Genomic DNA, 59,033 nt, shown 5'->3' with positions numbered 1-59,033 from the left:
CTCCATCCTTCCTGGACTGCGGCACATTTCTAACCAGGGAGTCAGCAGAATCGTAACTAACTGCACGGCCTGAGTTTTGGACAATGAGGAAACCTGCTATGTTTCAGGCCTAGAAGCCTTTATGGGAATCTTAAAAAAACAGTTTTTAACTAAAAAATAAAACTGGGAAGTGGAGAGAAAAGCAGTCAGCTCCCGCACCCCGCTTCGGCCTCGGCAGTCAGTGAGCGTCGTGTTGCTCCGGGCCTGCACGCCTGCCTCTTCGGCCCAGGTCCTCGTCTCCGCAGAGCTGAGCACGCCAGGCAGAGACACGCACGGGGCACCGGCGAGAGCGGGATTCACTTAGCAGATAGGGAGTGGACACACGCGTGCGCACGTGGGCCGTCCTGGGTGGGCCAGCGAGCGGCTATGCGCAGAGACGGGGAGGAGGCTCAGAAGCATCCCCGGGCACCGTCAAGAGCAAAAGGCAGTCTCTCCTGAGATGGTGGGGCCCTAAGTGAATGTAGTTGTGTGTGTGTGTGTGTGAGAGAGAGGGGGGGAGAGGGAGAGAGGGAGAGAGGGAGAGAGGGAGAGAGGGAGAGAGGGAGAGAGGGAGAGAGGGGGAGAGGGAGAGAGGGGGAGAGGGAGAGGGAGAGAGGGGGAGAGTCTGTCCCTGGGGGACTCATGCCCCACCCCCATATCATGGCATCGCTTCCTTCCTGGCCCCAGGATGAGACACAGGTGCATCATGGGAAAGTGGGCCTCAGACTGACATGTAAGGGGGCGGAGCTACAAGGCAGGGCTGGCAGAAATTCCAGTTCACCCATCCCTCTCCCTCTGGCCTCCTGGTTTGTAAACCGTTTTTAAATGGAATTATCTGAAGGTAGATTACAGACATCATGGCACTTCATTCCCCAATGTTTCAGCATACCCTCTAGGGACGATGTCATTATCACACTCAGGAAATGTTCCATAGGCTTGCCTATCTCCAGCTGCCAGCTCAGCCGGCCTGGGAGTGTGCTGGCACCAGCCTCCTGCCTGGGCACTCAGTGCCGTCCCTGCCCTGTCTAGAACGAGAAGTCCAGAGACCGTGCCAGGCACCTCACCCATCAGCGTAGACCCCTGCGTGCTGGTAACGTCCCGCATCCCTGGAACCCGGCTAGGCTGATGCCCCTGGCCTGGCCCTGCGGCCCTGCGGCCCCTGACCGGTGATTCCTGAAATGTGATTGAGCTGTCAACCACGAGTGGCGAGACTGGCCACAGACCTTTCCCACTTGCTCCTTGTGCTGGGATGGTGCCCAGAAAATGGCTTCCCGTACACCCAGGAGCTGGGATCCCATTAACATTCACGTCGGCAGAGAGCTGCTCATAAAAGCAAATTCCACTGCAGCTTCTCAGCAAAGGGCAGAGGAAATGCTTGGGGCGCACGAAGATCGGATCACGGAAGGCGCTGCTGGGGCTCCCACCCCCGCCCCTCCCGCTCTCCCAGCTGAGCCTGCAGCAGGGCACGGACAGCGGATTCTCCACATCCCAGTGGCCACCTGCAGTGACCGACACAGGACAGAACGCCATGAGCACAGACAGGTCCCGGGACACGGGGATGTGCCAGGCTTGGCCCCTGCCCTGGCCATTCACGGCTCCAGGGAGGGGTGAGGACGCCGGGCAGACGGCCTGGCATCTCTCAAGGGGCGCACAGAGGCTCGTGTGAATCAGGGCTGACTGTTGCAAGGACAAAAAGGCGGAGAGAAAAGGGACAGGCAGGGGAGGAATAAAACTAGAGCAGGCTCAGGGCTCTCACAGGCAAAATAGTCCATGGACTCTGGTCCTCCAGGCGTGGAAACAGAAGCCACGGGCGAGCTTTGGGGCATTCTGCTTTTGCCACATCAACGCCCCAACAAAGGACAGAGGCACCGGGAAGGCAGGAAATGAGGGGGTGAGGAGGCGCAGGCTGCATCCCCCTTCCGCCTGTCTGTGCCTCCAGAGACTGGAGCTGGTTGCCTAGGAAACAGCCTGGATGTGAAACGCCAGGCAGTGCGCTGTCTGGCAGCACAGAGGCAATTGCTGATTATTTGCTGGCATGGTGAGATGCCGGCCATTTTCTAAACCCGTCTGAGCCGGCGTCTTCACACGTCAGGGGAACGTGACACCTGCTTCGCACACGGGGTGTGTGCGTGCAGCACCAGAGCTGGCGGTAGGGCCCGGATGGCTCTCAGAGTGGATTTCTTCCCTTCTCTCCCACTCGTCTCCCGAGCGTGGAATAGACAGGATGTAGCTTTGGTATGGAAACAGTCTTGGCAATGGATGAGGAGGAGACCCAATTTTGCAGTAAGAACACTTCCGACGTGGTATTGGACGATCAATCTTTTGTAAACTGAAAGATCAGCTAAGATGCACACCTTGTGAATTCATCCCTTCTGTAGATTTTAAATTTCTTTGTGTATAAGCACAGCCATGCAGTAGGGGTCCGAGGGTCTTAGAAATACCTTGTTTCTCTGCTCCGGTTCCCACCTAAACAGGAGAGGGATTTGGGCCCCAGAGGTTGCAGCAGCAAAATGGCAACATTGTTACTGATAAAATCGGTGGCACTGACCTGTGCAGCAACAATCGGCCTTTTAATGCTGCTCCCTCCAATTGGAGAGACTCTACCCACAGCACTGGCAACCAGGACCTGACCCTGTCTCAGCTCCATCCTCCCCCCCCCGCCAGTCAGGGGCTGAGTCCCCACCACCAAGCTGGTGGTCGACCACCCCCACAATCACACAGTGAAGTAGAGATTGTTGGCCTCATGTGCCTTAGAGACCTGGAAGGAGTTACAACCCCAAGTTGTACCCCCCACACCTACCCCAGCACTGTGGCATAGGGGGCTAACCATCTGCCTGCAGTGTTGGCATCCCATGTGAGCGCCGGTTCCTATCCCAGCTGCTCCACTTCCAATCCAGCTCATGGCCTGGGAGAGCAGTTGAATATGGCCCGGATGCTTGGGCCCAGAAGAGGCTCCTGGCTTTGGATCAGCCCAGCTCTAGTGGTTGTGACCATTTGGGGAATGAACCAGCAGAAGGAAGGTCTCTCTCTCTCTGCCTCTCTCTGTAAATACATCTTTAAAATAAATACATTTTTAAAAAAACAAAAAACCCAGGTTCCCAGTTTTCATGAACAACGGGATGCCGTCTACTGCCAGGCTCTCTCCCTTCGGGCCAATGAGGTCCTCATCTCAGCTGCTCAAGGGGGGGCCTTCGGGAGCCCCTCTCAGAGGTGCTTCAGCTGGAGGGGGTGGCTTCACACAAAGTGGCAACCCACGCCTGGGGGCTCACAGGCCGAGGGCTGGTCCCTGGGGGAGGGCACAGGGCGTCGTCCCTTTGCCTGGGTGTGCTCTGAAGGGGCATCTGAGCTCAGAGCGCCCTCGGCTGTATCATTCTGGAACTGCACCGTTCCTGGCTTCCTCACTCTCCCGTCTCCAACTTGATTCTCGGCATAAATCTCTCGGGAACCGCTTTCCTGAGGAACTGACTCGAGACCACCAACATCAGAGTGATGGCATCGTGCACTTGGGTTGCAGGCAGGTGACGGATGCCACCCCATGGACTACAGCCGAGAACGCACACTCTGCGGTCATATTTGTTCTTCAAAAAAGCATTTAATAAGGTAGAGTTATACAGAAAGAGACAAAGATCTTCCACCTACTGGTTCACTCCTCAAATGGCCACAATAGCCAGGGCTGGGCCAGGCCAAAACCAGCAGCCTGGAGCTCTGTGTCTCTGACATAGGTGGCAGGGATCCAAGCACTTGGGCCACCTTCCACTGTTTTCCCAGTCTCATTAGCAGGGAGCTGGATTCGAAGTAGAGCAGCCAGGGCTCTAACCAGCTCTCACAGAGGATGCTGGCCCTGCAGGCTGTGCCTTAACCCCCTGGGCTGCGATGTCAGTCCTTCAGCTTTCTTGATGTATTTAAATGACATTTCTTCCTAGTTCTTTTTCTCTCCGGTTGTTCTCTGTGGGGTTCCTGTCCCTCTGAAGTTGCCTTCCCAGGCTAGTCTTGTAGTATTGCTACCACTTCTCTTGTTTCCCAGCTCCCTTTCTTCTCCCTGCATTTCTAGGAGATTTGCTTGACTGACTGATGTAGGAGGAGCTAATGTCAACCCCAGGTGCACAGCCCAATCCTCCCCTTTCAATGCAGCGGAAAACTGTAGCACAGAACTGACGCTGGCCAAAAACACGCAGCATGGTTGCCAGCTGCGTCTTCCTTGATGACCTTTAGCTCACTGTAGAATTACAATAAAATTACGACGGCTGACACTCCTGCTCCCATGATGCACCTGATGTCATGACACTCTCAGGACCTCCAGAACACAGCAGGACAAGGGCAGCACTCAAGCCCGGTCCCAAGCTCTGCCCCTTATGAATATTCAATTAAAGAGGTTTCTAAGAGTGGCTGGGACTTGCTCCCGAGCTGTGCAGTGCCCGGTCTCCCTGTTTCTGTCACCATCTGGCACAGACTTTCCACACTGTGTAACCTGTTTTGCCAAGGCCTTGTAAGCCTCCGGCCTTTTTGCTCCCTGGCAATGAGTATTATGCCATACATATTTTACCACCTTTGCCAATGAGACGTCCCATCCCCACATAGCTTGTGCCTACGTATGGCAAATAGACGGTCATCTTCTGACCCCGAGAACCCTTGCTGTGTCTGCGAGAAGCCCTCTGATACCCGGTCATGGTCATGTTCCTGGCCCTAACACCTACGTGACCCTGACTCTCACCCCCAACTCCATTGACCTCACAGTTCCGTCTTCTCCATCATTTGTGACATCATTTGTTGCCATCTCCCATGGCAACACCCAGAACAAGAGGTCAGGATGTGGTCCTGGGACGTGGCCGACAGGTGCTCTAAGAAATACTCCATTCAAGAGTTTGTCCATGTTCTTTGAAAGAGCAGCGCTCTGCCCTCCCTTCAGTCGATCCCTTTCAGGATTGTTTTAATGGTCACATCAAACCTGAAGCTAAAATGTTGAAAATGAGGCCCCAGACCACTTGTGATCCACCCTGCCCACCCCTACCAAGGACAGCAGATGTCTGGGAGACACGAAGCAGCCCGAGGACATCACAGAATCAGATTTGGGATGCCACATCTGAACCGACCCACGAGGGGCCCTGGACTCCAGCTCTGACCTAGCTCGCTGATAAGGGCTCTCACAGCGAGGAGAGCCACTCCTTCTCCTACCTCCTTTGTTTGCTTCCTAGGTCACAGTCTTTCAACCATGGGGAACTCCCCACCCATCCCACCTACACACCCCTGGAAACCCTTAGACTACATGTTTAGCAAGAAAACCTCACTTTCTTTCGCGATGCTCTGGCTGCAATGTAAGCAAGAGAATGGAGAAACTCGGCCACCAAACAGGACCCTCAACCACGGTCCTCTCCTCCACTCGCCCCTTCTGTAGGGGACAATAAAAATGGCCACTTACACTCTTCCAAAATCTCACCCTCAGGGAAGCCGTAGGCTCTGGTCTGTCCATTCCTTAAAGAGACCCCGATTCAGAAGAGCAGAGAGGTCAGTGGATGACTCACTACGGAGTAGTCCTCCTGCTCAGCTGGCCTCTCCCAAGCCCCAGCTCCCCCATCTTCTAGCCCACCACCTGCACCCTGAGCTGCGCCCCTCCTGGAGGACAGCCAGGCTGGAAGCATTCCCTGTGAGGCCTGCTCCCGTCAGGTGCAAGTACGCTTTGTCCTCCAAGAGAAGTGGCCGACACAGAAGCTGGGACAGCAACGTAAACAAAAGCTCGAAGGGTTTCAGGAGACCCTATGGAATTTCAGACCCGACTCCGGCCTTGCACTTGACCTGGGGTGACCTGTGTGTTGTCCCGTCCGCCTGCTGCCCCAGGCCCCGGCCCCGACTCCCTGGTGGTGCCGCAGCCTGACCAGCATGCTGTGGGAGCTGCAGCAGTGCCACAGACAGGCCCTAACCAGAACTGAGAGGTCGTGGGGACTCAGGGTCCCAGACCCCTGGTGACCTGGGAGGTGGCCGGATGGAAACAACGTGATGTCAAACCTGCTGATGGTGATTAAGTCAGGGAGGGGACAGAGAGTAAGGATGAGAACCCAGCCGTATCCAGGGATGACTGGAGCAGGCCTTAGAGAGCTGCTAACAGACTCCAGCACACCTGGGGGACAGGTCTTTTTCAACATCCGGTTCATCTGCGAGTCTAGCCCAGATTTTCAGAGCAAGTGCTGGAAACGTGCAGTGGGGCCCCAATGTCTCTCATGAGCCAAACGCCGGACACAGCACTCGGGGTGTCGAGAAACAAACGAGTGAAGAGGAAAGGGGCGACGACGAGGGACACAACCGTCCAGCAGTCTCGGCCCCCAGCGCCCTGTGACCTCAGGGCCAACCCAAAGGGCATCCCACCATGGGTAGAAAGTCCGAGAGGATGGCGTGTGTGTGGGAAGCCAGGACACTGGAACAAGGAACGTCCCCACCTGAAAAGCCCACCTGGATCCAAGAGGGACCGGGAATGGGCTGGTCCTCAGCTCTGAGAGGAGAGGACGGCTCCCAGGTCCTCCACGTCCTCACCTGGGGGCTGACAGGGGCCAGGCGCTCACAGCTCCCACAGCCCCGTGACCATAGCAGCCCTGGAACCCCGGGGGCCTGGGTGGCACAGGTGAGAACACCAATTTTCCAACCGATCCAGGAGCCACTCTTTTTGCTCCGAATTCCCACGCAGGACCCTCATCCTCCAAGAGCGGCATCACCATGGGAGCTCATGGCAAGCCCCGCTCCTGGCTTTGGCTCTGATGGCCAGGTGGCAGGCGTCCTCACCCCCACCAAGTTTTGGTCTTGCCAGAACTTCCGACTCTATTCAGCAGGGATTTTCCCTGGGCGCTTCTCTCAGGGGAATCGCTCCTACATCTCCATCTTTTATTATGATGCTGATGAGTGCAGACAAGGCCCACCTTGGACACCCTCCCCCGCTGAAATCCAAAACACAGCAGATCCTCAAATCTGGGGTCAGGGCACACACAGATGGACTGCACATGCTGCCCCCATTACAGTCCTTCTGCAAGACAAGGGATGGTTTCCTTGGCAACACAAAACCCCTTAAAACCAGAAGACAAGCAGGAACCCCAACCTTCGGTTAATAAACTCCTTAGTCATGGAGTCCGGGTTCAGTGTCAGTCCCCCATTTTACCAGTCTTAAAGCCAAATGGGGATGAGGCTGGTGCTGTGGTGTAGCGGGTAAAGCTGCCATCTGCAGTGCCAGCATCCCATACGGGCACAGGTTTGTGTCCTGGCTGCTCCACCTCTGATCCAGCTCTCTGCTATGGCCTGGGAAAGCAGGAGATGGCCCAGATCCTTGGGCCCCTGCACCCGCAAAGGAGACCTGGAAGAAGCTCCTGGCTCCTGGCCTCAGATCAGCGTAGCTCTGGCCATTGTGACCATCTGGGGAGTGAACCAGTGGATGGACGACCTCTCTCTGCCTCTCTAACTCTTTCAAAAATAAAATATTTTTAAAAAGCCAATTGGGGAATATTGAACGGGTCAGGACCTCAGAGCCATAAATGAGGCTGTCATCCTACTTGATCCTACTGCGCAAACCCCTACACTACCCTGGCCCAGATCCCTGATGGCCCTATTGGGTCACAGTCCTGGACTTGAACGATGCCTTCATCTGTGTGTCCTGCACATGCCAGCGTCTGCCTTAAGCTCTCATGTGCCCTTATACTCTGCAAAACCCAGGAATCATCTGTTTTCTCTAAATTTTTACATCATCCCTTTCTTATTTCATGGGTTCACTTTTTTTTTTTTTTTTTTTTTGACAGGCAGAGTGGACAGTGAGAGAGAGAGACAGAGAGAAAGGTCTTCCTTCCATTGGTTCACCCTCCAATGGCCGCCGCGGCTGGCGCGCTGCGGCTGGCGCATCACGCTGATCCGATGGCAGGAGCCAGGTGCTTATCCTGGTCTCCCATGGGGTGCAGGGCCCAAGCACTTGGGCCATCCTCCACTGCCTTCCCGGGCCACAGCAGAGAGCTGGCCTGGAAGAAGGGCAACCGGGACAGAATCCAGTGCCCCGACCGGGACTAGAACCTGGTGTGCCAGCGCTGCTAGGCAGAGGATTAGCCTAGTGAGCCACAGCGCCGGCTTCATGGGTTCACTTTTACGAACTTCCTTGCATAAGAGACAAGTTTCTTAGACTCTTCCCAGTTTTGCCCATTTCCTTTGTTCTCTTGGCTTGTTTGGGTCTCCTTCTGGACAGAGGTTTTCAGTATCTAGTGACCTTCAGTTGTCTTCTCATTCCAAGAGACAGACACTCAGAAGCTCACTGGAATATGAGACCATCGGTAGGTCTTGACTCTGGAGCTCACTGAACTATGAGTGATTACGTGGTTGTTTCCTTGGGGGACCACCAGGGCCAGCATGTAGCCCGACAGACAGCTACCAATTCCTCCCATCCCCAGATGCACACTGTCTGTTCAGTTTTGTGTGTTAGCTTGGCTAGGCCATGATGCGTGAAGCTATTTTGTAGACCTGACTGACGTGTGTCATCAGCTTGTTCTAGACAAAGCGAGGTCTTCACGATGCAGACGAATCTCATCCACTCAATAACACTGAGCAAAAAGGCAGACGCTCCAGGTGAGGTCTACTCACCTCGAGACCGCCTCCAGGAAGCAGTGGCTCCTCGCTGCTCACAGCACAGTTCTGTGTAAGACAACACCCAAGGGGCTACAGGGTTCGGCAGCTGCTCGGGCGATTCCAAAGTCAGTCCTAGAGAAGAGAGACGCTGTGGTTAAAATTACCTCCTCGTGTTCCCTGGGTGCCATGATCTTGTATAAGTCATTTCCGTGGCATTTTATTTTTAAAAATTTGAGGGGCCAGTGCTGTGGCATAGTGGGTAAAGCCACCGCCTGCAGTGCTGGCATCCCATGTGGGCACCTTGCTGCTCCACTTCTGATCCAGCTCTCTGCTATGGCCTGGGAAAGCAGTAGAGGATGGCCCAAGTCCTGGGCCCCTGCACCCACGTGGGAGACCTGGAAGAAGCTCCTGGCTTCAGATTGGCGCAGCTCCGGCTGTTGCAACCAAGTGGGGAGTGAACCAGCAGATGAAAGAACTTTCCATCTCTCCTATGTGTAACTCTTCCTTTTAAATAAATATTTTAATAAGATTTATTTACTTGAAAAGGCAGAGAGAGAGGAGGAGAGGGGGGGAAAGATCAATTGGTTTTTCCATCCACTGGTTCACTCCCTTATTGCCTGTAAAGCCTGGCCTGATCCAAACCAAAGCCAGGAGCCAGGAGCCCAGTCCGGGTCTCCCACATGGGTGCCGGGGACTCAAGTTCTTGGGTCATCCCCTCTGCCTCCCAGGCTGCACATTAACAGGCAGCAGGAGTTGGAAGTATGGAGCTATTCCGAGTACTCTCCAACACCATCAGTGCTTCTGACCTTGCCCAAGTATTACGAGCATTTTAGGTTTTTAGACTGGGGCTGGCCATCCCCCTTCTGGGAATTTACCCAAGGGAAATGCAGTCAGCGTATTAAAGAGTTTTCTGTACCTCCAAGTTTACTGCAGCTCGATTAACAATAGCTAACATATGGAATCAACCCAGATGCCGGTCAACTGAAGACTAAATTATGGGGGGTGGGGCATAGTGCTGTGGCGTAGTGGGTAAAGCTGCTGCCTGCAGTGCTGACATCCCATATGGGTGCCTGTTCGAGATCTGGCTGCTCCACCTCTGATCCAGCTCTCTGCTGTGGCCTGGGAAAGCAGTAGAAAATGGCCTAAATCTTTGGGACCCTGAATCCATGAGGGAGACCCAAAGAAGCTCCTGGCTCCTGGCTTCAGATTGACATAGCTCCTGCTGTTGCTGCTATCTGAGGAGTGAGCCAGTGGATGGAAGAGATCGATCTCTCTCTCTTCCCCTACCCACTCCTTCCCTCTCCCCTCCTCCCCCCTCCCTCTGCCTCTCCTTCTATGTAACTCTTTCAAATAAATAAATCTTGAAAAAAGAAACTATGGGATATGTATACTGTGGAATACTGCACAGCGGTAAAAAACAAAGAAACAAAAAATCCGAAATCTGGTCACTTGCAACACAATGGATGAAACTGGAAATCGTACTTAGTGAAATAACCCAGTCCTAAAGGGCTGAACCCCATATGATCTCCCTGACCTGTGATAACTAATAGAGCACCTAAAGAGCAATCTAGAGAAGTAAAATTTACACTCTGAGATGCAATGACTTTGAACAGCCCTTGTCTCGACTGTTGAAGAACAGTTTTTTTTCATATTATTTGTTGAACTCTTTACATAGTTAATCATATGTATATAAAGTTAGTTGAAAATAGATCTTAGTAAAAAAAAAATACAAATGGGAACAGGAGAGGGACGAGGAAGAGGGGTGGGAGGTCAGGGATAGTGGGAAGAATCACCATGCTCCTAAACTTGTAACTAGGGAATGTACGAAGCCTGTATTCCTTAAGCAAAGGCTTCTGGGGGGGAAAGACTGGGGCTGGCATTTACCCTGTGGTCAAGTCACTGGTTGGGATGCCCGTGTCCCACACCAGAGTACCTGGGCCAGACTCCCAGCTCCAATTCCAACTCCGGCTTCCTGCTCATGCTACCCTAGGAGGCAGCAGGTGTCAGCTCAAGTCGCTGAGCCCCGACCCTCGTGTGGGAGACCTGGGTTGGAGTCTGGCTCTCAGCTGCAGGCATCGGGGCACTCCCCAGCAGTCAGGAGTTCCGTCTCTGCATCTCAATGAAGAAACAAAGATCACTATGTCTCAGTCTTAGTACAGCTCCGATTAATGTCCAATAAAAGACCAGTTATTACCTCTTGAAGGGAAATTTTGTGGTTCAAAATCCAGTGGTTACCACTGGATGACATCTTGCAGGCTTTTGCCATCAGCCCAGTCTGTACTCCACACAGCGATACTGTAACATATCTATACCATCACTCCAGGCAAAATACCACCCCGTGTGCCCTCACATAATCTCCTTGATTCTCAGCATGTCCAACCAAAGTTGGACAAAGAGCAGATTTATATGCCTCCTGATTTATAACAGTAGGAAAAGGAAGCATTTCCCAGTCGCCCTCAATATCCCTATCCTTAGATTTATGTAAAGGAGGCACAATAACACCTGTGGAAACAGCAATTTTTAGCCAAACGTTCACCTTAGCCCCTTCAACCATTTCATTCCCACACCCTCCAAGTCTAATTGTAGTCCCAGTTAGGACTTCAACAGGTCGGGAGTTACGGTGCTTGGGGCTCCCCTGTGGCGTTCTAGAAACCACTCTTCACCACTCCCAACCATTGTACCCACACGGGTACAGCCGGGGGATCCCCAGTGGAGGATGGAGTCCAGGGACCCACGCCCTCCTGTCACTCATCTCTACTGGATTCTCAGAATGCTGCCCCAGGTGACTCCGAGTGAGGTTTCTCATGATCTTGGCTTGTGACTTCACAAATCCCTCCAGAGGCTGGAGTTGTGGTGCAGCAGGTCAGCTGGCTGCCTGGGATGCTCTTAACCCATATCACAGTGCCTGGGTTCAAGTCCCAGCTTTGCTTTCAATCCAGCTTACTCCTAAAGCACACTGTAACTGCTGTACTATGTCCGATTTAGCTTTTCTAGTCCCTGGGAGATCCAAACATCTGCAAGCCAAGACAAAGAATTCCAACTCCAGAAAGCTCTCCAGAAGCCATGGATCAAGAGGCTAAAGGACTGGGAAGAAACCGAGAAGACTTGGTGCTACAGCAGCTCAAGGATGGAAACACTGGGGCCAGTGCTGTGGCGTAGCAGGTAAAGCCACCGCCTGCAGTGCTGGCATCCCATACGGATGCCAGTTCAAGTCCCGGACACTTCTGATCCAGCTCTCTGCTGTGGCCTGGGAAAGCAGTAGAAGATGGCCCAAGTCCTTGGGCCCCTGCACCTGCATGGGAGACCTGGAGGAAGCTCCTGGCTTTGGATCAGCGCAGTCCCAGCTGTTGCAGCCATTTGGGGAGTGAACCAGCGAGTAGAAGACTTCTCTCTGCTTCACTGTCTCTTTGTGTAGCTCTTTCAAACAAATAAATATTTTAAAAAGAAATTAAGGACACTTTCTGCCTGGGGCTGGGGGCTGTGGGCCCACAGGAAGCTCACCAGGACTCTCACATTCCCCAGCTTCTGCTTCAGCTTGTGGGAACTGCAGATACTCTCGTCAAAGTCACTATCCGTGCCAGAGAACCGGGAACTCCAGCCTATATCTCGTGATGGTCCGACATTGGACACGATGCTGGCTTCCCAAAGGACACCTGTGCATTGGTAAAAATGACTGCTCTGTGCATATTCCCATAGACCTCACTGATGTCTATACTATCACCAAAAATAGATTGCAAACCAAAAACGACATCAAGTTGCCACTGTCATTCTCCACGCAACACTTAAGGATGCTCCAGGTCCAGCATCTGGCGACTCAGTTGACTCCCTTCCAACCTCAGATCTGAGCTTCCCTCTCTCGTTTGACTTTCGTTATTAGCCTTTTTACTGTATCCCTGTTATACCTCTGTGAACGTCTGTTCTGAGACGGTCACTCCTGGCAGTGTAGCAACACGCTCAGCTGATGACAGAGTCCTTTGGGTCCTAGAAGACATGAAGACCAGCCCACCCCTGAGGACACCCTTAACCTCGAAATGAATGATACCCCCATTCCCGACAGCATTTGCCTGCCAGGAACAACAGACCAAGGCCTCCCATTTCGCCCATTTCCTACCTCGGCTTGAGTAGCGATAGTGAGGTTTTCACCTGCCCCATAGCCCTACAAATTTCACCTGCTCCAGAAGACACAGGCACCACTCAGCATCTCAGGCTCGGAATCAGCTGACCCCGGAGATCAGAGCTTCCTGTGGGAGGGAGCTGCTCTTCCAGCTGCCCCCCTCAGCCTGCTTGCCCTTCTCATCAAGTTCCTGCGAGTCCCGTTCCCCACTCCTTGCTGGAGAAGAGCTTTTATCTGCTGGACTTCTGGGGCTTACAGAATACTGGGATCACAGCTTAATGTTCTGCAGACGAGTTTCTCCTCGTCTAAGTCTCCACTTTTCATATTTGAGCTTAGAATCACAAGGTGAAGCTATTAAGTACATTCCCTTAGCACGGAGGTTACTTGGACGTGATGACATACAAGGAGAAGGTCTGCTCCGTCTGAACTGTAATTCCTGACCGCGGAGGGGAGGCAGCAGCGTGTGGGCGGCAGCCTGCACAAGGACGTGGTCTCTCTCCCGACCGCCATGTTGCCCACCCCAGCCTCCCCGCCCCCTCTCCTGCTGCAGTTTCACAATGGAGTCTGCGCCCTCCGGAAGGCCAGCCCCTCCCACCGCAACCAGGTACCCTCCCAGGCTCCTGCTGCCCCGCCCCTCCCACTCGCGCCCTGGCCAGCACTGGAGGCTCTGTGTAGGTCAGTGGCACACACCTGCACTGCCCGATGGCTGCCTGGGGTCTGTGCCAGGAGCTATGGATCTCTGGAGGCAGCCAAGACATGGGGACACCTGGGCAGGATGCTGCCAGGACCTGTCCATCAGCTAGGATGGCAGGCACCGTCTCTGTGACCCCACGTTTTTGAGGGTCAGCATTTGAAGATTTTTAAAAATGATTTGAAAGAGTTAGAAAGAGGGATAGATCTTCCATCCACTGGTTCGCTCCCCAAATGGCCGCAACAGCCAGCACTGGGCCAGGCCAAAGCCAGGAGCTTCATCCAGGTCTCCCATGTGCGTGGCAGGGGTCCAAACACCCGGGCCATCTCCTGTTCCTTTCCCAGGTGTGTTATCAGCTCCATCTGGGGCTCGTGTGGGATGCTAGCGTCGCCGGCGGCGGCTTCACCTGCCGTAGCACAGAACCCCAGTGCTAACGGCCCAGCCGCCTCCTGGCAGCTGCCCGGGACCCAGCCTGGCTTCCTGCGTGTCACCAGCATGACAGCTGCCGCGGTCAGACCTGCATCGCTGCAGCCTCGGAGCAGGGCCAACCACGCTGGTCAGAACGTCTTCACCTTTGTGCCCGGGGCTGAAGCCGCACCTCCCCCATCATCAAGGAAATAAAATCCTGTTTCATCAGAGGTTCGGAGAGCAGTGAGGGGGGATGGACTGTGCGGGTAGCGTGGAGAAGGCGGACGTGGCCAAGGTGGAGCCGTGGCTGACACCCACGTGCCTGTAGACACACAGGCCCTTTCCAACACTGGGCTTGCCGTGTGCCTCGAGCCTTTCCAAACAGCTGGCGTTTCCGACCCGCACCCGTGGTGACCCTACCAAGAGCTCATTTGCCAGCCCACTTTGGAAAAAGCCTCTGGTTGACACGTTAGACCCAACAGCCTGTCTTCCCTGGCTGTCAGGTGTGACAGCTTGGGCGTGTGCTATGCCGGGCCTTACAGGTCCCACTGGCTCCAGCCCTTGGCGCCACAGTGGTCACCTGCTTGTCCGGAGCAGCTCCTCAGCTTCCTCTCCTTCCCGGGCTCTGTCCCCCACACCCCTGGAGCCCCCCAGGATGCACACCACCCTGCTCAGGGTCCACTCCAGTTCTCACCTCCACGTGGGAGAGCCGACCTAGGACACTCACGAAGAAGCCCCGGTGTACTACTTGTCTACAGCGATATAGACAGCAGCTTGTGGTGGCCATGGACCAGGAGGCCAGCAGGCGGGCAGGGAGGGTGCTCAGCCCCACAGCACCCACCTGCCCGGGGGCGCTGTCCTTTGGCGCTCAAAGGCCTCCTTCGCGGGCTCAGCAGGAAGCAGGCACTCACGGGCGCAGGTCTCTGCGCGCTCACTGCCTGTGGCCCAGGCTCAGCTCGTGGGTGCGTCCTGCTGCGGGTCTCCTTCCCTGTCACCGGGTCCAGGGCAGCCCCTGGAAGGCCATCGGAAGAGGGGCTCTACTGCTTCCAAACGGAATCCCCCACCTACAACTGGGTGGAGACACGCTCCTGCTTTAAAAGGGCTCGTATGATTCGCTGTCCTGAGGTCAGCTGACTTGGGACCTTAATTACGCTCATTAACTCCCATGACAGCAGTAGCTAAATTAACGTTTACTGACAACTGGGAAAAGGTGTGCATATACCCGGGGCAGGCGAATCCCGCCCGCTGTGAAACAACAGGGTTTTTGGGATCAGCTGGGCCCGTCTTAGGAGGCCAGGTGACTTTTCTACTTTCTAGCTGTGTGGCCTTGGGCAAGTATTTCTTCGCAAAGAAAATGGAATCACAGTACCCACTACAATTGCTGTGAGGATGAAGGAGACACTTATGCAAAGCACCTGTCACACAAGAGGGCAGGAACGGCTCTGCGGTGAGCATCCCATCAGAGGAGGTGCTCGGGACAGGCCTGCGGCGGGTGCTGTGGCACAGCACGCTAAGCGGCAGCCTGTGACCCTGGCCATCTTCCACTGCTTTCCCAGGCCATAATAGTGAGCTGGATTGGAAGTGGAGCAGCCGAGACTCAAACCAGCACCCATATGGGATGCCAGCACTGCAGGAGGCAGCCTCACCCGCTATGCCACATCGCTGGCCCCTAATTTTTCTAATTTTATAAGCAGAACGCATATAGCAAACATACCCACATACAGTCAAGTGCATATTATATTCCTATCAGTCTGGGGAGTGTGACTTAGATTTAATGTCTAACCAGGAACGGCATCTTCAGCTTTCAAAGTCCCCGATTGGCGGCTGTGCTAAGAATGGACACACTCGACAGGCTGGAGTTGGGGTGCAGCCGGTTAAGCCGAGCCCTCTACCAGGACCACAATCGCGAGTCTGAATGTTGTCATCCCTGCCCCAGGATGCCCTCTGGGTGGGCGTGGCCGAGCACAAACCCTGGTGGTGACAAAAGCAACCTGTGGCTGGACAACGTCTGACAGCCGGAACACCTGCTCCTTTTTAGGCAGGAAGGAAAACAGGTGAAAGGTGAGACTGGGGCAAACAGCTTTCCCCCAGGCTCCTCAGAAGCCTGCGCCAGCCAAGGGGAGCATTAGTTGGCTTCCTGTCTCCCTGTTATTATCTGCGTCAGGGCTGTACAAAACACAAGGCTTTGTGACAGCGTGGTGGGGTTTGGGACACAGCGAGGGAGGAGCGCAGGAACTCGGGGCCCTCAGATGAGTCACCTTGGGCGGAGCAGGCACTGCATTAAAGGCTGTGTGTCTCTCTGATGACATACTAACAGATCTCGGGCAGGTGCTGGGAAGCGAGGCTGTAGGCTTGGAAAAGGCCTGGGCCTGCCCTAATAAGCGTCGCCATGTATTGATGTACTGTGCATCCCGTCTGTCTACTCACAGACGGTGCCTCTCGGCTTCCCGGCACGCGGGCCACAGATCTCCGCTCTGCAGACAGAACAGGCGCTTGCCTAAGGCTGGAGCTGGGGAGCAGCAGAGCGGGCGCCTCCATGGGCGGGGGTGGGGGGTGAGCCAGAGCCCACCTGGGAGGGGCCTGAGGCTGTCCAGTGGGGCTGGGGGTCTTGGACCCTCAGATAGAGGTAAAATGTCCTGCACGAGCAGGCTGCCAGCTGCGGCTGGAATGCCTGTGGCCAGGCTGACCGGCACCCCCCCCACTAACAGCTTCTTGTGCTGCGTGTGACCTCGAGGCCTTAAATGGCACCTCCAGGGTGGCTGCCATCTTGCCCCCAGAGCTGGCAGGGGAGGGGGCTGAGCCCCCAAGGAGACAGGCTGTCCCCAGGAGACCCCCCATCTCCATGAGTCCCACACCGATCAGCACACAGTATGTGGAACCCCTCCGTCCAATGGGCACCCCCTGTGAATGCCTCGAAAACCCCGGGCACTTCCTGAAGGCCAGTGTCCTGTTCCGGCATTCTGCCCGGTCTCCTCTCGGACCAGACGCTTTTCTGTCAAATCAAAGCGTCTGCCTCTTTGCACATTGTTTCCTGGTTTTTTATTTCTCTACGGAGCTGAGGAAAAGAACCCACAAAACCGGCTCCTGCACCGGCCTCCCCTCCACAGCCGGTAACATCTCTGGTGCCCGAGGCCGCCCCTTCCAGGTCTTCCCTCTGCCCATCTTTCACCCCAGATCTCCACCTGGGATGCAACCCCAGAGCCCAGGAGGCGCTTCTCTGCAGAGCAGTCTCCGGAGCCTTCTGGGAGGCCTGGCTGGTCATGAAGACCCAGGATGTAGGGGCTGGAGTTAAGGTGGGGAAGGCGGCGGAGGCCGAGCCCCCAGAGAACTGCACTGAGGTTGTCCGGGGGTGGGGAGGGACTCGCAGCATGGGGACCACAGAGAGGAGGAGGTCAGAGTCTAGGACCCTGAGAGCAGGCTCCGGGTGCTGCCTGGCTGCCCAGGACCAGCGCCAAAGTTGGGGTGATGACGACGCGACTGCCCAGGGAGCTCCTGGCCGAGGGGACCAGCTCGTCCTCTCTTCCTCCGAGACAGAGCAGTGATTAGCAGGGCAGGAGGCACGCATGCTCATAACAACAGCATCATCCCGGGTTTTATGGAGGGCTTTTTGCTCCATAAACTCGACGGCCTTTCATATAGAGCTTCTCCCTTCCTGCTCACAAAGCCGGCTGCAGGGCACCTATAATTAGCATCAGTTCAGACCCAGAGAAGCCAGTCCCAGGGAGGAAAAGGCGGCGGCCTGCACTCACCCAGCCACTGTCCAGGATCATCCTTGAGAGTAATTGTCCACGGTCCTGCCTGCGCCCTGCTCAAGCCTCAGACTCACCCAGGCTTTCTCCTTGTAGAGAAGTTTTAGAGCTCGGGGCCGGTGCTGTGGCATGGTGGGTCAGGCCGCTGCCTGCAGCACCGACTTCCCATATGGGCTCTGGTTCGAGTCCCAGCTGCTCCACTTCCAATTCAGCTCCCTGCTAATGTGCCTGGGAAAGCAGTGGAAGATGGCTCCAGTATTTGGACCCTCCCACGCCCATGTGGGAGACCTGGAAGAAGCTCCTGGCTCCTTGTTCTGGACCAGCCCAGCCCAGGCTATTGTGGTCACTTGGGGGAGTGAACCAGCCGATGGAAGAGCCTGCTCTCTGAAAAAAAGAGAAGAAAATTCTAGATTCCTTCACTTTCTAGCTTTGGGGGTGCTCAGGTCTTCCAGTCTCCCCTCTGGCCTGTGAGCTGGGGTAGAATACTGGTTACTAAGGTAGGGAGTACGTCCACAGGCAAATGCAAGCCACCTGCGTCACTTCACTTTTTTTAAGTAGTCCTACTTTGAAAAAGTTAACACCATCAGCCGGTGCCACGGCTCAATAGGCTAATCCTCCGCCTGTGGTACTGGCACCCCGGGTTCTAGTCCCGGTTGGGGCACTGGATTCTATCCTGGTTGCCCCTCTTCCAGGCCAGCTCTCTGCTATGGTCCGGGAGTACAGTGGAGGATGGCCCAAGTGCTTGGGCCCTGCACCCCATGGGAGACCAGGAGAAGCACCTGGCTCCTGGCTTTGGATCAGCGCGGTGCGCCGGCCGCAGCAACCATTGCAGGGTGAACCAATGGTAAAAGGAAGACCTTTCTCTCCCTCACTGTCCACTCTGCCTGTCAAAAAAAAAAAAAAAAAAAAGAGTTAACACCATATATCCCAAACATTATTATTTTGCTATGTAATCAATATTTAAAATTAGCAAGAGAATAGCACACATCATTTTATCTTGGGGAGCCCGTGAAATCTTGGGTGCATTTGACACCTACAACGCAGCTCAGTTCAGAGGAGCACTTGGTGGCCCGCAAGTCACATGGGTTGGCAGCCCCTCTGCGGGGGAGCGGGGCCTGGAAGCCCTAATGCATGTACGGTGCGCACCTGCAAAGCCCCACCCAGAACAGCAAGGGACCCAGGCACACGCGCTGCCCGGGACGCAGCACCCCTGGCGAACAGCTGGAGACCCCACGCAGGGCGCCTCTGCGACCCCGGGCGCCCCTCTCCGAAGGGAACCCGACGCTTCTCCCGGATGGGAGACGGCCCCTCCCCTGGCTCCGGGACCCGGGCCTCCATCCCCGCTGCAGGGTCGAGAGGGGGCGTGGGAGGCCACTGCGGCGAGGCCAGTAGACCTCGCGCAGGGGTGCAGCCACGACCGGGCGTCCGAGAAGGGGTGGCGGCGGGGCCGGGCACCGCCCTTGCACCGTCGGCCTCCCGGCCGGCGCCCTCCAGACAGCGGCGGCGGCGCCCCCGCACCTCGCACCGCGCCCCAGCTCCCTCTCGCGGTGCCGCAGTCCCCGGCGCACCGCCGCGCACCGCCCCATGACGTCACCGCGGCCCGATGGGGCGCGGGCATAAAAGGCGGAGCGTGGGGGCGCAGCGGCAGGTCTCCGCGCTGCCAGTCTCGTCGCTCCACGCCGCGCTCACAGCTCCGAGGGCCAGCGCCTCTCCTGCTCCGCAGCCGGCACCATGCGCGAGATCGTGCACATCCAGGCGGGCCAGTGCGGCAACCAGATCGGCGCCAAGGTGGGCGGGCTCGCGGGGGCCGGGGGCTCCGGGGGCGCGGGGCGCGGGGTGCGATCCGCGGCCGGGCGCAGACGTGCGTGCCTCTCACCAAGGCCCCTGGGGCCCTGGGACGCGGCCCTGCGCGGCGCTCTGAGCTTTCCTCCGCACTGCGGTCCCGCGCACTGTGAGCCGCGCGGGAGGGGACTGGTGCGTTTTCTGTCCTTTGATGGAAAACCGCAGTGTCCCTGCACTGACACCGCCGCAGAGGCTCCTCTTCGGGTCGTAATTAGATGACCCGGGCTTTTAGGGAAACCCTCCGAAACAGACCCTGTCTAGACGTGGTGACATACAGGGAGAAGGTCTGCTCCGTCTGAGCTGTGATTCCTGACCGCGGAGGGGAGGCAGCAGCGGGCACGGGCAGGGTGTGGGCGGCAGCCTGCACAAGGACGTGGTCTCTCTCCCGACCGCCATGTTGCCCACCCCAGCCTCCCCGCCCCCTCTCCTGCTGCAGTTTCACAATGGAGTCTGCGCCCTCCGGAAGGCCAGCCCCTCCCACCGCAGCCAGGTACCCTCCCAGGCTCCTGCTGCCCCGCCCCTCCCACTCGCGCCCTGGCCAGCACTGGAGGCTCTGTGTAGGTCAGTGGCACACACCTGCACTGCCGAAGGCTGCTGGGGTCTGTGCCAGGAGCCATGGATCTCCGGAGGCAGCCGAGACGGGGGGGGCACCTGGGCAGGATCCTGCCAGGACCTGTCCATCAGCCAGGACGGCAGCACCCACCCTCTAGGCCCACGGCTTCCCCTGGAGTGGGGGCTCCTGCGCCTCCCCCAGCCCTCCAGTCTACATAACAGGGCGATGCCCTGCGGCTCTCCAGGCGTCTCTGCAGGGGGACGTGGGGCGTGTGGTCCCTGCTGTCGGTCTGGACTCCCCGTGTGGCTGCAGTGCGCAGCTGCTGCTCCAGGGACGCGGCAGCCAGGCGAGGGCCAGCCTCGGGGACCGGGGGAGGCCCCTCAACCATTCCTTCTCCATGCAGTTCTGGGAGGTCATCAGTGACGAACACGGCATCGACCCCACCGGCAGTTACCATGGCGACAGCGACTTGCAGCTGGAGAGGATCAACGTGTACTACAACGAGGCCGCAGGTGAGTGCCCGGATGCTCTCGCCTCGCCGTCGGCTTTGCCTTGCAGGCTGAGCTTGGTGGGCCATGCTAGGAGCACTCGAATGCGATGCTGCTGCGTGCATTTTTGGTGTCAATGCTGAAAGCCACACCTTGCCGCTCCCGGCACCCTGTCCCTAAGCAGGAAACCCGCCCTCCTCTCCTCCGCTGCTCTCAGATGCTGGAATAATAACGAATTCTGCCCGGGTTCCTCCACTGAGCCCAGGCCTAAGTCAGCTCTTGTTCCCTGCAGGCAACAAGTATGTCCCCCGGGCCATCCTGGTAGACCTGGAGCCCGGCACCATGGACTCGGTCAGGTCGGGACCCTTCGGCCAGATCTTCAGGCCGGACAACTTCGTGTTCGGTGAGTGCTCCGGCAGGGGGAGCTGGGACAGTGGCTCACTGGCCTCCAACCTCCACGCGCGTTCTTGGGTTCAGAACTGACTCCACCGACAGCTGGGGTCTCCCGGGCCTGGGCGCTCTCTCCACGGCCGAGCGCCCACTGTCAGCCTGCAGAGGCTGCGGGGCCCCCACGCCCCAGCGGCCTGTGATGGGCAGGGCTGAACTGCCGGGTCATTTCAGCAATGACAGCAGGCATTCCGAGGAGCCAAACGCTGGGGCACAGGCGGGAGGGAGGCTTCAGTGCGCCCCCGTCCTCTCGCCATCTGTGCCCTCGCCTTCCCGACTCACTGTTCCTGATCTGAATACGTGTAGAAATGTTTTAAATGTATAGATAAAACACATTGTCAATCCTGTGTTCTCCAATTAAAGGCCTCATTTCTTGTTGTGCTCCCCAAAGCTTTTGAGAATCATGAATACAGAACTTCTAGGTATAATTGGTACTGAAGAAAGTTCTAGACCAGCCCTGCCTTCTCCACAGTGAAGACGGCAGAATTGAGTTCTAGGTCAGGACCTGACCCTGTCCTTTCCTCCCTCCAGGCCAGAGCGGGGCCGGCAACAACTGGGCCAAGGGCCACTACACGGAGGGGGCCGAGCTGGTGGACTCGGTGCTGGACGTGGTGAGGAAGGAATCTGAGAGCTGCGACTGCCTGCAGGGCTTCCAGCTGACCCACTCGCTGGGCGGCGGCACGGGCTCGGGCATGGGCACCCTGCTCATCAGCAAGATCCGCGAGGAGTACCCCGACCGCATCATGAACACCTTCAGCGTCATGCCCTCGCCCAAGGTGTCCGACACCGTGGTGGAGCCCTACAACGCCACACTGTCCGTGCACCAGCTGGTGGAGAACACAGATGAGACCTATTCCATCGACAATGAGGCCCTATACGACATCTGCTTCCGCACCCTCAAGCTCACCACGCCCACCTATGGCGACCTCAACCACCTGGTGTCAGCCACCATGAGCGGGGTCACCACCTGCCTGCGCTTCCCCGGCCAGCTCAACGCCGACCTGCGCAAGCTGGCCGTGAACATGGTGCCCTTCCCGCGCCTGCACTTCTTCATGCCCGGCTTCGCGCCCCTCACCAGCCGCGGCAGCCAGCAGTACCGCGCGCTCACCGTGCCCGAGCTCACCCAGCAGATGTTCGACTCCAAGAACATGATGGCCGCCTGCGACCCGCGCCACGGCCGCTACCTGACGGTGGCCGCCATCTTCCGCGGCCGCATGTCCATGAAGGAGGTGGACGAGCAGATGCTGAACGTGCAGAACAAGAACAGCAGCTACTTCGTCGAGTGGATCCCCAACAACGTCAAGACGGCCGTGTGCGACATCCCGCCGCGCGGCCTCAAGATGTCGGCCACCTTCATCGGCAACAGCACGGCCATCCAGGAGCTGTTCAAGCGCATCTCGGAGCAGTTCACGGCCATGTTCCGGCGCAAGGCCTTCCTGCACTGGTACACGGGCGAGGGCATGGACGAGATGGAGTTCACCGAGGCTGAGAGCAACATGAACGACCTGGTGTCCGAGTACCAGCAGTACCAGGACGCCACGGCCGACGAGCAGGGCGAGTTCGAGGAGGAGGAGGGCGAGGACGAGGCCTGAGAACTTGTCACGTGTGTCGTGCACCTCAGTGAAGTGTTGTCCTCCAGCATGGTCTATTTGTCTACTATGGTGCTCAGTTTTGCCTCTGTCAAACTCACCGTTGATGTAATGATGTGGAATTCTTTTATTTATTGTCTGCTGATATCGACACTAATAAAAGCGCATGTGTATAAATGCTTGTCTTTTCTCACTTTAATTCCTCTTTGTGTTTCAGGGTCTAATTTGAACAGCAATATAAGAATTCTGTCTGTTATTCATTAATAGCATTCCTGCCCTTTTGGTAAAGATGGATGAAAAGTCATGACTTTTTCCAATGGCCCAAAAATTTAAAATGGTCTCTCCAAGGGGTCCATGCGGAAGGGCAATTTGAAGAGGAAGCAAACCTCCCCTTACGTGCTGTCATTCGGACTCCTGGGAAGCTGGAGAGCCAAGGCCCTCAGGCTAGGAAGGTCTCCTAGTTTTCTACTTCTCTTTTGTACAGTGTGATAAATGCAAGTGGAGAGGGGAGTGATGCTACATCCCTTAGCAAAAGGTACAGGTGCATTCCGGCTGTCCTATGGTTGCCGAATTCACACTGCAATGTTATGCTGAAAGTATTTGAAGGTAAATCACGGCAGGGGTTTGTTTTTTAAGACAACATGAGAAATTTACAATTTAATGTTAAAATTTCATTTTTTGCAGCTGTAAAATCTAGAGGTCATCTTTGTACCACTGTTTCAGTTTGATTGGGATCAGATTGTGTGGGGGAGGGAGGGGGGAGCTGTGACATCCCAGAGGCAGCAGTGTGATGGAAGGCCACACCCACCGAGAACCACGGAGACTGTCACTGGAGGAAGTCTTCCACTAACTTGTTGAATTCGTCTGCAAAACGTAAATGCAGGTTGTGTTTGCCTTCTGGCATCAGATGTAACCTAAAAAAAACAAATCACGTTCTCATCAAAGGAATCACTTAGAACCCCTTCCCCACGCAAACATTTCATGAAAATAAAATTACTACATCTTTCCCATGAATATATTTTTGGGGATATATAATGTATGCACTTTGCACAAATGTAGACATGAGTGTGAAGCCCCTTGGAGGTTGACAGCCTGGCGGGTGACAGTAAGGCCATCATATTTGGCAGTCTCTCTCCTCTCTCCCATCCCATAGGCAATAAATCATTTGAAAACTGTCCATGGCAGAGGGGATTTGTGGTCAAAATAAACACATTTCAATGAAGTCGATCTTGAGAAGGAAGGTTGGAAAGATAATACAAACGGACATGAGTTTCTTGTGTGTGTGTAGTGTAAGAGTACAAATCCATTCTCCAGGCCATTGTCCAGTGTTCCAAACTGCCCTGCCATCTCTGGGGTACTGAACAGCCAGTCTGAATACAAGCCAGGCACAGACTTCCCGAGGACTGAAGACGGGGCGCAGTCAGCAGCCCAGGGCCAGGGATCCAGCTCAGTCGCCGCAGATTGTCTTGGTGGCAACCCTCACTGTGCTCAAAAGGCTGCTACTTTTCAATAGGATTTTGGTCAAAGGACACTGATCGGTAATTTCTATTAAATGCATTATTAAATGGCAGGCTTTGCTGACCTCTACATTTTACCTAGTGGCCACAAACTTGTAAAAATTGTTAAACTTATTTTCTAGCTCCTTGAGAATGCACATCCATCGCTGGTGCACTTCCCAAAGGCACCTGACAGCTGGGCTGTGCCTGGATGAGGCCAGGTGCCTGGAACTCAACCCAGGGCTCCCATGTGGCGGGCGAGAGAGGTCCAGTCCCTTGAGCTGTCACCAGATGCCTTTCAGTGTCCACACTAACGGGAAGCTGGGGTCAGGAGCTAGAGGTGGGACTTGAACCAGACCCCCTGGTATGGGATGTGGCTGTCTTAACTGCTAGGCTAAATGCCTGCCTCGCAGGTGGTAAACAGTGCTGCTGGGATACAGCACAGGTTCAGACCATTTTCTCTACAAAGACAACTGGACATATAGGACTATATTGGGGCAAAATGCCAGCTACTGCATTGCCCAATTCTCGGACGTTTCAACGTCGGGGGCCTGAGAGCTGGCAGAGCTCCGTGCACTTGGGAGGACTTGGGAAGGGAACTGTCTTTGGAAGACACTGGGCCTCTTGCAACCTGGCCGCAATGGGGTGGGGGTAACGCAGTACAGAGAGAATAATTTGTGGAGGACAGATGGTCAGTATCCCTCAGAGGCCCTGGGGAAGCTGCTGCATTAACAACAACCGGAACATTCTAGCCCAATTTTACGGCTGCTCAGAAAAGAAAGGCTGCACAGGATCCACAAAGCCAGGATCCCATCCACCCTACAAAAGCAGCTGCTCAAGGCCTATTTTTTTTCCTTTGGTGTGTGTGTGTGTGTGTGTCTTATTTTATTTGAGAAGTAGAGTTAGAGAGAGAGGGAGAGACAGGTCGTCCATCCACTGGTTCACTCCCCAAATGGCCACAATGGCTGGAGCTGGGCCGATCTGAAGCCAGGAGCTTCTTCTGGGTCTCCCACGTGGGTCCAGGAGCCCAAGCACTTGGGCCATTTGCCACTGCGTTCCCAGGCACATTAGCAGGGAGCTGGATTGGAAGTGGAGCAGCTTGGACTCAAACCAGCACCCATGTGGGATGCCTGCACCAGTGGCTTAGCCCACTACGCCACAGCGTTGGCCCCAAGGCCTGGTTTTTTGGAGACAGAAAAGAACCAGTTGCCCAGGATGCTGAGGTCACAGTCCAGGCTGAGCTGCAACCCAGACTCTAAGCCATGTTGACTCGGAGGCAGAGAAACACCAACCTGCCAAGCTTCAGGTGCCCCTCGCAGCTACCCAGTCTGGCCATGGCTCTGCTTGGTTCCTAGCATTTTTTAAATTTTATTTTAAAATACTCATTTTTATTTATTTGAAAGGCACAACTACAGAGAGAAGGAGAGAGATCTGTTGGTTCACTGCCCAAATGGCTCCAATGGCTAGGGCTGGGCCAGGTCAAAGTCAGGGGCTTCCTCCAGGTGTATCCAAGCACCTGGGCCATCTTCCACTGCTTTCCCAGGCCACAGCAGAGAGCTGGATCAGAAGCAGAGCAGCCGGGACTTGAACTGGTGCCCACATGGGATGCCCGCATCGCAGGCATAGGCTTTACCTCCTACAGCACCATGCAGGCCCCAGCCTATGATTTTCTTAATTCCCAGTAAAGAAGGGAAGAGACACAAATGGTAAATCCCTTCTTTTAGCCATTTAGTGTTGTCTTCACTCCTACAGGAATCTCCAGGTCTTGAGGAAATAAAACGAGATGATCTTCATTACAAATATGGGAGAGCTGCCCCAGATGCTGACTGGCCTGCTGGACAGCTGGATGGGCACACGGTGAATAGAAAGCAACCCTTCTCCTTGACGCCTGGGGAGCCACTTCAAGGTCATTTGGGTCCCTTCCTCCTTTTGGTCTGACATAGGATCCACCAGACTCAAAACCTGTCTTGTATCCTCTTTGCCAACAGGACGACAGACAAGCAAGAACATTAGCTATCAAGACAGAGCAGGGGGTTAAGTCGCTGCTTGTGATATGCCGCACTGGAGTGCCAGTCTGAGTACCAGTCGCTCTGCTTCCAGTGCACACGGTAAGGCAGCAGAAGATGGCCCAAGTACCTGGGCCCCACTACCCATGTGGGAGACCTGGATGGAGCTCCTAGCTCCTGGCTTTGGCCTGGCCCAGTCCTGGCTGTCGAGGCCATTTGGGGAGTGAACCGCTGGATAGAAATCAATCCATTAATCAACCAACCAATCTCTCTCCCTCTCTAATGCTCTGCCTTCCAAATAAATAAATAAATAAATAAATAAATCCTTCACACTGGGGCACTGCCGTTCCCTGCCTTCAGGCTCAACTGGAAACACGGCTCTTCCAAGGCCCAGAGACTGCTGGCTTTCAGAACTACACCGTCGCCTCTCCTGGCGCTCAGGCCTCTGGACTTAACCGGAACCAACCATCAGCTCCTCTGGGTCCCCTGCTTGCCGAATCACACTGAGGACCTGACACTTGTTAACTCTCCTGACTGCAGAGCTGCCAGTTCTGACCAATCTGCACACGCACACTGTTTCTGAAGAGACCCTCGCATGCCCGCATCCCTGCACTACTGTGACAGTGCTGGAGGCTGGAACGGGCAACTCGCCCTGGCCTGGTAGCAAGCTCTCCCCTGATGTCTCCTGGGGACTCTGCTGCCTGCACCCCAGCCAGAGTCCCCCCACGAAAGTGGCCGCTCTCAGCAAGCCTTAAACGCACAAACGCCTTCTCGCTCATTCCCCAGGAGGTTCTGAGTCGACAGATGCCATCATCTCCATTTTATACACGAGGAGACAGAGGCGCAGGCACAGACGGTGCACACAGGTGTTCAGGCTGTCACCAGGCCACAGCCTACCCCTGGGCCGAGTTAACCTGTGCGGCACTCCTACCCCACTGCCATGAGCGCCGCTCGGCAGCCCCAGGACTGACTCTGGTTTCCAGGCCAGATTCTGTTTCCGCCTCTCCCCTCTAGGCAACCCCAGCCCGAGATGGCAAGTCTTTGCACACACGGACTTAGGCCTTGGTTCTGCCTCCCGGGTCTGGCTCTCAGCCTGGCCCTGCAGCACACAGCTGGACCTGCTCCAGTGGCCACACTCACCTACAGGACTTTGGCCCTCCGAGTGCCTCCTGCTCTCATTTTCTTTCTGCGTACACTAAGTGCTTTAAGATGTTCTAGGCGACACCCTGGGAGAGGCGCTGAAGTGTCCAACACAGGAATATTAAAGTTGCACACTCACATCTGTGAAAAAGTTATGACTAAGGAGCTGCATGGTTAGAGATATGCGTGACTGGAGGAGTTGGAGATGAGGAAGCGTAAACCTAGGAGATGGTCGAGCTGTGACCAGAAGGCCAAGTGCATCTGGCCCAGCACAGGAAGGGCTGAGGGATGGAAAGGGATTCTGGGAAGGAGCCAGTCATGTGCAGCTGGGTCTGACGCCCTGATCCGGATCTCTGCTGAGCCTTAATGCCTGGGATCCAAGCAAACACTGCTCTGAGCTGACTTATGTCCCTCCCCCGAAATTGATCGCTGAAACCCTAACCCCCAGGGTTTCAGCGTGTGACCTTAAATGGATGTAGTCTTCAAAGAGGTCATGAGGTTGAAATGAAGTGATGTGGTTAAGCCACAGTGCATGTGACAGTCCTTCAGAGAAGAGGGGATTTAGAGACAGGTTCAGAGGGAAGACCATGTGAGACACTCAGAGAGGGCAACCCTGGAAAAAACCAACTCTGCCCACACCCTCACCTTGGACTCTGGAGCCACGAGCAAATACAGATGCTCTTCAACTTACAATGGGGTCACACACCAGGAGCCCTCTGCATGCTGAAAACGCTGCTGATATACCTACGGAAGCTCAGAGCTTAACCCCGCCTACCTAGAACACACTGGGAACGCTTACACGGGCCTACAGGTGGGCACAACCACCCACACAAAGCCCGGTTTATAGTAACACGTTGACTCTCGTGCAATTCATGTAATACCACTCTGAAAGCCAAAGACTGCTGCACGGCACTGCTGCGAAGTGGAAAGAGCATTCACTCAAACCCTGGCCAGTCCACAGCTGTGAGCACCTCTGCTGGGAAGCACTCAGGACAGTCACAGCCGCCCTGGCTGACGCACACAGCATCACCCAGCTGTGCCACATCCTCTTCTGAGCTGGCTCTCTCCCAGCGCCTATCCACCTGAACCCCGGGGACTGATGGCTGCCAAGCCTGCTCCACAAGAATTTCCTGAAAGCAAGCTGAGGCTGGCCTTCCGGGCGACGCCGTGCCTGGGAACGGGAGAGGCCGAGGCCCAGGCCGGCTTACTAGGCAGTTGGGGGGCGATGTTGGTGATGCTCAGTGTAGTGGGGGAGGGCTGGACACGCAAGGGCCGAGGGCCAACGTCTGCTCCCGTTACTGCTGCAGTCTGAGCAGCTCTCTTGTATCTCAGAGCTTTGCATCACATTTGTGTGTGTGTGTGGGGGGGGAGAGGAATTCTGTTTTCCACAAATAAAACCAAATGATCTCTGAACCCTGCTCCCATCCAAGAGATTCAATCATTCACTCTTCTCCCACAGAGAGGGAAGAGAGGGTGGCAAGTGGGCACAGCTGGTCTGCTGAGCAACCCCGGCTCCCCTTCGGCTTCCTTCTGAGAAGGGAAGGGCTGCTCGGTGTCTCTGGGGGATATCTACAAAAGGACAATTGAAGATGCGCCTGGGGCAGGTGTCAGGCCGAGTTAAGATGCCCAGGGCCCACCCTGCAGTGCTCACTGGAAACCTGCCTGCGGTCTCACTCCAGCTTCGTGCTAATGCAGCTCTGAGAGGAGCAGGGTTGGCTCAGGTGACTGGGTTTCTGCCACGCAGGTGGGAGACCCGGATTGAGTTCCTGGCTCCCCGCTTTGGCCTCAGCAGAGTCCCAAGTGTTGTGGCCATCTGGGGAGTGAACTAATGGATGAGAAAACTCTTCGCACATGTCTTAAGTCAAAACAACTTAAAAAAATCCCAAATCCTTCCATTAAGAAAACAATGCGCCCGACAAGGTAAGGAAATACTAAGTTCACTGCAACACTGCTGCTTCCCTGTTGTCACTCAGCTGGTGCGGGGGTCACAGCAGGATTCTGGTATCAGCAAATCCACTTTCCTTTTGTGTGGCACTACACAGGGCAACACAAACCAACCAGGTTCTCGGCAGAATCAGGCCCAACATAAGGGCTCATTTGCCAGAGGAGGGCAATCGGTGAAAAACACAAGCCAATTTTATTTTGCTTTAATTTTTGAAGATTTATTTGTTTATTTGGAAGGCAGAGTTACAGAGAGAAAGAGAGACAGAGAGAAAGGGAGATGTCTTCCATCCACTGATTCACTCCCCAAGTGGCCACACTGCCAGGGTTCAGCCAGGCTGAAGCCAGGATCTAGGAACTTCAACTGGGTCTCCCACATGGGTGGCAGGGCCCAAGCACTCGGGCCATCTTCCGCTGCTTTTCCCAGGCCATTAGCAGGGAGCTGGATCAGAAGGGGAGTAGCCGGGACTCCAACTGGTGTCCATATGGGACACTGGTGTGGCAGGCGGTGGCTTTACCGACTACTCCACAACCCCAGCTCCACAAGCCGATTTTAGATGGTCACTCCTGAAAACACTCAACCCATTTGTCGGTAAGAATATTGTTAAAGAAAAGGACTGTCTATAAAACAGTCCACAGAAGTATAACATCTGCACGGCAAGGGAGTCTTTCTCCTGGGTTGATGCATTTGTTGCTAGGAGATGGTCTGACACAGAATTCCTGAACTACACTTCCTCACTTGTACTAACCCTGCTTCCAGGGAACACTGCATTCACTGTGCATGTCACTGTGCACTGTCATTTCTGAGCTGGCCCACAATGACCCAGGCCCCCTAGCACATCATTCCAGGCACCCCTGTCATAATAAGAGTGCGCTGAGGGGCCAGCGCTGTGGCGAAGTGGGCAAAGCCACCTCCTATAATGCCAGCATCCCATAGGGGTGCCAGTCTGGGTCTCAGCTGCTTCACTTCCCATCCAGCCCTCTGCTACAGCCTGGGAAAGCAGTGGAAGACAGCTCAAGTCTTTGGGCCCCTGCACCTGCATGGGAGACCCAGAGGAAGCTTCTGGCTCCTGGCACCAGATCAGTGCAGCTCCGGCCATCTGGGGAGTGAACCAGCAGATGGAAGATCTGTCTCTGTCTCTCTGTAACTCTGCCTTTCAAATAAATAAATAAATCTTACAAAAAAAAAAAAAAAAGTGTGCTGACGTGAAGCAGCTGTGCTCGGCTGGAAACGCACTTGCTAGGAGGGGAAAGGTTCTGGCGGGCTGGCGCGTGGCGCAGTAGGCTAATCCTCCGCCTGTGGTGCTGCCATCCCATATGGGCACGGTTCTAGTCCCGGCTGTCCCTCTTCCAATCCAGCTCTCTGCTGTGGCCTGGGAAGGCAGTGGAGGATGGCCCAAGTGCTTGGACCCTGCACCCCATGGGAGACCAGGAGGAAGCACCTGGCTCCTGGCTTCGGACTGGTGTAGTTCCAGCCATAGCGGCCATTTGGGGGGTGAACCAACGGCAAAAGGAAGACCTTTCTCTCTGTCTCTCCCTCTCACTGTCTAACTCTGCCTGTCAAAAAAGAAAAAAATATACACAATGCTATAGGGAAATATCATATATATATACATATATAGACAAATATATTTTAAAAACCCAAAAACTGAGGCTTACAGCAAACTTTTGGGGGCCAGCATTGTAGTGCAGTGGGTTAAGCTGCTGCCTGTGACATCAGCATCCCGTAACAGACACCAGTTCAAGTCCTGGCTGCTCCACTTCCGACCTAGCTCCCTACTAACTGGAAAGGCAGTGGATGATGGCTCAAGTGCTTGGGCCCCTGGGACCCACATGGGAGACTTGGATCAAGTTCCCGCTTCCTGGCTTCAGCCTGGCCCAGCCCTGGCCACTGAAGCCATTCTGAGAGTGAACCGATGGATGGAAGGTCTCTGTCTCCCTCTCTCTCTGTAACTCTGCCTTTCAAATAAAGTCAGTCAGTCTAAAAAAAGTAAAAAGTATGCTACTTGAATTTTACACCACGAATATGACTTAGCATTGTGATCTTACAAAGTCTAGTTTGAAAGTACCTTGTATTTCCTAGTAAATCAATAAGCATCCCTGTTAGCCTTTATGTCCACCCATAATTTCTTTCCTTATTCTTTTCTTACTCTCTAATCTGGCCAAAGGATTACTTATTATAAATGCCCAGGTATATTTCTTTTGATGTGTGGCTGAAGTGATGTGTGGATGAAGTGGCTGAAAGGAGAAAATGTGTGGAATAAAGAGAGGCCTTTTAATTTCTTTCTTTCTTTTTTTTTTTTTTTTTTTTTGACAGGCAGAGTGGATAGTGAGAGGGAGACAGAGAGAAAGGTCTTCCTTTTTGCCATTGGTTCACCCTCCAATGGCCGCCGCGGCCGGTGCATCTCGCTGATCCGAAGCCAGGAGCCAGGTGCTTCTCCTGGTCTCCCATGCAGGTGCAGGGCCCAAGGACTTGGGCCATCCTCCACTGCACTCCCTGGCCACAGCAGAGAGCTGGCCTGGAAGAGGGGCAACCGGGATAGAATCCGGCACCCCGACCGGGACTAGAACCCGGTGTGCCGGCGCTGCAAGGCGGAGGATTAGCCTGTTAAGCCACGGCGCCGGCCAAGGCCTTTTAATTTCTAAAAATGCTGTGTAGATACAGGAATGACAGGGTTTACGATGAGTGTTACTGCAGAGTAACAACTCTCGAAGAGCCCGCTCGTCAGCATCACGTCATGGAAGACAGTGACACGGAGGAGTGGGACGCTCCTCGGCCTGCTTTCCCTGCTGCTGCAGGGGGCTGTGGGACCCTGACGAACCCTGTGGGGCAGCGCTGGCCCTCAGCCTCAGTAGTGGCCTGAGGGAGGGAAGGAGGCAGGCAGCATCTGCCCACATTGCTATTCTAAAGGATTCCACTGAATTCCAAGACGCCCGGAGCAACTCAGAGACACTCGCAGCCTCTGGAGGGGTCGAGGCTCACTGGGATGTCTCTGTTTTCAGGGATTTTGTTTAGAAAAATAATCAGTCCAGGGCTCCCCCATCTTCCTCATTCTCACCTCCAGGATGTGCATCCTCTGTGTGTAAAGGAAACAAAGAACGTATTCAACTCGGAATTTCGAGCTTGGTAACGGCACCAGTGAAAGCTGGCTCCTATGTCAGCCGAAGTAGTTAGCACACAGGTTTCTGTTTACACAGAAACGGATGGGACTGAGCTCACGATTTCCGCCGGCCTGACGAGGGCCTCCCTACGCCCCCTGCTGTGGTCTCTTCTTCAGCCTGCGGCCGCTCTGTAAGACATAAGCCGCAGCCGAGACCTGAGACAGAAGCTGTCCCTCCAGCTAACGCAGCTAACATCTCACTGCCAGCCTCTGCTGAGAGGGTGGCCGCGGCTCACAGGCCCTGACAGCACAAAGCAATACCCAGTGCACCCAGACAGACCGCGGCCCATCCCTGCTACGCCAACGGAAACACGCCAGCCCTTACCACTGCCAATCAAAGGCCACGCGCACCGTGCACCAGCCAGCAGCCACACGAGCTGACACGCGCTGCTCACCCCGCCTGTGAGCTGTGAGACTCACTGCCTTTGCCCCTTGCGGAGGCGGGAACTGGGCTTTGCCTGCCTGGCTCCCTCCTCCATGCACTGCAGTAAGCGCCTAGCTCTTCCTACCACCCCGGTGTCATTGACTGGCTTGATGTGCACGGCACGAGCAGAGCCAGTTCTGGGGCTCTCTAGAAACTCCTCCAACCAGTTCTGGGGGTGTTCTACAAGTCCCCTGATGTCTAAGATTGCCTGTCAGACATAAGAATAAAAAGAACTGGTGATATGCATCTGCTGTCTTACCAGATATTTTATGAGTCAGCAGTGTGTCTTGGTGGATGCTATACTTTGTGTTTGTGGCCGACAGGTTCTCATTATGGTGTGCAGACATTCAAGACTAACAAACATGTGAAGCTTACAACACGATTTTAAGTGGAAGGAAAAGCGAGGATTCAGAGTTGAGTGTAAAATAGGACTACATCCATGTACAAAAATGCTTATGATGGTAAAGTATTTAAATGGGCAGCAAGCCAAGGGCAATTTGTTTTCTTATTTTGGTATTTATGTATATATTTTTTTAAACTGTGGGTAGTGCTTTTATAAAGATAAAAAAACTGAACTGAAAATTTCCAAGTTTTATGAAGCTGTCTCAGTGAACAATGAGGATGTAAATGCCAACGGTCATTGATGCTGCAGAACTCGTGAGCCCATCCGCCAGCCAGAGCAGCCAAGAGAGACCTCTCTCTGAGAGCCTCGGTCCTTCCAGCCGCGGGGACCCCCAGAGCGGAGTCGGGAAGGGCTGCCCGCCGCGTGGGAGCCCTGTGCCCAGGCCTCAGCCTCCCGCCTCCTTCCTTCCTGGGATGAGGTTTGGCGACAGGGGACGGCCGTGGGGACCGCACTCACCGTGACCCTTTCACATGCTCATGCAGGAAGTCGGCGTGAAAACGTGGGACCAGGGGATCCTTCTCGCCGTGCACGATTAGGGTGGGGCACTGAACCAGGGGCAGCAAGTGCCGACAGATGTTGCCTGCAAGACAGGAGTGCCAGGGCTCCGCCTCAGTGTGACTCTCGGCGACTGACGGAATGGAAGGCGGAGCGCCACGGCCCTCGCTGCACCTCTGCTCCCTTGTCTATAACGGTGGTCGCATCTGTCTGTGCCTGCAGCCAACGTGCTTTGTGTTTCCTTTTTGATTCTTCTGCTGTGTTTTTCCTGCTTGGTTCTTCGGCTCTGCCTGACTGAGGTTCATAATTCATGTAAAACAGCAAGAGAATGGAGCACAGACCGCCCAACTTGACGTTACGAAGGGGCAGTCGGTCCCCACTGCAAAGCAGTGGCCAGTGCTGGACACCTGCTAAGCTCTTACCTGGAGGTCACCTCTCAAATGGTGGCTGTGAGGGCCCTGACCAGTCCCTGGCCCACAGGGACATGATGAAGACACAACTTGCTAATGGCAAGTAGGCGCTCTTCATTGGTCACGCCTCTGTGCCAAACACACATCTGAGAGAGGGGGAGGCGCTAACCGTGCTCTGTGTCAACATTTCAAGAGCAGCTACAGAACAACCCGAGCTCCAGCCCGGACTCTGTGGAGGCTTGGTGGCTCCTTAACCACACTGAGCTTCACAATAAAACAGGGCGACCGTGAATCCCTGGGGTTGTCACTGAGGCTAAACACAGAGGTGTATCGAAGATTCTGGCACTGATATGGCTGGCTCCTTCCTCCTCCTCCTCCTCCTCTCCATCTCCGCCTATGTCACGAGGAAAGCAAGGGTGACCTGTGGCCAGGGAAATGCCTCTCTGGGTCTCTGAAGCTGTCCCTTCCTGTCCCTGGGGTGACCCGCACCTGCTAATTGAATAACCAAATGGTGACGGTGCTGTTTGTTTGAAGGGACTGTTCCCACAAGTGCATCAGGATCACTATGAAGCATGCATTTGCGATTTTGAACTTAAACCCAAAAACTAACATTTCCAAATGTCCTTTTCATTGTGAAAGCTTTGTCGGATGACAGGGGCTGGAAATGATTACCTAATGGATGGAGCTGGTGCTGCAAACATGGCCTGGACCTGCTCCAAGGTTAGCTCTTAACTCCTCTGTTCTTCCAACCACCAAGATGAAGAATGAGATTACAAACAATTGTATACAAATAGGCTTTAACTCAGAATATCTGCAAGATGTCTATTCTTGCTGTTAGCAGGAACCTTGTTAGGTTTTCAGATAAAGAAAGGGGGCTAGTGTTTATAGCTAAGGTCATATAACTATTCTGAAGACAGGAAAGTAACAAATACTTTCTTCTTCATACTGATTTTTTAAAAGATTTATTTTAATTAGTTGAAAGACAAGGGGAGAGACAGAGAAAGAGAGAGGGAGAGGGACCTTCTGGGCACTGGTTCACTCCTCCAACGGTCACAACAGTCAGGGCTGAGCCAGGCCAACGCCAAGAGCCTGGAACTCCATGCAGGTCTCCCATATGGGTAGTGGGGAGCAAGCACTGGGTCATCTCCTGCTACTTTCCCAGGCGCATGAGCTGGGGGTTGGAACAGAAGTGGAGCAGCTGGGGCTCAAACAAGAGCCCATGTGGGATGTTGGCATCATAGGCAGAGGTTTAACCTGCTGCACCACAGGCGGGCCCCATTCCTCACACTAATTCTGTTGAAGATCAGGACAGAAAGTGCCTCCTTGTCTGTCCTGGTGTCAGAGGATGTAGTCGGGTGGCACGACACAGACTATACTGTGGCTGTTCTATAACAAGTAAGAAATTAGAATTAAGAAACAGACATCAGGGCAGGCATCGGGGTGCGTCAGCCTAAGTCGCCACTTGCAGACACTGACATCCTGCGTCAGCGCAGATCTAGGTCCCTGCCCCTCCAGTCTGACCCAGTTTCCTGCTAATGCATCCTGAGGGGCAGCAGGTGACGGCTCTGACACCCACGTGGAGACCTGGATTCTGTCCTGGCTCCTGGTTTTGTTGGCTCAACCCTGGCTGTTGCAGGCATTTGGGGAGTAACGTGGGGAAAGACCTCTTTCTGTTTCTCTTTCAGGTGGATGAAAATCAATAAGCAAAGCAGAAACTGAGGCTTCCTGAAGATGACTCTGTCATCACACACAGAGGAGCAGAAGGAAAAGGAACAGCCTGCTGTTCAAGACACAACAATATGGGCCTTTATCCGGGCGGTCCTGTCTCCAGTTGAAGGCAGATTTGTGACACAGCACTTGCATTGTCTACAATGACTAGCGTTCTCTGTCCACACACTGGTGTGTAAGGGCAACAGGGGACTCATTGATCATGGGAACTCGGGAACATGATGGGAACTCAAGCATCCTCTCTAACCGACAAAGGAACCATCAAACAGCCCATGCACCTACCATCTGGGAGGCGTTTAAACTGCTGTATGCCGTCCACCCACTGTTCACAGGTTTTGGCAAAGTAGTCATAGCCGTACAGGGCTTCCAGGGGCTTTCTTGCCTTCTCACTCCACTTAGAGACATCTCGGATGCCTGGAGAACAGAAGGACACGTTTAGTCTCACATGAAGGTGTCAGCCACCTTTAAACATCCCAGGCACAGGCCACTGCTGGGCCGTCCACCGCTCAGTCCATGTGCAATGCTGGAAAGCCTTGCCTGGCACCTTGTGGCTCACTCTTCACGTCAGCCAGTTGTCTTTTTAATCTATCTATCTGAATCTATCTATCTATCCATCCATCCATCCATCCATCTGAATCTATCTATCTATCTATCCATCCATCCATCCATCTATCTGAAAGGCAGGGTTAGAGAGAGAGTGAGAGGGAGAGACAGAGCGAGAGATCTTCCATCCACTGATTCACTCTTCAGATGGCTGCGTTGGTCAGGGTTGGGCCAGGCAAATGCCAGGAGCCTGGAACTCCATCCAGGTCTCCTGCACGGGTGCAGGGGCTCAAGGACTTGAGCCACTTGCTGCTGCTTTCCCAGGTGCATTCGCAGGGAGCTGGAGCAGCTGGGACTCAAATCCAGCCAGGTGTCTTACTCGAGTGTCGGCCAGGCTCCCTCTGGCACCCGGGGGCCCGCCCTCTATCCACACTAAGTGTGTAGCACTTAGTGCTGTCGCCTGAGTTTCCAGTGTCTACAGCTGAGCTGCTGCCTCAGTGCAAGGGGTCTCACTTTGTTCTCTGCTGTAGCCCTGGGGCCTAGATCAGTGCCTCCCACAAATCAGACCCACAACAAACACCCAAGGGATAGAAATTGACCTGCACTTGATGCTTCCTGTTAAGGGCCTACAATCAAAGAAAGCTCTCCTCTACCACCCGAGCAGACATCACAGTCACCGTGAGACCCACGAGAGACTTGTCTCAGGACCCCTGAGCACACTAGCACCTGTGGACCCTCAAGTCACTTAGGCAGGCGGCTCAGTACCTGCACATAACCTGCACACATCCTCCCGCGTACGATCTCGCATGCTGGCAGTGACGTGAGCAGCTGCTGTGTCACCAGGGAACAATGACGAGGACAGCAGTTTGTACACGTCCGGGACAGGTACAACCCCCCGATGTCTGACCTCCAGCTGTCTGACCGCGGATACGGACGGCGGACTTGGAGAGAACGAGGTATTTTTAAGAGGAGCTTTTCTCCCTGAATGTCATTTCTCCATACGTGAAAAATACACACAAATGATTTATTCTAATTTCTGCTACTGAAGAAAAAGCGGGTGTAAAAGGCTAAGTACTTATTTCAAACTCTGTTAGTAGGAAAGAACCAGTATCTAAAACTCACTTTTAAAATCAGTCAACAAATGCAGTTACTTAGCCTAACCTCTTCCTGATTTCTTTAAACACTTGGTAATTTAAAGATTCGAATGCTCTTGAGCATATTAAATATTGATGACTGAACATTCTAGCAGTGGCTTTGCTAAACGATCCACTGGAGAGACCATCTGACAGTGACATGAACTCCCATCAGTCTACAGAGAGTGCCATACCGTGCCATGCACCTGCAGGCAGACAGCAGCCCCCTGGATGCGGCCGCTGCGTGGGGGATGATGACCTGCCAGTCATAACTGCAATGCTCTCCGGAGGGCGGCTGCCAGCACGGAGGCCGCCTGCCCTTGCTTCCGCAGGTGGCTGTAAGTATTCAGAGGGACACCCAGTGACTGCAGAGGGCGCAGGGTCAGAACTGCTCCACGTGAGCGGGCAGTCAGGGCGTAGAGAAGCAGCTTGGAATGAGGAGGTGAGGGAGATGTCTGGGGAGAAGAACAAGGGGGAGTGGGAGAGAGAGGGGAGAAGCTACGAGATGCCGGCATCCCATGTGGGTAGTCTACTGATCCAGCTCCCTGCAAATGCACCTGAGGAAGCAGCAGCAGATGGCCCAAGTGCTTGGACCCTGCCACCCGTGTGGGAGACCCTGATGGAGTTCCTAGCTCCTGGCTTTGGCCTGGACCATACCTGGCTATGGTAGCCATTTGAGGAGTGAACCAGAGGATGGAAGATTCTCTCTCTCTCTCTTTCTCTCCCCCTCCCCCTGCCCTTCTTCCCTCCCTCTCTGTAACTCTGCCTTTCAAATAAATCTTTAAAAAAAAAAAAAAAAGATAACATGAAGACAGTCAATAGTAAACTTCCCTGCCGATATTTCCCCTGGGGATTTGGAGACCACAACCTCAGAAAGGCAGCTGGCAGAATAACCAGATCGTTCATAAAACATAGTTTGGCTGCATTGTTGCAGTTGTAACAATTAACGGACCAGGAGCCGGCGCCATGCCGCAGTGGGTTAATCTTCCACCTGCGGCGCCGGCATCCCATACAGGCACCAGTTCAAGTCCTGGTGCTCCTCTTCCGATCCAGCTCTTTGCTGTGGCCTGGGAAAGCAGTGGAGATGGCCCAAGTGCTTGGGCCCCTGCACCCATGTGGGAGACCCAGAGGAAGCTCCTGGCTCCTGGCTTCAGATCGGCGCAGCTCCGGCCATTGCAGCCATTTGGGGAGTGAACCAACAATGGAAGACCTTTCTCTCTGTCTCTGTCTGTAACTCTACCTCTCAAATAAATAAGTAAAATCTTTACTAAAAAAACAATGAATGGACGTGGTGGCTGAAGGTGTGTGAGTATGTCCGTAAGAGAAAGAGAACCTTGAAGGAGGACAAAGGGGCAGCATGACTCAGACGTGGAGCAGGAACACCGCTAGCAGTGCTGGCTGGGGGCGCTGAGCCTGCGATTCCTGGCTGAAGCTGGGGAGGCGTGGCCCAGGCTGGTACTGAGCGCTGGTCCCTCACAGGTGCAAGCCTTCTTGGAAGGGAAGCATTCAACGGATGCTCACTGTGCTGTGTGTGTGTTTTCAGTCTCAAAGTACGCAAGTGTCATCTCCTAACCAAAGGGCAAAGGTCATAAGAGAAACAGAAGTCCTCTAAAGCTGATGACAGCACTAGAAAACTGCAAGAGAGAACGAAAGGAATTCTGCAGAACACTCGACACAGAGACACAGCGATGCGGAAGACAGAAAGATGAGGTCTACAACAATCCACACACTCCAGACAAAGGCGAAGGGAGAAGACGTGACAGGTGAGAGTGTTTTCAGAACGGATGCAAGAAACCATGGGCAAAAGTCAAACAGGACAAACGCAATGAAATCTGAGACACAGTTCAGCAAACCAACAGCACGTCCCGGGTCAAGGTCAAGGGAAGGTCTGAGAAACAGAGAGGAAAGACAGGGGAGTCCAAAGGAGGACGCGCGGACCCACAGGAAGGGCCCAGCAGCAGCTGAGGGGGACTGCAGAGCTGGGGAGGGCAACTGCTGTCCCCTCGCATTCCCAGCCTGTTTTTCAACAACAAGGGCGAAATCCAGATGCCTTCAGGATCGGCCTTGAGGAAGGGAAGCCGAGACACACTGGGCTGGAAGTGCAGGGTGAGTAACTGCCAGACACGCTGGGGAATCTACAAAGCAACCAACACCACTCTGTGTGCCAAGGAGGAAACCAACACTGGGACACCTCCGCATGTTAACGCATAAAGAAAGGGGAAAAAGAGCCGCAGCTGGGAAAAGGTATTTGCAGCACAGCTACCCCTCAAGGGGTTATTAACTCCATTATAAAAAAACCAACATAAACAAAATCTGTACATCAGAAACACTGTAATAACACTGCAATGTTCTGAGCTGGCTGGAGTGCTTGGCTGTTCGCTCTGCTGTTGCACTCCATATTGCACACCTGTTAGAAATACTGCGTTATACTTGTATGTATCACATGTTTCATAATGGGGGAGCAACTTCAGTCTAGCCTCGGAGGTGCTGGTTGGGATGTGCACATCCCATAGTGGAGTGCCTGGGTTCAAGTCCCAGCTCCTCTTCCAATTCCAGTTTCCTACTGATGTCCACCCTGGGATATGGCAGGTGATGGCTTAAGTAGTTGGGTCCCTGCCACTCATGGGTGGAAACCTGGATTGGGTTCTGGCTCCTGAGCATAGGTATTTGGGAAATAAACAAGTGGATAGAAATTCCCTATGTCTGCCTTTTACCCAAATAAAATACATTTTAAAATATTACATAATTAAAATAAAAAGATACGAACAGGTTTCATACTGAAATAACCCAAAAGGTGAATAAACACAAACATTTTCCATCTTATTAGTGACAGCAGATGAAGACTACAGTAAGATGACAGTTCACACTCACCTGTTAGTGACAGTAGACGAAGACTACAGTAAGATGACAGTTCACACTCACCTGTTAGTGACAGTAGATGAAGACTACAGTAAGATGACAGTTCACACTCACCTGTTAGTGACAGTAGATGAAGACTACAGTAAGATGACAGTTCACACTCACCTATTAGTGTAGTAGACGAAGACTACAGTAAGATGACAGTTCACACTCACCTGTTAGTGACAGTACATGAAGACTACAGTAAGATGACAGTTCACACTCACTTGATTGGCTAGGGAGTTAAAGTCTGATAATTTCAGGTTTTTGTTGCAGATGTAAGTTACAGAATCACATAGAATGCTGGCAGAAGTGTAAATTAATCTGTCACTTGTGCTGTGGTGCATCTGCCCACTTTCACGGGTGGGTGGGCGTACCCTCCAGAGATACTGCTGCTCCTGCGCCCAAAGGCACAGCACAGCAATGTTCACAGCAAACCAGAAGGACCCGGTAAACAACACCTGGCGCATCCGCCCAGTGGACTGCACTACAGCAGTGAAAACCACTGCACTGGAGCCACCAGCGGCGTCATGAGCGAACCTTGGAGGTCAGAGCCAGTGCAAACAGCACACAGGATGAAAGCATTTCCATAAAGCTCAGAAACAAAGCAGACTAGATATGGCTTAGGAATATAAACGTATGCAGCGAAACTTTTTTCAAAAAGACACAGGGCTGACGTGTAGAGTGACTGGAGGGGGGAGCGGGCAGGGGAGGAGGCACAGAGACAACAAGGGCGCAGCAAGGCCCATCCTGGCCCCAGGGCGGGCTGGTGGCTGTCATAACTCACCCTCCTCACACGTCACACGTGCTGCACTCTATTTACCAAACACAAAGATACTCCAGGTCACTGGTAGAAAACGGAATTCAATGAGAAACTTATTTTGGTGCAAGGAATTTTGAAACCCCTGGAATCTGAAATCCTGGAGAATGCATATTATGAAAAAACCATATGCACGGATTTCAAAATTTCCTGCATCCAAATAAACTTATTTTAAATTTCATTTTCATGAACTTTAAAAATCCCCCCATATATAATAAAACATTTTAAAATAAATTCGTAAAAGGAAAGTTTCCTATGATGTAAGGGGCCAGGCCCTTGAAGCAGCAAGCTGGCTGATGTTCAATGTGCAGACTTTTCTGAAAACCGAAACAAGACAGCAGGCATGTGTAGCAAAAGATTTCCCTAGGAATATCAACCTGGACAAGGCTTCAACTCCCTGTGGAAATAGCGTCTCAATCCCAAAGGGCAGGAAGTCCAGCTGGAGCTGGAATAGCCAGATGTTCACATCAGGCTCCATGGTTAAGAACAACAGTCTGGGGGTTGGACTGCCTGGGTCAGAGCCGCCACCCTGCACTAACTCCGTGACAACAAGCACTTCACCTCTCTAAGCTACAGATCTCTCACCAGAGAAATGAGAACTCAAACAACACTGTGGAATAAGCGTAAGTAAATTAATAGAATGGGATCACCACAGTGCCGGGCACAGGCAAGCATCTGACAACACTGTCTGTATTTACTTCTGCTAACTGACTTTAAGAGAAAGCTAGTTTTGGGGCCGTCTGCAATGTCGGCATCCCATATGGGCACCGGTTCCTGTCTCAGCTGCTCCACTTCTGATCCAGCTCTCTGCTATGGTCTGGGAAAGCAGTGGAAGATGGGCCAAGTCTTGGGCCCCTGCACCCGCGTGGGAGACCTGGAGGAAGCTCCTGGCTTCAGATCTATGCAGCTCTGGCCGTTGTGGCCATCTAGGGAGTGAACCAGTGGATGGAAGACCTCTCTCTCTCTCTCTCTCTTTCTGCAACTCTGCCTTTCAAATGGATAAATAAATCTTAAAAAAAAAAAAAAGATAGTTTTGTCCCCAAGTACAATTACTATAAAAAACTAAGTAGCAATTATGTTTCACAGTGAAGTTTCCAGACTAGCCACTTGAATCAGTTTGCTGATTTAAAACAAGGATACAATTTTTTTTAAGCATGTAAGTCCACTAAACGGTGGAACTGTAACAGAGAAAGTACGTTCACGCAGCACTAATGAGTGAATTAACCCAGAGAACATTATTTGAGGCCTACTAAGTGTTAGTGCCGGCTGACTCGAGTCAGGTCTGGGCTCTGACTTCACGGGCCCCGCGGTCCAGTCGAGAACCCACAAGAGCAGCTGTGGTGCCGTCATCTCCCTTCTCTGCAGGGGCCAGGTTTCAAGATCCTCAGTAAACGTCTCAAAGGGAGGACAGTACTGAGCCTACCCAACGATGCTTTTCCCTGCGTGTACGTTTCTGATAGAGCTCTACAACAGGCACGGTAAGAGATTCACAACAACGAATAATAATGAAATAGAACAACTGTAGCGATATATTATAATAAAGATCACTTCAAACTTATAGTTTCCAGGATTTTCTATGTAATATTTTCAGCCCTAGTTCTCCACAGGCAACTGGAACCGTACAAAGGGAAACCACAGATAAGGGGGCTCATGTAATCCGCTGGGGATCACTTACCAAGGTGAGAAATTTTAGAGGAGGTACAGGTCTGGAGGAAACATATGGTTAGTCTTATACACATCAAATTTCAGGTATGTGTGGGGCGACCAGATGAGAAAATCCAGCAGAAAGTTAAGTGCCTGGGATTTGGGAGTAAGAGGAGACCAGTCCTGGGATGGGTGTAAAATGAGAGACCAACTGCTGGACACAAAGCCAGAGAAGAGCCAGGAACAGGAGGCGCCCACACAGAGAACACGGTGGCCAGGACTTTAACTCGGAGAACCTTCCAGAAGACGGGAGTGATCGGCAGCACACACATCATGAGCCTATTTTCACAGGCTGCAGAGTGAGCATGGAACCACAGGGCAGCCAAGTGTCCCACAGGCTCCCAGAAGGCACTGCCCCCGCTGGACTGGGGGATCAGGCCGGGGAACAAAGCAGTGAGAAGAAAGCACAGAGGCACTGCGTGGGACACGTTAGGCACGGGGCTGAGCGAGTGCATAGAGCCAGAGCAACCATACACGTGGAGTTCACAGCGACTGAGGCAGGGGAGGGAGGGGATGGCGGTGCACAGGACAAAGGGCCACCGTGCATGTCGGTGCAGCGTCTCAGGGTCTCAGAGGGACGGGCACCCAGCAGCTCAAGTGTTCAGGGACGCCTGCGTGGAGGTGGTGCTCGGAGCTGGGTGCAGCGGGGAGGACTCGTTTGCTGAGGAGCCTGGGCTGGAGGGGAGGCCAGTGCAAGCCGGCGTATCAGGAGGCATGGGGCAAAGCACTGTGGAGGCGAAGGCTGGTGTCAGGAGTGGCAACTGATGTGGTGTGGGAAACGCACAAGAGGGCCGAGGGAAAAGGAAAACGTGTCTAGAAGGGCCGGGTGGGCAGGACTGGCACGGGCAGCCAGGTCACTTGGACCTCACTGACATTACTGCAGGACTTTAAGTAGGAAAACTCTCCCACGCTGGGAGACAAGCTACACTAGAAGAACGGGGGCCAGGAGGACAGGGAGAGGTGGGGACAGGCTGGGTGGCATCCGAGTGCAGCCACATTAAACAAGAAGGCAGAGGGGCCTTCGAGGGACGACCCTGGGCTCCGGCTTTCGTGTATGTGGAGAGACTCGGGGAAAGGACGAGTGAGTTGGGTGTGTGTGTAGGGTGAAGGATTCGTCATGAAATAAATTCAATTTTAAAGTTTTATTTATTTGAAAGGTGGAGGGACAGAGAGTGGGACAGAGACTGAGGGAAATATCTTTGATCATCTGGTTCACTCCCCAAATGACCACAACAACTAGGGCTGGGACAGGCCAAAGCTGAAACCCCAGAACTCCACTCTGGTCTCCCATGCAGGTGGCAGGGGCTCAAGCACTTGGACCATCATTTGCTATCTTCCCAGGCAGATCAGCAGGAAGCTGGATCGGAAGCAGAGAAGCCTAGACTTGAATGATGCTGATATGGGAGGCCAGTGCTACAAGCAGAGGGTTAACTCACTGTACCATAAGGCTGGCCCCCAGTAAGTTCAATTTTGGACCAAGGCAGATCATATCCTGGGGCATAACATGAGCCTTAAGAAATTTAAAAGAATTAAAATCACATAAAGTGTATTTTCTGAATCTAACGATAAACTCAATACAGATAACAGAAAAATATCTGGGAAATCTCTGAATTTGGAAACTAAATAATATACTTCTAAATAAGCTTGGATCAGGGAGGAAGTCTGGAGGAATATCAGAAAGTATCTTGAACTGAACAAAAGTACAAGATATCAAAATGTGTAGGAAGCTTAGCTTTAGCAGTGCTTAGAGGAAAACTGATAGTGTAAAATGCTTAGATTAGGAAAAAAAAAGAAAGGTCTCAGATCAAGAAGCTAAACTTCTACTTTGAGACAATGGAGAGGAAAGTAAATTAAAACTCCAAGCATGGAGAAGAAAGAAAATAATCAAGAGCAGAAGCGACAAAACTGAAAACAGAAAGCAGCAGAAATAAGTCAGTAAACCCAAAGCTCGTTCTTTAAAAAGATCCATGAAGTTGATAGACCTGTAGCTAGATTGGCCAGGAAAAAAAATACAGATGACACAGATTACAACATCAGGGGGAAAAAAAAGAGGAGCTATCACTACAGACCCCACAGCTTTAAAGGTGACAAGGACAGAAACATCCTACAAGTGCCTGCTGGCTTAGACCAGGGGGGACTGTGCTTATTTCCGTGGGAACAGTTCCTGTGGTGTGGGCTGCAGTGGGCAGGAGGGGCCGGGGGCCAGAAGGGACCGGAGAAGGAAAGACAGGAGAAAGCGCAGACGCCTCTTTTGACACGTCTGAGGAAGGCTACGGCTTGGTGCAGTGTCAGCTACCGACGAGGGCCGGCGACTCGCCCCCTCCGCTGTGGTGAGAAGGCACTGCGACAGCAGAGGTGGGGCAGAGACCCACAGGAAACACCAGGGCACTGCACAAGGCAGACCCTTCCTCTGAGCCAGGCAGGGACACGGTGGGGACAGGCAGGACGACTACCTCCGAGTACCCTGTTTCTTTTACAGGACAGAAAGAGGTAAAGAGCCAAGGTTCTGCACCAGAGCGCAGGACTCAGCCACGTGACTCACACAAGCACGGAAACGGTGACAGCCACCCAGGGCACTGCAACCTTCTTTTGTAAAAGGCCAGGAGAGTGAATTCCTGGGCTCCAGAGGCTGGGGCCTTGTGCAATGACTTGTACAGGAGAACAGGAAACAGACCACCCACCTCGTCCTAACTGCCTAGGGGGGCCATCTGGGGTCCTCTGGAAACACTCAGGACACAGAGCAACTGGCCCTAAGAGGAGGGGCCCGGGCGGCCCTGCCGGCAGGTGGTAAGGGGCAGCCCAGGTCAGGTCCACGGACCCTGGTCCATCCCTTCCTCCTCCTGAGAGCCTGGTCACCTCAGTTAGGGCAGTAGCTGGAGGCTGATCAACTCCTGAGCTGCTGGCTGAAGCTGCCTGGTAACTGACTGTGCCCCATGTGTCCCGGGGGCACCGGAGCAGCCCCGGGGAGCAGCGGGGAAGTGGGAGGGCACGGACGCTGCAGGCTGGTCTCTGACCCAGCACTAGTGCAAAAGCGGATCCAGCGCAGCTTGACCACCGGCCGCGGAGTGCGGCGCCTGTTGTGGTGCCTCTTGAAAACCTCAAAGAGACGCTGCAGAACGACTTTCAAAGTGCAGGTGGCACAGGAGCTCCTCCAACCTAGGGAGGAGGCTTCGCGTCTCAACCCGGCGCTGCCTTTGACTCTCCTGTTATTTCTAACAGGGCTGGTGACGACATTGACCTCGCCCCGTCCCTCCTTAGAGCAGGACAGAGTGACGCAGGTGCTGGCTGCACTGGGGCTCTTCCTGAGTCATTCAGGTTCCGCTCTGGAAACAGGAAGCTTTAAACCCAGGGTGGCTGCACTGCGCTACTTCTGACAACTCATCACGCTTCCTCCACAGAGTTGGGAGGCGGAAAACAGAGGAGCTGCGACTTGTGGACACGGGTCAAGTGGGGAGAGCAGGAACACACCCTGATAAATCCTGATGTCTTCATCCGTGACGCAGGCGTTGGCTCCCCAGATCACCATCTTGCGGACGTAGGATGGGTACTTGGCGGCGGCGATGAGCGCGGTTATGCCGCCGTCACTCCAGCCCAGCAGAGACACCTTCTTAAACTGCAGCGCCTGTGACAACACGACAGAACACACGGCCCAGGTTACTGCCGCCCTCTGCTGAAGGAACCCAGGCGTCAGTAGCCACCAGCACCACAGGTGGGTGGTGTGGAGCGCCCCCTCGTCTACCACTGGGTGGCGTTACGCTTTCTCCCATGAGTCTGCAGTAATACAACTCCTGAAGCCTGACTGCAGGGGTGGGTTTGGAATCCGAGGGATCCATGGCTTCCGGTGGGATAAATCCTCGAGGAACTCGAAGCAGCAGAGGCCAGCGCTCCTGGATCTGACAGTACGCCGTGTGTGCGCCTGCCTGTGCCTGAGCGAGGACTTCAAGGACAGCAGAGCGACCAGAGCTGCTGGATGCCACGCAGCAGGGCACCTGCCTATGCCACTGAGCCCAACCCTGGGAAGAGCTGGTCACAGGTCGGTTGGAAGAGAACGTCATGGGGAAATTAGGTTAGGCTCAGGTGAATTAACCAGGGACTAAAAAGGAAGTGGACCAACATTACACCCAAGAGATGCTGCCTAGAAGTGAAGGAGTTAAACTTAAACTCAGTCATGTTGAAAATTAACATCTTACAATAACAAACCTCCCCTTACCTTTGAGTTTTCTTCAAATCCCGGGAACTGGTTCAAAAGACCAGATGGCCGAGCCAACAAGATAAAGACCAGGTGGCCAGGCCTACGGGATGCTTGTGTAAAATAATACCAAGAACCCTGACCCTATGCTGAACTCGCTGGCTAAGTACTTGCCAGGAAGAATGGATCCTATGCTAGACTTAAAAGAGAAAGAGAAAAACAAAAACAAACTGTTTACTCACTTGAATAGTAGCCAATTTAGGACAAGTATGAATTTAGAACACGAGCCTATCAGATACTGCATAGCTGAACTTGTACGTTCAACTGTATAGAAACCCTAACGACCTTATGGTAGGGGCCGCCAAGCCAGCCCAGCTGTGCCTGCTGCGGATGTCGGACCAAACTCGAGTTTGAAATAAAACTCTTGCGTTTGCACCAGCCTCGGCTCCTGGTGGTCTTAATTGGTGGGAATCAGACGTTTCGGGTACAACAGAAGTACAGCTAAAATGACTGGGAAAATGAAGGGATGAACAAACATTCGTCCAAGATGCTCACTGATAGGATATAAACTGTTGTGACTACTAGAGATAATAATTTGGCAAGACCTTGTAGCACGAACATTTGCATCTTCTACCATCCAGCATGCCACCTCATAAACTCGTAACAGACCCTGTACATGTGCCCTGGGTTCCATGACATTGTACAGTACAGCAAAAATTGAGACCTGAAATGTCCACAAACAGAATGCTCACTGCACTGCCGCGTGTACTCACAGGGTGAAAAAAGGTAACTTAAAGATTGTTACTTATCCACATTAGAAAAAAATGGGCGAGGACACAGCACGTTTGATATGATGAAACGCAGCAGGCTCCCTCCACGGGGGGATTTGCTCCAAAACTCCCGTGGGTGTCTGACTGTAGCTGGCACTGGCTCCTGTGAACAGTTCTTTTTCTCTACGCAGTGTACAGGACGGCATGGACTCACATCCCAGGCGAATCGTCACCCCGCTCAGAGTGCTGCACAATTTAAAACGTATGAACCGTTTGTTTCTAGAATTTTCAGACTGAAATCTTGGAAATCAAAACCACGGATCAAGGGGGTTACGTGACCTGTGTCTGTGAGAGGCTGGTGTAACGCTTACTCACTGACATGGGACCGCCTGGTGACAAACTGCTCGATAAAAACAGCACGTTGCAGAAACACTGGTACAGCATGACACCAGCAGTACTACCCTGGGTATTTAAATATGTAAGAAAAACGGGCCAAAGGTAGTCTTTTAAGTCTCGGTAGTAGGGTCTCCGGACGGCTGGATTGTGGGCTCTTTCTACTTTCTTCTTTATAGAAGTTAAGACCCTTACCCAGAATGCTTGGACCCAGACGTATTTTAGATTCAGATTCTTTTTTTCAGAGTTTGGAATATTTGCAGTTATAGAGTGAGTATCTTGGGAATGAGACTCAAGTATAAACATGAAATTCATTTGTGTTTCCTAGATCCCATTCCACTAGCCTGAGGTGATTTCCTACAATACTTTTAGTGCACCTATATTGACTGCAACCTGTTGTAGGGCAGGTGTGGAATTTTCCACTTGTGGCACCATGTCTGCCTCAACAAGTCTCAGATTCTGGAACACTGTAAGGATGTTATATTTTGGGATTAGGGATGTGCAAACCATTTGCTTTGAAATTTCTTACAGGGTATTATCTTTGTAAAAGACAAAAAGAACAACAAAACTAAACAAAGTAAATGAAGGTGCCCGGCCATCCCCCACCGCTGGGTTCTTCCCTGGGACCCACCTTCATCAGATCGATGGCATCTTTGGCATCCCTCTCAAAAAAGTCCACTGGGAAATCACGATCCGGCGGCCTGGAATGTCCATATCCCCGAGGGTCCCAGGCTACCACCGTGAACAGCTTCTTACTGAGGTTCTTAAGCTGGGGTCCGAAATCAGTCTCGCCACTTCCTAAAAACAGCCATGGGTTCCTCAGGTGAATGCTTTCACTGTATCAAACACGGCGCAGCACAACAGAAGCAATAATCACCCTAAAGCAGAGCACTGGGGCTAGGCATGGGCCTGTGGTCGAGGCCGGCGTCCCACACCGCAATGCCTGCTTCCCGGCTCCAGCTCCTGACACCAGTCTCCTGCCGGGGCACCCTGGGAAGCAGCAGGTGATGGCTCAAGTGGCTGAGTGCCTGCCAGGCACGTGGGGGACCTGGACTGAGTTTCCAGCTCCCGGCTCTGGCCCAGTTGTGGGCATTCAGGGAGTGAACCAGCAGACGGGAGCTCTTTGTCTCTCCAAAGAGAAGCACTACGGCTAGTCTGCACTTGGTCATCAGGAAGGCAGTCCTGTCACTGCTGAATTCATTCACTGGGAGGCGGATCTGTCATTCCGGCCGAGTTCGGATCTGTCATTCCGGCCGAGTTCGGATCTGTCATTCCGGCCGAGTTCAGATCTGTCATTCCGGCCGAGTTCAGATCTGTCGCTGACCCCCTGCCCCGCCACTGCCTGGCTATTTATTTTCAGAAGGAACGAGGCTCTAACTTCTTTTGTTCCTTTTTTATTTCAGCATTTTTGATACCCCTTGAGCTTAATTTTCGTTTTCTTTTTTTGAAATAATTAGTGAAAATGTTTAGAAACTAACTTACAGATGTATGCTTATAGGCTATTAAAAAAAAAAAAAAAAAACAACTCATGGGGCCAGCGCTGTGGCGTGGTGGGTAAAGCCGCCGCCTGCAGTGCCGGCATCCCATATGGGCTCTGGTTCTAGTCCCGCTGCTCCACTTCCGATCCAGCTCTCTGATATCGCCTGGGAAAGCAGCAGAAGATGGCCCAAGTGCCAGTCCCTGCCACTCACATGGGCAACCCAGATGAAGCTCCTGGTCCCTGCCTTCAGCCTGGCTTAGCTCTAGCCATTGCAGCCAATTTGGGGAGTGAACCAGTGGATGGAAAATCTTTCTCTCCTTTTCTCTGTAAATTTTTCAAATATGTAAATAAATCTAAAAAAATTGAAAAAAAAAATCAGAAAACTGAAACACCTCGATAGGGGGTAGGGAAGGCATGAAGGGAAGAAATCAATTTAGTTTGCTTGATTAAAATAGCACGGAACTATAATAAACAGAGCCCGTGGCAGCCTTGATTGGCAGCCCTTGGCCTGCCCATGGGGTGACACAGGTGTGGTATGTTCACACCCACTACACATGGTGTGGAAGGCACTCTCTCTCTCAGAGGTTGGTCCAGGCCAGGTCAGCATTTCACTTGTAAAATCCACTCGACTTCCAGCAAACAGAGCTCAGGCCGCAAACGCACACTAAACACCTTGCCCGGTGCCCTGGCTGTGTTCAAAAGTGTCTTTCAAGGTGGTGCAGGCTCATTTCACATGGGTGAATCATTCAGAAAAACAAAGAAAAAAAACAATCCATGGACTGCCAAGCTAGGACTGCCCGAACACAGGAGCCTTCTTGGAGGCCTTGACCTGCAGGGGTTTCTACAGGGGGGCAGGAGGGAACAGGGAGGAGCAGGGAGGGGGACAGGCTGGAGACAACCACAGGAATCTGGCACACCCCCACACAGAAAGCCCGGTGCCAAGAACGGGGAACGAAGCCTTCGAAGAATGAATGGAGAGCCCGAGCGTATGTCCATGGACACCAGTGCCCAGGACCTGTGACGCCCGTGGAGAGGGCGACAGGTGCTGGGGGCCAGGATGTGAGAATCTCACTGGCTTGGGTTCTGGAAGCATGCCGATGCTTTATACCAACAGTAACTAATTAGAAAAAGCATCTTATGCCTGGATAATGGCTGCAATGCTGAAATAATGGAAGTCTGAAGTCACTGGTCTTACAGATAACGCTGGCTTACAGCCAACCATCAGAGTAAACGCCCTCCCTCGTTACTTGCAAATAATTATGGATTTAAAAAGGTACTAAACACCATCAGATGGGGAACATTTTGGTGTTTTTTGTTGTTGTTGTTGTTTTTTTTTTTTTTTTGACCATCTGGATATTTATAACATCAACCATGGGCCACACAAAATTATCAACTTGAAAATTAGCCTGTCCCTCCTCCCTGCCCTCTGGCTGGAGGTCTTAGACTCTAATAAATCTTGCTTTTAAATAAAAAAAAAAAAATTAGCCTGCTATAGATTTATTGGATTTAAGTCCCACCTGCAGTTGCCTTAGCAGGGCCAGACCAAATGGTTCTGCAGGACTGATACAGCCCACAGGCTCCACGTACCCCAACACTGTTGTGGACATACAGGCCTCACTAGCCACAGCACCATGCCAGTCAGCTGGGCTCAGGTGCTGTCAAGTGGATCATCAATCAACTGAAAAAATGTTTGCACTTAATTGTTAGGGGGAAGAAGCAAATCACACAGAAGTGAGTATATGCCAGGATTGTTTAACTGAATTAAAAATAAAGCAATGATACTAAACCCCTTAAAGCCACACGTGGCACGTCCTGGGATCACGCAAACTTCCCCTGGACTTCAACACCTGTTCTGGGGCAGGAGCCCGAGATCCAGTGGGCTCCCCGTGCCCCACATAATGCCAGGGTAATATGGACATCTTTGATTTTCAAAAGGACTTGAAGGTTTCTTTTTACCTCTTATTTAACTGAACAAATTGTCCACAACAGGGTGCTCCACTTGTCCTGGTTTTAGCACCGAAGTCCACATCCTGGGAAACCCCTGGATGCCAGGCACTCTAGGAGGGCCCGACACCGACTGACCTTGTTCCCTCATCTTTCCTTCTCACACCCCTGTCACCTTCCCAATTACAGGCAACTGTGGCTCCTCACTGTGCTTATGGGAAAAACTAGAGACAAAGCAACGAAAAAATACGTGCAGTAGGAAGTCATGCACTTTTCTAAATCACTGAAACGTGACCGTAGCAAATACGACTTGAAACATTCAGCAAAGCACTGAGTTAGGAAATAACCCTTGGCAGCCGGCACTGTGGCTGCATCCCAGCGACCACACGGCACGTGGAAGCATCATGAAAGCATCCAGACCCAGCATCCCAGGAAGCAGCAGGACTGCGTGCTCGCCCTCGCCGGTCCGCTGGTAATGCAGGTGCACGCCGTTCACAGCCACTTTGGCAGACGTCACCGAGGTGCTACAAGAAAAACAGCAGTAATTAAAGACTTGCCCTCAGAAGAAAATGATTTGGCAGTACAAGTCTAACAAGCCTGGTCTTTTGGAGCCGGCACTGTGGCATCGCAGGTGAAGCCCTGCCTGCAACACGCCATCCCACCTGGGCACCCGTGTGAGTCCCAGCTGCTCCATTTCCAATCCAGCTCCCTGCTATGGCCTGGGAAAGCAGCAGAAGATGGCACAGGGGCTTGGGCCCCTGCACCCATGTGGGAGACACAGAAGAAGCTTCTGGCTTCCTGGCTTCAGCCTGGCCCAGCCCTGGACATTGTGGCCATTTGGGGAGTGAACCAGTGGATGGAAGATCTCTCTTTCTCTAACTCTGCCTTTCAAATAAATAAATAAGCCTGGTCTTTTATATGTAGTTTCACCCTCAGGCTTCTTGGGCTATTCTGTGTCTCAATTTTCCAGCCCTAAAAGTGCATTGAGTCTGTACTTCTGGGAAGAACCGTGTCTTCACGTCTGAACCTGCCTCGGCACCCAGCCTGGGGCTCCCCTACAAACGCACCGCGAGGCTTCCTGAAGTCAGTGGCCACACAGGCTGGGGCACACCCGCGGTGAGCGGCAAGCCAGCGGTGCCCACGTGCAGGCTGACCCGGGGGCTCCACACAGGGAGACGCAAGGGGTGGCGGAGGAACACCAACCAGGAGCACCGGCAGGCCCAGCGCGCCACCAGCACTTTCAGCCTCTTGGTGGCATTCCCACAACAAGGCGGGTCCAGGAGTCCAAAGGGAAAGCCTTGATCTCAAGGCTGCTTTGTAGGAGCAGGGCCTCCTGTGTCACCTGGCCAGCTACAGGAGGCCTACGGTCAGGGATGACTCCTGCACTGACATGGCCACACTGTTTTTTAAGAAGTTGAAACGTTTTGGAGTTGACTCCAGCTCAAGTCCCCATCTCGCCGGCCCTGCCCTGATCCGGCATTTGTTTGGCCAAGCCTCAGGGCAGGGCTAACCCCAGGCCCTGTCTCATCTGAATGGCACGCGTGCCAAAGCAGCTGCTCTTCTGGGTGCCCCAGAACAGAATACCCAGGGACAGACGCCGAGAGCGCGTGCGGGGCCCCCGCACCAGCCTTCAAGGCCTCCCCACCGGCATCAGGTGGACAGCTGAGGGGCGTGCAGAAGGGACACATGGCTGTGGGCAGGGGCCAGGGGGCGCCCCTGTTCTCCTGGCTAGCACATTTAAATCAACCGCGACTTCCTTTTTCTTTCAACCCCTGCGGCGAGTCCGGATGATTACTGACTGAAACACTGTTAGAAAACTGAGGCCCTGTTTTCTCTCGGCTTCATCTTACTCACCAACTTCAAGTACGGAAGGATGCAGAAACGAAGGGGTGGCGATGGGGGTACATCTCAACTTACTACACCATCTCTGAAACACCAAGACAGCGCTGGCGTAATACGGCCTGCCGTACCTAAAGTCACCACGCAGGGGCACTACGACAGCTGTGACACCGTGATGCTGCCAATGCTAATGACCAACATCTGTTTACTGTGGTAATGGCTTCAGCGATCTTAGGGTCAAGAAGCCAACGAGCATGCTCCACTAACACAGGTTCACCGGTGCACCTGCTTTGCCATACTGGGCCCAAGAGCAAAGACTCAGGACGGTTCACTGTGCAATCCCTCAGGGAGGGAAGGCAGAGCAGGGGCACAGCTCGCGGCAGTGATGCGGAAGGTACCCATCCCCTTTATTGCTCCAGCGCTGAGGGCCCTGTTGAGGGCACGTCCACAAATTGGTGGGAAAATGGAAGTAAAAGACAAGTTTATTTTGGTGCAAAATTTTCTCAAGTTCATGCATAATCTCCAAAATATGCATTTTCCATGAACTTTCTGAAGGCCCCGCCTACCATGAGAAGCTCCCTCCCTCACCCTTCTCAATGCCCAAAGCCCATCCTTCTGTAAGATCCAGGTGGCTGCCTCCAGCCCTGGCTCACGTTCACGGCCATCCCCAAGTCTCCTGCAAACCCCTGCCGCTGCCCTCTGCCCTGGGCTGTGTCTGTGCTCAGTTCCTTTCCACGCAACTGTAACTATTGCCGTCCCATATCCTTTTGGCGGCCTAAACAGAACACAGAAACAAAGCCAGGTGACCTAGAGTTCAAAGGCAGACGACCTGGAGGGTTCACTTGGAGACAGACCACATCAGGGTTGAGTAGAGGTTGGAGATGAACCTCCAAAGGTGGTAAAATTCTGAAAAAGGAATGTAACGGGGAAGGCACTTCTGGAAGAACTCACACGATGGAAGGCCCGACACAGGTGGTAGGCTGACCGTCGCAGGGCTGTGCAGGGACGCTAAGGGGAAGACCAGGTCCCCGGCGCTCTGTCGTCAACATCCCAGACACCCATCGCACCACAGGCAGCTGCTGTTATCCCACCAGCCCTTCCCTCGGTGCAGATGGAGGCTGCCAGGCCCGTGCCCGATTCTCCCAGTTGGGGAAGAGGCAGGAGGGCTGTCTATGAACAACAGCAAACCGATGTCAAACACAGGAGAACGTTCACTCCTTAAAGATAACAGCTCCTGAGCGCTGCTTGTTTCCACAGGAACACAAGCTCATCTGAAGGAGGACTTTTGCTCCAGTTTATCGAGAGCCTGGCCAGACGTGATGTCACCAGTTCAGTGCACACAGGCGTGGTGTTACCAGTTCAGTGCACACTGGCAAAAACAAAGAAAAAAACTCAGTGCTTCCGTGGCCCTGATGTGCTTCTGCCTCCAAGTACTTTCAAGAAACCAACTCTAAGGAAAAAGAAAACTTCAGGAGGTTTAAAGGACAAAGCGAACACCTCCTCTTTCTCTCTCTCACGCTTTCTCCCCGCCCCCACATCCCGTCTCTGACCCAGGTGCCCTGCAGCAGGTGTGTCTATTAGAATCACCTGTGGAGACATCAACCACACAGGCCAGGGCAGAGTCCAGCTCATTAGCTCTGAAGGCACGGCTGTGGGGTCTTCTTTCTAAAGTCCCAAATCTCTGCAGCACTCCTCATCTATTCAGGTAACTCCTGAATGAATGCTTTGTGCTGGGCACTACAGGCAGGTTCGCCTGTCACGCGGAACCTAGAAGGAAAGAGAAACAGATCGCCTGCTACCAGCACTCACCGGCAGTGTGCAGGGTTTTACAGGAAAAGCTGGGGGGCAGAGACCTAGGGCACAGGTGGAAGGAACCGGCTCCACGTCTGCTCACATGCCCCCCCCCCCCCTTTTACCAGGGCTCAAACTCAGGTTTGAGCAGGGCCACAAAAGCCAGAGCTAGGCCATTCTGAAGCCAGGAGCTTCTTCCGGGTCTCCCACGTGGGTGCAGGGGCCCAAGGACTTGGGCCTTCTACTGCTTTCCCAGGCCATAGCAGAGAGCTGGATCACAAGTGGAGTAGCCGGGACTAGAACCAATGCCCACATGGAATGCAGGCACTGCAAGCGGAGGATTAACCTACCGCACCAGCCCCCCACACCCCCTCTCCTGTCTGGGATCTGACCTCCACCCCCCCTTTCCGGGAGGCTGAGAGGCAATGTCGCGGAAGGGGAGGAGGTAAGAACAGCACAGTGGTACTGAAGACCCTTAGCCGCCCCCTCAGGAAGGCAGCTGACTGCTCAGGGAGGCAAGCTGGCAGAGCTCGGGGCAAATAACGAAAGGAGATCAGGTCACCCGCTCTGCTGAGAGCTTTCTTTAGCACACCCACTTTGCTCTCAGCTGCCCATCATACCTAACTACCACGGAGGGCCCTGAAGGTCAGAGGGCGGGTAACTGGCCCCATCACAGTACTGGGAACCCCCCAGGTTAAGAGGAGCTTCTGTGTCTGTCTCTGACCCCAGAGCTCTGCTTCTTCAGCTCTTTGACTAGATACAAATGAGGCCACTTAATCAGAAACACCCACACTTTCAAAGTCCCAGGAGTGTCTATTCAGGGGCCAGCGCTGTGGTGTAATAGGTTACCCTGCCCCCAACACCAGTATCCCATATGGGCACCAATTCCAAACCTGGTTGTTCCACTTCTGATCCAGCTCCCTGCTAATTCGCCTGGGAAAGCAGCAGATGGCCCACGTATTTGGGGCTCTGTACCCATGTGGGAGATCTGGAAGAAGCTCCAGGGCCCTGGCTTCAGCCTGGCCCAGCCCTGGCCATTGCAGCCATTAGGAGGGTAAACCAGCAGATGGAAAATCTCTCTCTCTCCTCCTCTCTGTAATTCTACCTTTGAAATAAATAAAAAATCTTTTTTTTAAAGAGTGTATGTTCAGCATGTTTTTTCTGTGTATTTCTTCGAAAGTACTCAGTAGTTCAATATATTAGCTACCTCCAAAGCTTGAATTTACAAGAATCTTGATGACTTTACTTACTTTGTATATGGCATTATTCAGATATTGACTATTTGCATTGTAACTGGTTGCACCTGCTAATCACTGGCTATTTCTGCCTCAGGCTTTTTACATTGTTTCAAATCCTCACAGAAGCTCTGCAAAGCAGGAGCCTCAGGGAGGTTAGGGAACCTGCCCATGTTCATACAGTGAGCAACAGTAACACAGCCGTCAGTTCCAAAGGCCAGCCTTCTCTCCCACCCCACAGCCACAGCCCCCAGCAAAGCTCAGGCAGTGGGGCCACTGGGGCCCGGCATCCCAAGGGTGACTTGGGGAAATACCTGGTTCTGTCAGTTATTAATACGGTAACTGTCCGCACCATTCAACTTCAGTAGAAAAGGCCTTGTTAACCTGGCTCAAGAACGGATCACCTGAGAGACTATGAAATGAGGGTCAAAGTTCCAAACGACGGATTTGGCCACACAACTCAGCTGCGTGTTGGGCACCGGCTGAAGCAAAGTTTTTTGTTTTTTTTTTTTTTTAATTCAGCATTTATCTTGGTGAGTCTTGGAGCAGCTCTCCAGCCCTTTAAAAAAATCTAGTAATTTTAAAGCTAGATTGGGCTGACCATGGAGGATGCAGTACCAATTTTTTTTTTCCAGATTTATTGATTTTACTTGAAAGCCAGAGTTACAGAGAAGGAGAGAGATTTTCCATCCACTGGTTCACATCCAAATGGCTACAACAGCTGGAGCTGGACCAGAGGGAAGCCAGGAGCCTCTTCCAGGTCTCCCATGTGGGTGCACAGGCCCATCAGCAAGGTGCTGGATTGGAAGTGGAGCAGCTGGGAATCAGGCGGGTGCCCATACGGGGCGCCAGCGATGCAGACGCCGGCTTTTCCGGTTTTGCCGCAGCACCAGCCCCTGAAGCAGTTTTTACATGAGGGCTTCTGGCTACTTGCTTTGGGCTGCAGCCTGGTTTACAGGATTAACCAATGCCACTGCCTTCTCCCCCTGCCTGTTCTATCAACTTGGAACTGTGTCTATGCAACAGCAGTCCAAAACCCAGAGAAACCCATTTTTCAGGGACATTTTTGAAAGAATACAGTGCAGCTAGATGTATGGGACTTTCTCTCAACCACTGAACAACTTACGGAAGCCAGGATGCTGGTACATCACAGTAATCTCAATGCGTCCGTAAGCGGGAACTGGACAGAATGCCCAAGTTTCACGGTTGATTTTTACAGTGGCACCCACTATCTGCATCAAAAGTCCTGAAAATCTTCAAATAATTCTAAAGCAGCAATAAAACACATCAAATGCAAAGCTCGAGCTATCAATCACAACAGGAAAATTTAAAACCGCATCAGATGTGCCTTCCTTTCTCCCAAAGCAAGTTTTCAAGTTTAAAGTGTCCAAGTCGGAGAAAGCGACGCTCTCAATGCAGGCGCCTAAAGGCCGTTCTGAGCTTTTCTCCGGGTCCTGGTTCACATCGATACTCAGGGGCACACGTGCCAGCGCCTACGTGTTCGCCTGTGAGTACTCCAACAAGCTCGCGGGAAACTGAATCAAGAAGTCTACTTTGGTGCAAAACGCTGGGATCCACGCAGTCCGTTCACAAGCTGCGTGTCCCGCGAACTTCCTGCGGACCCCCGGGGAAGCAGAGCGCACAGCAACGCCGGCGTCCTGCGGCCGGACTCGGTTTTGGCTCAGCCAGAAGGCCAGGGCACTCGGAGGTGAGAGAGCGCACACGGGGTGCCCGGGGCACTCGGAGGTGAGCGCGCGCGGGACGCCAGGGGCACTCGGAGGTGAGCGCGCGGGGCGCCCGGGACACTCGGAGGTGAGCGCGCACGGGGCGCCCGGGGCACTCGGAGGTGAGCGCGCACGGGGCGCCCGGGACACTCGGAGGTGAGCGCGCACGGGGCGCCCGGGACACTCGGAGGTGAGCGCGCACGGGGCGCACGGGACACTCGGAGGTGAGCGCGCACGGGGCGCCCGGGACACTCGGAGGTGAGCGCGCACGGGGCGCACGGGACACTCGGAGGTGAGCGCGCACGGGGCGCCCAGGGCACTCGGAGGTGAGCGCGCGCGGGACGCCCGGGTCTCCAGCCGGCTCGGATCCCAGACGGGAGACGGCGGTCCTCGGGGACGGCCAGCCATCCACGAAAGGACCGCACGGCGACCCCAGGTACAGGGGCCGCCCCCGCCGCCGGCCCACCTGAGGCCCGCGCGCCGCTCCAGCCGCCCCCCGCCCCCCGAGCGCGGGGATTCCCCGATAAGAGGCGCGCGCCATTACCCGAACGCGGCTGCGGGCCCGGCCCGGGAAACACGGATCCCGGGCTTCAGTTGTGACAGGAGCAGCCGCAGCCGCAAGGCGCTCCGCGAGCCCAGCGCCACGGCCATCGTCGCAAGTCGCGCCACGGCCGACAGTGCGCATGCGCAGGGCCCTAGCCCGCCTTCGCCCCAGCCTCCTCCGCTCTGCCACGCCCCCTGACGCTACGACGCCCAGCCACGCCCACAGCCCGCCCGGACGCCACAGCGGGTCCTCCGTCAGGGACGGCGAGACGCCGCGCCCTGCCACGCCCCCTAACGCCACGCCCCCGGACGCCGGCCACGCCCACAGTCCCCGGACGTCACAG

The 59,033-nt window shown here is 53.7% G+C and overlaps 2 protein-coding genes across 3 annotated transcripts; one reads left to right on the top strand and one right to left on the bottom strand.

The window, feature by feature from the left end:
- Window positions 1-19,225: 19,225 nt before the first annotated feature.
- Window positions 19,226-22,667, top strand: TUBB2A (tubulin beta 2A class IIa). Its single transcript, XM_062183993.1, has 4 exons — window positions 19,226-19,348; window positions 20,359-20,467; window positions 20,736-20,846; window positions 21,422-22,667. Exons 1-4 carry the CDS (start codon window positions 19,292-19,294, stop codon window positions 22,480-22,482), a joined length of 1,338 nt encoding a protein of 445 aa, XP_062039977.1. The 5' UTR covers window positions 19,226-19,291; the 3' UTR covers window positions 22,483-22,667.
- Window positions 22,668-23,123: 456 nt separating this feature from the next.
- On the bottom strand, window positions 23,124-58,823 carry BPHL (biphenyl hydrolase like). Of its 2 annotated transcripts, XM_062184005.1 has the most exons (7): window positions 58,691-58,823; window positions 51,978-52,081; window positions 48,765-48,931; window positions 46,250-46,403; window positions 35,966-36,097; window positions 33,507-33,630; window positions 23,124-23,393 (listed from the first exon to the last, which is right to left on the bottom strand). In XM_062184005.1, the coding sequence occupies exons 1-7, from the start codon at window positions 58,795-58,797 to the stop codon at window positions 23,306-23,308; spliced, it is 876 nt and encodes a 291-aa protein (XP_062039989.1). In that variant the 5' UTR covers window positions 58,798-58,823; the 3' UTR covers window positions 23,124-23,305. The 2 variants fall into 2 exon arrangements, with proteins under 2 accessions (XP_062039989.1, XP_062039998.1); XM_062184014.1 differs by lacking the exon at window positions 33,507-33,630.
- Between the last annotated feature and the right edge of the window lie 210 nt (window positions 58,824-59,033).

This window comes from Lepus europaeus, chromosome 3 (genome assembly GCF_033115175.1).
Source record: "Lepus europaeus isolate LE1 chromosome 3, mLepTim1.pri, whole genome shotgun sequence".
NCBI classification, from domain to species: Eukaryota; Metazoa; Chordata; class Mammalia; order Lagomorpha; family Leporidae; genus Lepus; species Lepus europaeus.
The sequence above is the reverse complement of the archived record's forward strand: the minus strand, read 5'-3'. Positions and strand labels throughout refer to the sequence as shown.

Bases quoted from the DNA above. Each gene is read 5' to 3' on its own strand.
- TUBB2A (XM_062183993.1), top strand. From the start codon at position 19,292: ATGCGCGAGATCGTGCACATCCAGGCGGGCCAGTGCGGCAACCAGATC. The intron at 20,468-20,735 runs GTGAGTGCCCGG...TGTTCCCTGCAG, and splicing joins GTACTACAACGAGGCCGCAG to GCAACAAGTATGTCCCCCGG. The intron at 20,847-21,421 runs GTGAGTGCTCCG...TCCTCCCTCCAG, and splicing joins GCCGGACAACTTCGTGTTCG to GCCAGAGCGGGGCCGGCAAC.
- BPHL (XM_062184005.1), bottom strand. From the start codon at position 58,797: ATGGCCGTGGCGCTGGGCTCGCGGAGCGCCTTGCGGCTGCGGCTGCTC. The intron at 48,932-51,977 runs GTCTGGATGCTT...GGCTGTTTTTAG, and splicing joins GCTGCTTCCTGGGATGCTGG to GAAGTGGCGAGACTGATTTC. The intron at 36,098-46,249 runs GTGTGTTCCTGC...TCTGTTCTCCAG, and splicing joins AGACATCAGGATTTATCAGG to GCATCCGAGATGTCTCTAAG.